At 40.3% G+C, this 60,948-nt stretch overlaps 1 protein-coding gene across 1 annotated transcript; it reads left to right on the top strand.

The window, feature by feature from the left end:
• The first annotated feature begins 5,621 nt into the window (after nt 1-5,621).
• ZBTB10 (zinc finger and BTB domain containing 10) lies at nt 5,622-37,050 on the top strand. Its single transcript, XM_075141600.1, has 5 exons — nt 5,622-6,566; nt 13,954-14,851; nt 28,991-29,164; nt 31,326-31,501; nt 34,940-37,050. The coding sequence occupies exons 1-5, from the start codon at nt 5,622-5,624 to the stop codon at nt 35,243-35,245; spliced, it is 2,499 nt and encodes an 832-aa protein (XP_074997701.1). The 3' UTR covers nt 35,246-37,050.
• Nucleotides 37,051-60,948: the final 23,898 nt, after the last annotated feature.

The following is a 60,948-nucleotide window of genomic DNA, read 5'->3' as shown; positions in this document are numbered from 1 at the left end:
AACCTGCTTGCTTTGCCTGAAGCAAATGAAAGAGTTCTTAAACAAACCCTTTTACCAGCAGAGCTACGGCAGTAGTAACCACAGCATTAAAGGGGTACCGTGTAGGTGCACACTGGCAAAATCTTCAAATGGCAGAGGTAGATCTGGAAGACACTGTCTGTCCGTAGCTTTACAAGTACGCACAAGCTATAGCATCTTATATGCACAACACCTGTCTACACGTGTATTTTATTCGGCAGCAAATACAAAGTTAATGCAATTACACTGAAAATTCTTCCACCGTGGGCTAGGTTAAGGCTCGTTATCTCATACTCGCCGTGTGCTAAGAGCATGCAGGGGAACAGTTATCAGATGATGAATGGTAAGTTTTAATTCATGATACCTTCCTAACCTGTCTAAAGTCACAAGGTGTGATTGTGCAAAATTAAGTAATTGACTTGAAAAAGGTTGTGATTTACCTTTCCAAATATCACTTACAAGGTATTCCAAGAGGAGTAACTGCACGAACTCAACCTGAATTCAGTTTGCTTCAGAAACAGCTACTGATTGTAGTCCAAACATTCTGCTGACACTTTACAAATGTGCGAGTTTCTATTATTGGGAATCACACTTTCAAAGTCGTCTTTAATTGTAATCTGGAAGCAAGGATTGCAACATGAACACATGTGCCTGTGCCCAGTTGGACGGCAATGAAATCTCATCACACGAGCCTTCCCAAGACATTCAGTGCTCCCTAGGCAGCTGAACCCATGCCACCAAGATCTACTTTGGTATGTCTACTTCAGTGGCACCTGAGCATGCAGCGTAAGCATAAGCTCAGACTAGGGACAGCATTGGGGTTCTTCAAGAGCTTCAATCGTTGTATTCTCTTCCTGGTACTTGTTCTGTGGAGCAGCACAGTTCATACTTCAAAGTGACAGCTTATACTGTTTATTTTCTGCTATGATCTATTTTGCCACTTTTGGCGTATCAGGACAAATGTGCGCTCCTTCCTGCCCCAGTGATAAGGCTCTGATTCTGACACACTCACTTTGCTGTGTGATCCCCGCAGCAGATCAGCCTATTCTGCAGAGTAATGCTTTTGCTTGAGAGACAAAAGAGCCTCCTCTCCTATCAATGAACTTCTAGCTTCCAAAACCCCTCAGTATGCAGGATCATTTGAACTGAAATTTTTGTATGCCCAGGAATATAGATTTCCAACACAAAAAACATGTTAGTGGAACTTGAACTCTCTTTGAAAAAGGTCTTGAATGTTCTTGATTGTATGAACATCCATCACAGAGAGGTGTTCTAGGGATCGGACAACATCCCGTCGGTTTCAGAAGCTATCTTGGAAGAGTCAGCCCCATCATGAAAGTGTTTCTTAGGTCACAGCAGGAATTTTGGGACACAAATCTTTCCAGATAGAACGTGCTGTTAATATCAGTAGTATTTTGCTAAAAATGCTATGATCAGTATCCACTGGAATTGCACGGTGCCTCTCACGGCATGATCTATTTCTCATTCATTTCTGTAAGAGTTAGAGCAGACTTCAAATACTCTCCTCAGCTGCAACAAAAGGAGTCACTGGATGTGTGTAACAAGCTCACTACCCTATGGATAACACACTGTCCCTAATCAACAGGATACTCTACATCAGGCATCATACAAGTATGAGAATTTAATCCTCAGTCTTGCACAAGTGGTTTTATCATCTAAAAGCAGAAGATCCTATTCTTTGTGTAGGAGCTTGCAATTTGTTCATTGAAGCCTTAATTCAGCAGAATACACAAACACACGTTCAAATGTTTTGGTGGAATGGGCTTTAAGTAGTATTAAATACGGAATTTATTAGTGATGATATTCACCCACAAAGTTTTATAAACCATTCTCCTCAGATATACATACAGCTGGAGTGATAAACAGGATTTTATGGAACGTTCACTCCCTCTCACAGCATTATGTCCATTTAATTATTTTTAAATATCGGACTTTTAGATCCTGGAAAACAAAAATATGTGACAACTGATGCCTTCCTAAGGTGTGTCCCCTGCACAAAGTACTACCAGTGACTGGCAGCTGCATAGTTTAGATTTGGTTTATCCTAGATTTGAAGCAAAATGCCACACTGCAGCAATGTATATAATATGATGCATCGATTATTAATTCCACTCTTTCATGTGAGGCACTAGCTTCTCATTTGCAGGAAGCCAAATCAGTTCATGATTCTTTCCCAATGAACCGTGGGAGATTTTTATGTCCTTCTGTAACACAAGAGAAAGAAGCACAAAGAACCAAAGGACTATCCGAGAAATAAGGAAGCTGCATGTTGTGTCTGGAGAATTAGATTTCAGCCTGAACAAAACAGCATTTGCTATCTACAGGACTAGGACAGTTAACCACTACAGATTTCTTTCCTATACTGTCCCATCAAAGAATGGAGAAGGGAAGAGATTGTAGCTGTTGTCCAAATATATGAACTTCGGCAGCAAACACTACTGACTCTCAAGAGACTATGGGTGAAAAACGTGTGTTAAAAAGTTACCATGAGGTGCACATCAATGATTTTTTTAACTATGAACCTTAGTAGCATGTGGGTTTGACAGGGGAACTGACAACAGTTGATGAAGAAACAGCGAATTAATGTTTCCACAGCATCTCAGGATGCTTTTTGAAATATTTAGTTCCATCATGAATATAATATAAAACCTCATTTGCAACAAAGCAGTCTGAAAACGAGAATTTCTGCAAACTAGATTAAGTTGTTTGAAAATTTTTGCGAATTACTTGGTGACAAAAAAGCGTTACGCAAAAGTTAAGATTACCTGGGGAGACCTGTGTCCATGAAGACACTCAGTAAAACAGAATTATCAAATAGACCAATACCACCTCAATTCTGGTGTGACAGAGACGTTATAGACCAATTAATTAGCCACAATGATTTGGTTAAGTTCCCTTTTTTGAGTACACTGCACAGGGGGGGATCCCTTGTAGCAAGCTGACAAAGTCAAAGACGATTTGGGAGGAGCTATTACCAAAGGTCTTCTCAGCAAACAGTCCAGGAGAGTCTGAAACATCGTCCCTGAGCAACCGACTTGTAACTTTGAAGTTGGCCCTGCTTTGAACTGACTGAACTCTGGAGGCTTGCTCCAATCTAAATTATTTTATGATTCTGTATCAATTCGTTAGTACTCTAGATTACCTGCTGCAATCAAATAACACTTCTTTGCATTCCAAAATAGGGACTGTATAATAGCTCATTATCCTACCGTTCTTCCTATGTATCTTAGCCCAGCTTATTCCTGGATGTCCACTGGGTAGGTTTTAAACAGTCCTGGGTGCAGGTTACGTTCCCCGCGATCACACGAAGTCTGCTCTGTAAATGTGAATCCCAGCAGAGATTCTTAATGTAAACTTTCTGCATACATTCTGCAATCTGCGCTAGTTTAAACATTTAGTGAGAAATAATCTACAACACCAAACATTTCTTTAAAAACAATAATGGGTAAGAAATTTTAATGTAGGGAAGTGCTGAGGCGCTAGTCAGCTGATGAATGCTGACAGGCAAGAATGAAGCACCACAGGAATGCAAACACATCGGTATGCCACAAAGCCCAAAACTTTATGAAATACGGGTCTGTTTTGCATTTTATGAAGGCTGTATCATGGGCACCCTTTGCTTTGACGTACCCAGATCTGAATCGCTACCTCCACCCTGTGCCCCAGTGAGGCACAGCAAATTTAGAAATTCTTTATCTCCCATCACGCCTCTGCCTCCTTGTCTAAATTTAGACCACCTTTGCTCCTCTCCTGGAAATCTGACACTGCCTTTTACAGTTTCTCTGTTTCTCCATGACCAACTCTCCTCTCCTCTCCAGTATTTTAGAAAGATTTTCTTAATCTTTCCACAAGTGGAACTTAATTTTCTGCCAAAGGTCTCCCCTTCCCAAGTAACTCTTCGGAAGGAGGAAAGCATTCTAGCTTACAGCATCACTTACAGCATTTGTAGTATTCTGGCAAACTCTCCTCAAAAGTTTAAGTCAAAGTCAACTCTCCCAGACCCCTGCATATTTCCAGGCCAAGGCACAGAGAAGCATCTTTTTTTATTACTGAATATTTGACATTACACGACAACTACACCACCATACATCTTCATCTGGAAGACTCCATAGCCCTCCCTCTCTGACATCTTTTGTTATCTGTTCTACTGGCTCCGCCTGGGACGGAGTTAATTTTGGTCAGAGCAGGTCGTATGGGGCTGTGCTTTAGGTTTGCGATTGCTGACCAGTGCTTGCACTGCATCAAAGCCTTTTGTTTCTTACTCTGCCCCCGCCAGTGAACAGATCGGGGGTGCGCAAGCGGTTGGGAGACGAAACAATCGCCAGAAGACCTGAACCAACGACAGAGATGCTCCACGCTGGGTAACGCCGTGCTCCGCGGCAGAGCGCAGGGGCTTTGGGGAAGCTAACCATCTTCTTCTCAGGAACGGGCTGGGCATCGGTCTACCCGCGGGAGTGGGGAGTGGCTGCTTTCGCGTCACTTGTCCCGCTTCCCTTCTTTCTTCTCCCACTTCTTCACTTATTAAACTACTTTTTATCTCGACCTACGAGGTTGTTTTGCTTTTCCTCTTGTTTCCCCGTGCCACCGGGGAGAAGGGACCGAGCGGCGGCGCGCGGCTCAGCTGCCCGGCGGAGTTACCCCGCGGCCTCAGTCCGGCACCCCCCGCCGCCCGCCTACCTGCCCGGTGGACGCTCAGCCGCCCCCTCGAAGGTACGCAGGGCGCTGCAGCGGGCTGCTGGCTCCCGCCCCGCCGCGGCGGCCCCCGCGGCCTCACCGCGCCGCGCCTCGAGCCCTCGCCCCGCAGAAGGACCCGCCCAGCCGGCACGTGCGGGCAGCCCACACGCTGCACGCGCCGCCCGGCAGCCCGCGCCTGCGCCGCAACGCGCCTAACGGTACCGCCGCGCCCGGCCCCGCCGGCACAACGCCCGCCGCCCGCCGGCCCCACCGCGCAGACCTCTCGCCGGGCGGCCCCGGCAGGCTCGGCCGCGCCGCTGTGCCCCCCCCGTCCCCCGGCGGCCGCCGCTCGCCCCGCGGGCCCCCCCCCCTGCGCGTGCGCGAGGGGGCGGAAAGGGGGGGGGGCGCGGCCCCTAGGGGGGAGGGAGGGGGTCGCGCGTGCCCCCCCCCCCCCGCCGTGTGGCGGGCGGGGCGGGGCGGAGCGCGCGCGGCGGGGCGGGCTGGCGGGCGGCGCAGGGGCGCGTGACGCGCCCCAGCTGTCGCGCCCGCCCCGCCGGCCCCCCGCCTGCCCGCCCCCCGCTCGCGCTCCCCCTCCCCTGCGGTGGCTCTCCCGGTGCATTGTGGGAGCAGTCCGTTGTTCATTTGCCATTCGACCTGATCCGGGGCCTGTTGGGACGGAAGCGCTGCCGAGCCGGATCCATTGTGGGGAGCCCGCGGCGGTGATCTAGGCCGGAGCCGGGGGGGGAGCGGCCGGACTTCGTTTCTCTCGGCCGCCACCCCCGCCCTTCCCGCACGGCAGCCGGCGCCTCCTTCCCCCTTCCCGCGGGCAGAGCCCTCGGCCGGGCGGGGAGCGGCGGGCCAGGGGCGCGAGGCGGCGGCGGCGGGCGGGGGGCGCGCGCGCGCGCGCCATGTTCGCGGAGATGAACCGGCGGACGCTGGCGTTCCGGGGCGGCGGCCTGGTCACCGCCACTGCGGCGGCGGCGGCCGGCGGCGGGGCCGGCGGCGCGGCCGAGGCCTGGGACCGGCAGGACCCCGAGCCGCTGAACGGGCGCGGGGCGGACGAGGAAGTGGAGCTGGAGGGGCTGGAGGCCGAGGAGCTGGAGGCCGCCGCCGACGAGAAGGAGCTGCTGCTGCCTCAGGAGGCGGTCTCGCCCCCCGCCGCCGGCCCCATGTTCGCCGAGAGAAACCGCCGGACACTGGCCTTTCGGGGCGGCGGGGGGCTCCTCGCCGCCCCCTCCGCCGCTAACAATGGCTGCGAGGCCTCGGCCTGGCCGCGGAAGCACTTCAATGGGCGGGGGGCGGACGAGGAGATGGAGCTGGAGGGCGCGGAGGGCCTGGAGCCGGAGGGCCTGCTGGAGGGGAAGGAGCTGGTCCAGGACGGGGGCTCCCTGAGTGACAGCAGCGACGACGAGGAGGACGGCGAAGGGGGCAGCCTGGGCGACGGCAGCGGCGCCGAGGGCGGCAGCTGCAGCAGCAGCAGGCGGTCTGGGGGCGACGGAGGGGACGAGGCAGAGGGCAGCAGCGTGGGCGCGGGGGAGGGGGAGAGCATCAAGCATTTCCCGCTAGCCAGGCCCAAGTCGCTGCTACAGAAGCTGCACATCTCCTTCCAGGGCTCCTGGCTTAAGGAGTTCCCATGGCTCTACTACTGCCAGGAGACCGGGCTCATGTCTTGCGCCTGGTGCACCGCCGCCGCGGCCGCCGCCGCCCCTCCCGAGCTGATCATGGCCGGCGGGGCCCTGCCCGGCGGGCACGACGAGCTCTGCAAGGGCACCCGCAACTACAAGCGGGCCCTGCTCCTGCGGCACCACCTCTCCGCCGAGCATCGCCTCAACGAGCCCGTCAGCGCCGAGCAGGTAGGGGACGCGGCGGGGCGGCGGCAGCCGCCGGGGAGGGCTGGGTGGCGGGGGAGCCGTCCCGCGGCGGGGTCTCGCGTCCCAGGGGAGAGGCTGGCCTCCCCTTTCGCATAGTTTTGTTTTTTGGGGATTTTTTTTTTGTCTGCATGTGTGAATGTCTTTAAATTGCTTCCTGTGTGTGGTTTTGCCCGGGGGGCTGGGCACGCTGCGCTGCTCTCGCACGGCGTCTCCGGAGCAGGAGACGAGTCCGCTTTCCGATTTGGGGTGGCTCTCCCGCTGGATCGGGGCAGGCACAGCGCTGTCAGCGCTGCCGTTTGCAGCTTGGGAGCGTTTGTACGAACTGTTGTTTATGGCTGTACCTGGTTAACGTGGCCTCGCTGTTGGGAGGTAAGCGAGTGCCGTTTTCATTAGTTTATCTGTTTATATCGTGAAGATAAACCGGCAATGTGGGAAAAAGTTGCGTATGAATACCAGTGTTGCTGCACTGATTTAAAAACACTCGTTACAACTTCCTCCTGCGGTACCGGGGAAGGGAGGGTAGTGTCCGGCTGACGACTGCGTGTGAAACTGGTACTTGCCAGTGTGAAATTGGAATTACTCTGCCGTTCTTAACGGTATGGTCCCTGTGCATTAATCGGATAACTCTGTGTAGTCAGGACCACCTCGTTTAAATCTTTTTTCCGATTGTGTTGCTTTAGATAGAGTTACTGAGCAAGAAGTCTGCAATTGCTTGGTGTATGTTTGAGATAAACATGTGGTTTCCTGAAAGCCACGTTAATATGCCAGCTCTCCTCTAATGCTTTAGGACTAGTGAAACTCTTCATGTTCCCCGCTGAACTTAAAATTATTGTGTTTGTTGGCTGTTCTTAGGAATAAGGCAGGGCTAACTCTAGAACCTATGTGGATGAAAAGTTCTTAAGGAATACTCGTGTTGCATCACCAGCCTTCTGCAGCCTTTCCTCCTAGGGATGTCTGCGCTGCAAAAGTTCACTCGATCGCCTAGCTGGCGTTAAACTTGCCAGCGGGCACAAGCTAATGTGCTTCAGGTTAGGCTAGTACTTGAACTGTTAGGCTGAACTTGAGCTGTTAGCCGGAATTAATCCCTGATCACTCAGTTTTCACTACTTAGAGCTCAGTTTTAATTAAAACACCGACCTCCATTGTATAGATGTATCTGGAGTCCGAATTGTAGTGCAATAGTTAAATTGAGCTTATTGCTTGAGCCCTTTAAGGAGCTCAGGGTACCTTGGACAAGAGCTGCTATTCTGATGTTTGGGTAGGATATCAGGATGATGGATAAAATGTTATGTGAACATAGGTTTAGAGCTAGTTGGAAAAGGAATGCAAGTTTTATGTGAAACTACTGCAGAATTGCAAGGAAAACCTTGTGGTGCATAAATACCAGTTATCAAAAATATTATTTTTGGATTTATAAATGCAACGTTCACCTTCAAGATGAGTAATACTACTTTTTCAGTAGGTGTATTTCTGAGGCAGCTATTACAGACATTTCATGGCAGTAGGTCATCTTATCAGTTTCCTCCAATCTGGGGTTTGCTATTCACCCTGCAGTATTTTAGCCCAACTTGCCTTAAATAACTTGTTTCTAATTTTGAAACTTTCATTCTTAATTTCTTTTACCTCTTTATATCTTTGAAAAATGTTCTTTTTGTTTAATGTTGTTGTGGTACGTTCCTTACCATGTTGTTGCCTAGTTTCTAACTTTGAGTTGTGAATGATTACCCTGTAAAGGTATGTCCTGTCACTGTGTAGCCTCCTGTGTCACTAGACGTTGCTAATTCATGCCACGCTTGGAAGCTTCTCTCACTCCCATTATGCTATGCATAAAACATATTCCAAGCAGTTTTTCCTACTAAACTTACTGATTTTTTCTTTCTGTCTTCCTATCCCCAGTCTGTCGTAAGACTATAAAATACTGGGAGGGTGGAAGGGGGGACAGAATATTGGTTTGCGTGTCACAGTAGCCTAAAAGTTAATGTAAGTATTTATATGAAGATTAACCTTTCATTGTTATGGGAATCTATAAAAATGAGCCTCTGCTTTTATAGCACTGACAGTTTAAGAAAAAATATTTGTAGTAACTGTAATAATAAATGAAACAGTAGGATAGATGAGATGTATCTGTATTAAAGGTAAGTTTCGGACAAAGTAAGCTTCTGTAAGGTAGCTGTACAGAGATTGGTGTTTTCAAGTGGAAAACAGTGCTAGATGCATCCCTGTGCAATTACATTTCAGTTAAAAACTTCTTACAAAGGAAGGAATTGCAGTTTTTCAAAAGTCAATGTAGTTTTCTTTGTGGTGCACTTTCGGGTTACACTTGCTTTATTGCAAATCTGATTAAGAATCTGTTTCTTTTGGCTTTTATGTTTAATTTCCATATCCTTTCACACTTTTAATAGCACTTGAATTTCTCTTGATGCATATGTTTAAATTAATACCAAAACAAATACCCATTTTTTTCCTTAATGCCATGATACCAGATACATGGAACAAAAGTAGGTAATTTGTACCCTGACCATATTTCCAACATACATAATGAGGCAGCAAAGCCGTTTAGATTTAATGAAACTTGGGAGACATCTTTCAGCCTTTGTCTTAGAGACAAGACACATGTATTCTTGACTTGACAAGCTTCAACTGCAGGGCATGTTTAGCAGCTGCTAATAAACATATGGCATAGTGCCACTGTTCAAGTGCGAAAAGGAAATTGTAGGTGTTAAGGCAGTAAAGCAGTGCAAATTTCTATAGGTCTGTTGGATATTACACTCAGGAAGAAATGAGTGATGATTTCAGTTTATTTTTGGGATACATTTAATTTGGAATGCCAAAATACATCACAAGTGGTTGCAGCTGCTGTAATTCAAGGGTATTGAGCTGTCGGTCGGTGCTTCTTTCTAAGACAAAAATCTTGACTCTTTTTTTCCTATTCTGTTTTTTAAAATAATCTGTCTCCATATTAAAGCTTAAGGAAAGATATAATTAGCTTGAAACTACCTTTGTTTTTTTAATAAACAGACTATTTTGTTGCAAAAATCTTAAGAAATAGACACTTACTGGGAAATCACTGCAAAAGATTTTAATTCTGTGGTGAATTTAGATCCATCAGATGCAGATTTATTGGCTGCTGGGGGTCCCTCCCCTCAAAGCTGCTTCTTAAAACATTTTCTCTCTGGACATAATTTGAAGCTGAGCTTTGGAAATACTGCCAGAAAAGCTTTCTCCAGCCTAACAGGCATGTTGGTTTAAAGCAGAAGCTCTCCAAAAAGGAGGAAGGCCTTTGATGTGTTATTTTTTCCATGTGAACTGTAATTGTTTGCTTTGTATGAGCGGTGATGAATAGAAGTCGTGCTTCAGATGTAAGAGTTACATTATAGTGTTCTAAATTCTTGAATTACTCTTAGCAGAGAAAAAAAGTTGAGGAGAAGGTCGGGCCTTCAGAGTAAGGACTATAATTTACTGTATTTTTATATAGTGTTTTTACCAGACCTTGAACTACTCAATTAGGTGTTAGGCACTTAATGGAACAGTTTTAGATTGCTGAGTTTTCTGTGAGCAATGCTACGGCATGTAAAACGGCAGCAGAGCATCATGCGTGCAGCTGATAGGACCATCTTTTGAGACAGCTTTCCTCTGTAGCTGCACGTGCTTAAGAAGTGCCTGATAGGTCACTTTTGTTAGAGGATCCATTTTTCAGGATAATAATTAGTTTGGGAGCATAGGGAAACTGCTGTAGAGTGAGGTGTGGTAATGGGGAAGGGAGCCATAACTATTTTTCATATACATACAGCTGAGATGGAATCTATGGTTAGATTGGTTTTGGTTTTGTTTTCCTTTTTTTTTTTTTTTTTCCCTTTCTTTTCCTTTCCCTGCCTGCACTCCCCCCGCCCCCAGCTCTTCCACACTGTTCTTGCTCCCAGGAGACAGAGTATGCTGATGGCACAGGAGGAGAAACAAAAGCAAGTTTCTAGTAGCAGTTTTTGATCATCTGTTTCTACTCCTGTTAGCTTTTAGGCAAGTCTAATTAGTGAATTATACATATGAAATAGTTGTATCTTTGGGTGTATTCAGATGAGCCTAACTAATTGAAACTGAGCACAATACTAGTTTCCTTGAGCAGCCTCTGTTCTGTCAGACCGCTTCTTAATCTCTTCTACAGAGAGAAGCTTTTCAGACTTACAATGATGTAGATTCCACAAATAAAACTGAAATAGTCCTGATTTTTATTCTAGATTTCTTATCAGTTTTTATTAAAGGATAAGGTGGTTTGGTGTTGAGATAACTTAGGTGGTGGGAATATTTGGTCTGTATTCTGAAAATATAATTGACATCCAAGCAAATATTATTAGTTTGTGGTTCTCATCAGAAAAACAGTACCCTTATGATGATGTGCCATGAGCACAACATAAGTAACAGAAGCTTGAAAATACACTTTTTTAAATTTTCTGTATTTTTTTTTCTGCACCTTAGCTCCTATTGAACTGTATTGTATTTTTTCTGTACAAAGGGGAGATGTTTAAAACTCTCCAATGGATATTAAATTTTTTTTCATTTTTTCTCATAGTAAATGTTAATTCTGCTTGTCACACGTGGCTTGGTAACTGTTCAGATGTCGGGGCTTTCATTTCATTTGAGGTGTGGCATTAGGGTTAGCTACTTCCATAGCAACAGTTAAACAGTTGTTTCCAATATTCTTCCAATATATTCCAATAGTTTTAAAAATATTTATGCACCCATTTCTGTAAATTGATCTTTTTCCCGCAACACACACTCCTATAGCTTGGATGTTAGTTGCATGATGTCTCTTATTTTCACTCAGCCTTCTGGTCTTTTCATAATGAGGACTTCAGTCTTGTGTTTCTGTAGCACATTAGTGATCTGCAGCTCCTTTTTACCATGCTGGCTTGTTGTTTTTCTAGGAAAAAATTAATATTGTAAATCTTCGGGGTTTTTGGGGTTTTTTTTATCAGCTTGATTGGATACATACACATGCTCAGTTAAAATGTATTCCATCTCCATTTTTTAATCAGACACTTGTAAAAAGAAAAGAACCGCTGCAGATTATTTTTAAATTTTATGTGGTGTTTAATGTGTTCTCAGAGAATGAAATTGTCAGCTATCATACCATCTACCTAACATTTACTGTGTGAGATGCGAGTCACTGACGATTGACTTTGACTAGAGTGACAACAATTTAGGGTATGATAATTTTCATCTTAATCTGATCCAAAGTCAGTGTAATTGGTGTCTTGAAACTATGCAGTGCTTCGTTGCTGGAGTGACAGAAAGCTAGTCCAGATCCGAAATCCGCTGTGAACCTAAGGAATGATGGACTGAGTTGTCACATGTTTGGGGCGTACTTTCTGTTTCAGAGCTCTGATCTGAGGGAGTACTCGGGTATGTCAGAGAGCACGCAGAAAAAAATTAAGCCGAGCTTGGACAAAAATCTGTTGCTTGCTTTCACGTAAAAGCCTAATTGCTTTTATTTCTACCTCTTCTTTTCACTGAAGTGTTTTTCTGAGAAGGGTAGAGATTTAGAAGCAATTTGAATGTGACAGCAAACTGAAATTTCTCTGCAGGAGATGCTGAAATGGTACAGTTTCTGTTTTGGTTATGCTGGGCGTTATTTGCTGCTTATAGAATCATTAAGGTTGGAAAAGACCTCCAAGATCATCGAGTCCAACCATCAACTCAACACCACCATGTCCACGCACTAAATCATGTCCCTAAGCACCTCATCTACACGTCTTTTAAGTACTTCCAGGGATGGTGATATAGATGTAAATACCATTTTAGAGGCTGTAGTTACAGCCTCAGTTGTTATCCCAGTGATCCACACTGGGATTATAACTTGAGGGGAGTACTGATTTAATGTACTAATTCCTGTGTGGTGGAAAGTGACTTTTTTTTTATATAGCTAGTTTCTGTCATAGTCCCAAATTAAGGGTAGTACTGTTCTGCAACATATATTTTAGCCCCAGTATAGATTATGGGCTCATGACTGCATTAACATTACCTCGTTAATGCTGATTTTGACCTGTAATGTTGAGGTAGTCGAGCTTTGATGATACCTCTAGCCCCCAAATCTGTGAGTTGTTTTAGAAAATGAGAGGAGAAAAAAATGACATAATGATCTTCTCTCATCCTAAACCATATGGGAGCCAGCCAGTTTTCAACTGTCCTTATTTGCTAGGGAAGGAGAGAGTGTCTTAGAGATCCAGTATAAAACAGACTCTGTCATCGTCACTGCTTTTGATGGCAGCACATATCAATCAATATAAGTATCGTCTCAAATATGCCAGCCTGTGGTGTTTTCTGCTTTGATCTAGCTGTTGCTTTGTAGCAGCTCTGAATCATCATTTTCTAAACATCAGTTATAAATTTTCTAAATGCCCTAAATCCAATTTAGATCTTTTGTTTCTTACCAGCCTCTCACTGTCTGAACTAATCTTTAATAACAACTAATTACTTGCTGTTGGATTGTCTGATACTACTTTTAACAAAATTTTCAAGCCACGTTTGATATCGCATCTTAAAAAGGTTGTAGAGAGGCACATCAGTACCTATGGTCTGTATAATAAGTATGTACCAGTTAAAGGTGTTGCTACTCGAAAGTTTCGGTGAAGCTTGATTCAAGAAAGTCTTGGTTAAATAATGTAAAGGAAGCTTAAGTTTTATTTGGTCACCTGCAATATTCTGTCCACTTGTCATGTAATACAGCTATTTAATCCTAATCCTGCCACAACTAGAAAATAAAGAATAAGTGTCTTTTTGTAGAACTCTATAAGAAATATATCTGCTATTATAACTACTTCAGTAATATGCTTTCTTTAAAACATATAGGACAGATTGGGAGATACAGACCTAATCTTTATGTATTCATCTCTCAGCATGAGAAAATGTTGAATCAGTTATCGAGGTTCTACTTACCTATTTAAGTGGAGGTTTCCAGGGGAGAATGGGGGGTTGGATATGTGAGAACCATCTAGTTAAATCTTTGGAAAGAGAGACTCCTGAATCTTTAATGTATGTGGGTTAAGAAGATCAAGTACTTCATACTCAACTAAATCTTCCCTTACTTTCAGATGAAATTTCACTTCCTTTGTCCTCAAGGCAATTCTTCTAGGTTTTTTTTTTGTTCCAAATTTGGGAGCGGAGGGTGCAGAATGAGATCGTGATTCTTAGTTTTCAGAAATTTTTTTTTAATTATATATTCCTGCCCACCTTTATGACCAAGAACATAATGTTATTCAGACGATTTTTTTTATTTATCTTCTCAAGTTTATTTTCATATCCTTATTATAGTGTTGGAGGACTAAGGAGAGCATTCATTAAGAGCTAATTATGGTTGTGTTTTTTTTAATTGCAGGAGTCAGAGTTACCATCAGAACTGAATAATGAAGGATACTGTGATTTTAACAGCAGGCCAAATGAGAACTCTTACTGCTATCAGCTCCTGCAAGAGCTCAACGAACAGAGGAAGAAAGGCATTCTTTGTGATGTTAATATTGTGGTGAGCGGGAGGGTCTTCAGAGCTCACAAGAACATCCTGGTTGCAGGCAGCCGCTTCTTTAAGACTCTCTATTGCTTTACAAACAAAGAAAGCCGTAACCAAACCACTGTTACCTATTTAGACGTTGTTGCTGTTCAAGGTTTTTCTGTCATTTTGGACTTCTTATATTCTGGTAACCTCGTGCTTACGAGCCAAAATGCCATTGAAGTGATGTCAGTGGCCAGCTACCTTCAGATGACGGAGGTTGTCCAGTCCTGCCGCAACTTCATTAAAGATGCCTTAAACATAAGTATAAAATCAGAAGCTCCAGAGACTGTTGTAGTGGATTACAACAGAAGATCTGTTAGTAGGGATGGTTTGTCTCCAAGGGATCAGAAAGTTGCCAGCTTCTGGGCAACGCGAAATCTTACCAACCTGGCAAGTAGCATAAAAACTGAGAACGATGGTTACTCTATTGATGAGGGCCAAATGGAAAGCTACCAAATGAATGACTGTAGTTGGGTCCAGGACAGCTCACCTGAAATGGCTGAAAATGAATCTCAAGGTGAGGGAAAAGTTTTCGTATGGAATGACATGGGCGCACAGGGACAATCAGTTCAAGAACCTGGAAAAGCAAGAAGGAAAAACCAAACTGCAAAGAGATTTATTTATAATATACCGCCTAATACTGAAGAGAACTCGGAAGATTGCTCAGTGTTGCAACCGTCAGTCCCATATCCAGAAGAAGATTTGTCATTTATTAAAGAAGAAGCAGGTAAGTATTGCTTAATGGCAGTCAAGTAATTTGAAAACTAAATTGCTGAATAAAGTACATGACAACATAACTTTTATAAAGGTATGTTGGATAGGATCTTTTAGTAAAGTCAGCACACCAATCAGGTTACTAAATCAGTAATCTGATTCTTCACCTTGGGGTGCAGCAGTGTGTCTTTGGCAAGAGAAAGGAATGACAGTGCTGTGCCATGCAGTATGTAACGTGCTGTTTGCATTTGATGCTTGAGTTGGGGATATTTACCAACTGGTAGAAACTAAAATTCTTACATTTACATTTAATATGTAGCCACTATTAGGCATAAAGTCAAGGAGCGATAACTGGTGGCTAATGATGTTTACTGGTTGCACAGAGAGAAAGGGCCTTTATAATTTCCTTCCCTACACTAGCAAAAGATTTTTGTGGTAATCTCCCTCACCTGAGTGTCACCCAGAAACAGAAGTCAACTTTGCTGCTGCTGTTTATTGTAGGGATATCTGGGAAGCTACAAAATGGAGTAATCCTGGCTAGTATAATCAAAACTCTTAAAGCAGATTGGAAAGAGATGCCACAATGACATATAGTGGGGAATATCTTTTTGTTGAACTATTCTTTAAACAAATTCTGAAAGGAACTGAACTCATAGGATTTTTTCCTTAAGGATGTATGGTTAATGTAAATGTGAGAATAAGATTAAGTATCTGTTTGCTAAACAAGTACAGTCACACAAAGAATTCTAAGCGGACTGTTCACAGTGTAGTTGGGATTTGGGGCAATGTAATTAAGTTCTAGTTTTTATTTTTTAAATTATTATTATTATACTGTATGAATAGTTGAAGTATGTGTTTGAAGTACTGCCATTTACCTGTATCACTTTCAGGTGAATTAGCAGTTTTGAAAACTTCCTCCAATTTAGGAGTCAAATTTAGGGGTGGATTTGAGACGTAGCTGGAACCAAATTCTTCAGATGTCTATTTCTAAAGCATTTTAGAATGTATGCCCCCTTCAGACATCAAGGGACTGTGGATATCCTCTGCTTCCCAAGTTCAAGGTGTAGAGTTAAGAGGGAAATTAAAAATAAGTAACTAAATAAATCGGCACTCACTCCTGTGGGTATAGAATATTTCCGGATATTTTTGTATTCCAGTGACAAAACAGAGATTTGAAAGCAACCTGAGTTCTGGGAGAGTCTATATTTACTTTGGTGGCAGGAAGGATGGCCTTGGTTTCTTCCTGTACCCCCAGACTTGTTTAAAAACAAGGCTGAAAGAAATCCTATCAGTAGTGGCAGCAAAGACCATTTCTCCTGGGGCCCTGAAGTGCCCCTGCCCACAGCGTGCAGGTGGCTGTCGGTGTGTCTGGCAGCCGCCGAGGCGGGAGGAGGCAGCAGTCCAGCAGAGGGCACGTGGTGACTCTGCGCTGTGCCATACCGTACCAGTATATATATGCATGAGCACCACAGTGACATGTGACAGTATAGTGTGATGCAGACTGGAGCTACGGACGTGTACATCTGGCACGTGAGCAGGGGCAGCCAGTACAAGATACGTCCATATAGTTAGCAAGTAGTGTGGCACTACACGAGCAGCTCTGGAGAAGCAGCTGTGCTAACTGAGGAGCTAACATTCATTCTGTAAATGCTTCAGGGGGTTTGCTTATCTCTAGTCTTCATCTCTGAACTCAGTGGGTAGGTCTACTTTAGCTTTGCAGTTCAACTTGGGAGTGTACAGTTTTAAAGTGAGTTTCCTGATGTTCTCTTACTGTCTAAGCTTTCTTAGGCTGCACAGGGCTTCTGGCTGAAACGAAAATAGAAGCTGTGTTTCGGAAACGTGCCTATTGTGTGCCAACTGCTAACAGGCCTTGGGTCCACAGCACCAGGTTAGAAGATGATGTCACCTTTAGATGTGTATAGTGGGGATGTTGAGTCCTTAGCACCCACCCAACAAATCTGCCTGTGCTGGGCTACACTACTTGCTAATACATACTTAGTTGCAGCGGCATAAAAAAAGGGTAGCAGAGGGTCTGGAGCAGGAGCTGAGGACGTGTATATTAATGGCAGAAACATCAAATTTCTGACACAATTGAGCATGTGATTTCTATTTCTGATATGGGGTAGATAGTCTGTTGGAAATACCACAGAGAATATGTCTACTAAATGATGACCCCAGCAACAGAAATAAATACTTGTTTGCATTCTGCAGAACTTGAATATGTGCTGTAGAGCTTGAAGAAATAATGGAGGATATGGGCAGTGCAGTAATGATTAAACAAGTTTAGTCCGTGTTCAGTTTCTTTGGACAGAAGCACCAAGGTTTCCAGTAACTCGTTGTGCTAAAGAATTAAATTACAATATACATTCATGCAACATCTTGATTAAAAAAAAAGCTGTATTAGAGGCTAGGGGTACACTGAATTTGTGCTGTGGTGTCTGTCCAAAACTGTTGGAAGTTCTGTGATTGCATGGGGGAGTTTATTTTATTATACTATAAAATAGTGTCAACTAATGATCTCCTTGGTACTTTCAGAGCACCACATAAGCACCCAAGTAAAGAATTATATTTTCTGTCAGTGTTAGAACTATTTTGGAAGCCATATCTAATATTTTTATAATAAGACCTTTACTTTTATGAAGTTCTTATGTGCATGCACATTGTTTGAAACAAGAAGAGATATTGGAATTAGGGCTTGGTGTAGCTTACTTTCATCCATACTCTGTGCTTCAGCATTCGGTGTTCTTTCTCCTCTACTGCTGGGTAGCTTTTTCTTCGCTCTGCAGGTAGATTCCACTCTTAAACACTCTTCTTTCAATTGTTCCCTCTATGCCCAATAAAAGGTGGAAGAGGGAGGAGTGGAGAATTGGAAGAATGACAAGAATGAGTTGTAGAGTAACCTGCAGGTTATACGGTAACTTTTTAGTTGTGGGTGAAATGTCTTGTGGAGATGAAAAACTACCAAAAATAATAGGCACTGGGAGTTAAAAATGCATAAGAAAATGTCTTCTGGAATAGATATAAGACAATGCTGTGTGAAGAAGAAGAAGAAGAAAGAATAGTAAATTCTTGTGATGAAAGCTGAGGAGTGCGCTGTCCCTTTGGTTGCTAAAAGGGAAAGAATGAGCTTCTACTGTTATGCTTTGTCATGTGCTGATGGGGATAACCAACACCAGCTGTGGATATGAGATGTCCAGTTACATGCAAAGCAAATTGCTGTGTCCTTGATTATGGTGGTCTGGTGTTTTTATGAGAGGAAAGAAATACCATTAATACGGTGGAAGGGAAGCCTATTTAAAAACACTCCTCTCACTACAAAAATTTACCCCAAAAGCCACTACCTTGAATTCTATAGTAAATGGACTTTCCAGTTGGGTTCTGCTACGTAAGTATTAGATAGTTCAGAAAGCTTTTATTGTTGATTTTCTGCTACCCGTTGTGTCCCAGTAAAGCAAACATGTTAAACTGTTTCTTGCTGAATGTGAGTTTTCCTACAGGTATCCATAAGGATATGTCAGCTTCTCCTTTCTCTCACCCTGCGTTGCCACTGAGTTTATATTTAACACCTTCCCTGTAAAAGTAGCACTTAGAGCTTCAAAAAACTCCATGAAGTTGAGATGGATTTTAAATTGCATGTACAGTCTTACTTCATTTACCTACTCTTACTGAAGCTTTCAAGACTTTTCCAGTTTTAGCTATATTAATTAAAATAGCTGTGTTTCTTCACACTGAATGTTACCACCTGTCTTACTATTTTCCCTTCTAGTTGATAATCTGCTAAAAAATATCTTTACTGTTTACAGCCGTGGTGCATTCTACAATTAACCATTTACCAGGGTGAAAATAAGTGCAATGAGTCAGTTTCCAGTTCATAAAAGCTCAGTGATTCTAATTCATCATATTCTTGTTCTGTTCATAGGTTTTTATAAACTTTTATCACTTCTTGAACTTGTTTTTCATTTGGGCCTGTTTTTTGGAGTACAAGTGTCCTATCCTCAGGCTTCAGAACACAACTGTGAACTGCTTATGTTTTTCAGAGGTGACCGTGTTGATTCTTAAAGAGACTTGGTTGTAATATCCCAATAGCTTTTAACACTGGATTATTTGTTACCATGACTTTCAGGCTAGATAATGCTGTGTCATATATTGTGTTGGGGGTGCGGGGGAGGGAAAGGATAACAAGGCCAGAATGAAAACAGCCCTTTTGTGGAACAGGAGGGTTCTTGAATGATTTTGTAGGGATTCTTAAGGAATTTAATTCAGCTTGCCATAGAAGCAAATACTTTTCAGAAGGATACAAGCAGCAGCTAAGCCTGCTTACAAAAACGTAGTGCTTGTCACAGTTTTCCTCATGACGTGAGGGAGCAGCATAACACAACTTGATCAGGACTTTACAATAAAGACAGATAACTTTGTATTTGAAGAAATCAAGATGGATGGACTTATCTGGATGTATATGTATTTCTTGTAGGGATAAACCTCACTCGACTGAGTTAAAAGGAAAAAAAATTAGTATTAGAAAATTAAGCTTTTTTTCCTACTCTTCCATGGTACTATAAGTCTCAGTCATATCTTCTTCAGATCTCCAGCTGATACCCTGATTGAAAGATTTAAATTGCTTAATGGACCTTGAACCTCTTTGTTTGCCCCATTCCCTATGTATAGGAACCTGGTATTGAAGGCCTCATAGTTTTTTAGAAGTCATCTAAAGAGAGTACAACATCCAGGGGTCAACCTCTTCTCCATTCATTAAATTTACCTCTCCTGGGGACGATCCCAAAGACAAGTACATCCTCACATTCTCATGGTATGGTCAACCACTGACCTTGCAAGTTTAAGCAATTTCTGTGTATTACTGTTGTGTTGGGGCTGTATTTTGTTTGTTTGATTGTTTTGGGTTTTTTTTTTGGGGGGTGGGGTGTTTTTTGGTGTGGTTTACAAAAAAAATAAAACAAGCAAGGTGGATGTGTTGGGGAAGGCTATGTGGTGTCTACAGACCTTTTCTGCCTGAAAACCTTTTTTTTTTTTTTTGTCTCAGTGCAATTGAAGCGCAGGCAATACATTCACTTTTTAAAAAAAAAAATCAATGCGAAGTGCTGAGCTGATTTTTCTGCTACCTCATTTATGAAATAATATGAAATTATGAAATAATGATGATGACAGCAACTACATAAATAAAGAAAACCAGGGGCTGTGTATCTTCTTGATTCATTTGAGAGGCATAACTCTAGCCACAGAAGTTAGCTGTACTATTTCTTCAGCTAGCTTCCCTCCTGCATCTCAAAGATGTAACTCGGGAAGTCGAATCTAATTAATTTTATCACATGCTGGGCAGTGAAAGTGTTTTTATTCCAGATGTTTTAGATCCTTTTGGATTGTAGCTGGTTTTCAGAGTAGTGTGGATCTTTTTTAAATTATCACAAAGATTAGAATACAACTTCCATTAAAAAGCTTTTTTTTCCAGATAGTAATTACTCTAGATAGTAATTACTCTAGAAAGTAAAGTCTTGTTTTTATCCACAGCCCTGTTATCTCCTACATGCTTGTTTTCACGTCTGTCCATTCCCATATGATATTTATGAAGCTAAAAGACTGCTAAAGGACTTTTAAAAATACCCTTTATGCCTTAACTGACATATGATACAGAAAAACAATGTTAGGCTTCTTATTTAACCTGTAGGTTTTCTGTGTTGGTAGGCCTATTCAATTAGTTACACCACCATAACTCCCTGTGAGAGCACTCTTAGCTAGAGTAACTTTGTCATGTAAAAGTTTGTAGAAGTATAAATTGATCAATTGCTGTACAAGTCTTAGTGTGTTGTATGGTTTGGGGGTTTTTGGTTTGGTTTGGTTTTTTTTTTTTAAATTTGAGGGAAGGGATACGTCATCCTCAGTGTTGGTAGCTGAATAGAATAGGTTTTAAGTGGCATGTAGTTTGACTGAGATGGTTCCTTCAGCTTCTCTATTTCAGGTCTCTGTCCTTGCTGAGTTCTTTTGCATGCTGTCCAATCACTTATTCTCTGTGTACATTCTGGAATTCTTGTGTACAGAACTTGGAGTCATTTTCTGGGGTGGAGGAGAGAGGCAGGCAGCATTTCTTACTTGTGCCAGTTCCTGGCAGGTATCAGTAAATATATCCAACCAGAAATGTGTTCATAGTGTAGAAAGTTTATAAGAAAGGTAGAAAACTGTAGCATAGCAAGCTTATACTATGCATTTACCCTAAAGCTCATTGTAGTACTTGCATTACACATGCGTTGGTAGGAGTACAGCTTTAGCAGACAATTTCACTTTAACCACTAGCCTTCATTGGTGCAGCTTTGTTAGTTATAAGCTTCATCCTGTCATACTGGGAATAATGGAGAGGGGAGTCAGCAAGATTAGAGTTGCCATTTTTACTGTAAAAATGTAGCCACAATTGCAGAACTTTAGTCACTTCTGGTATTCCCAGGGCTCAGAGGGGTTTGAGGGGATATTTTTAAAAACATGAGCTTTAAAGCTGGAAAAAAACCCCTTTGTAAAGTAGCAGGTGTCTTTCATGGTTAGGTCATGTGTATGAAAAGTATGAGCTGCGTAAAAGTTCCAGTCTTTTCCACATTTGCTTGCTTGTGACTTGAGTTGATGCCCTTTCTTTAGGATATAATGTTGCGTGTTACTTTGTAAGGAGAGCCTGATACCAGTCTGGCAAGCTTAGTTTGTCATGTACTCCCAGATCTTATTGTGCAGAGTTCCCAAGGAAGTATCTGGGTGGGATTTTTGGGGTGGTTTTTTTGTGTGTGTGGGAAGGGTTGGGTTTTTTCTTTTTTGTTTCGGTACTTTTACAGATTTGCGCCTCTGTCTTGTACCTTGCTTTTCTTCAAAGCCCACTGTAAAGACAAAATCCCATGGTATTCCTGGACAAAGTTAGGCTTTGGCAAAGTAAGTCTGGAATGAATGAGACACCAGTATCGTACCAGTTCAACACAAGGGTTTTGGTCAATTATCCTACTGCTTCTAAGACTGCCTGCCAATAGAGAAGCTAACATGAAGTGAAGATCTCCTTAGCATTTCCGTTCAACTGTTTTAGCATAAAAAGCTGTTCAGACCAAAACAATTTCTACACAGCAATGGTATCTGTGCTTATGTCTTTACATAAGAATAAATACCAATGAAGACCCGTATCAGTTCTTGGTATATTTGTCTCGACTACAGTGACATCAGTGGTGTTTGGTCATGATGCACAGTGCTGTTTCTACTTCCTGTCCCTCAAGCTGACATTTAATTCTTCCTTTAAGAAAATATGTTTATAAGTTACAACATGTAGCTGATAAAGTGTAGCAATAGCAGTTCTCTAATGCTGACGCAGAAAGAAACTAATGGCTTTACTGTGTAGAGAACCCTTGTATTAGGGCTAAGATGGGAATAAACTTAATTTTCCTTTTTTTTTAATTGGATGCATTTTTATCCCTTCATTAGAGAGAAACTGGCAGCTTTGAGGACAAGTCAAACTTATTTCGTTGGATTTGTTCTACAGTTGCTTTTTCAAAGAGTTAGCAAGAAAATAGGAACAGAACATAATGCCAAGACATTTAATTTGGTTACCAGAGTATCTAGAATGGTTGTTGGTTTTTACTGTATTGAAGGATCTTAATTCTAAGATTAATTTAATTCTAAATGCCAGTCAGTCTTTAGGAGTTTCATGCGGCCTTTCAGGTGTATATCTCGTTGAAAGTCCTACTTATATTAACAGTTTAAATATAAGACCTGATGAAAAGGGGATGTGAGATGTTTATATTGGAAAGTCTCTGAGTTATCTCTTGAATACTTTACTTGAGAAAGCTCTTGAGGTACATCCTTCAATTGACTTGTTTGCAGTGTTCGTGATCTGGCCCTTGAGCTTACAACATAGTCCAGGAGTTTATGGATGAAGGTATTTTCTTGACAGTGAAGACAAGAAGGGTTATTTTCCTGAAAATAGCTTCCTGAGTCTCATACAGTTTAACATCTTTATCAGTGATCAGGATAGTAGGACAGAAGACGCTCTCAGCAAGTTTGCAGATGACAGCAGACTGCTGGGAACGGTTGATATGCTAGAGGGCAAGGCTGGGCTGTTGTTCAAATGGACCTCAATGATCCATAGGAATTGGCTAACAGGAACCCCCAAGATGCTGTGCAAAGACAAATGTCAAGTCCTGCATCTGGAAGTAACAACCCTGTGCATCAGTACAAGCTGAGCGCTGAGTGTTGTGTAGTAACACTGCAGAAAAGAACCAGGGGGTCCTTGTGGACAATAAGCTGAATAAAGTCAGTAGAGCATCCTAGGAGCAATGAAGGCTAGCCTCATAGTGGTGGTATTAGCAAGAACATAGCAGGCAGGCTGAGGGAAATGATAACAATACCCCTGTACTGTGGACTGGCAAGACCATGTTTGAAATCCTATGTTCAGTTTAGGGCAGTCCAGTACAAGAAAGATACCGGCAAGCTGGAGGGAGTCCAGTGGAGGGACACTAAGGTGGTTAGGGAGGCAGAGAACATATTGTTCAAGGAGAGGCTAAGGAACTAAATTTATTTAGTATAGAGAAGGCTGAGGGATCTACCTGCCATCTTCTATCATCTTAAGGGGATTATAGAGAAAATGAACCCAGATACTCTTCAGAGGTGCACAGTGAAAGGGGCAAGAGTCAGTTGTCACAAGTTGCAGCTAAGGAAATTGCAGTTGTATATGAAGAAAACTGTTGACCATGAGAGCGTTTGTGTTGCAATGTATTGCTTAGAGAGTTTATGGAATCTCCCATTCTTTTAGATATTTAAAACTTGGCAAGGTCCAAAGCAACATATAGCCCAGCTTTGAAGTTAGCTCTGCTGTGAGCAGGAGGTTGAACTAGGTGACCTTCCGAGGTCCCCTCAGACCTAAGTTTTTGTTTGAGTCTGTGATAGTCCCTGATAACAATAACTCCCTACAAATAAATGATCTGGATGAGGAAAGCTCTTGCTATCTTGTGTTGACCTGATGTAACCTTTGTGGGGAGAGATCAGCAAAATAGCTTTCTAATGTGAACGGCACCCCTTTCTCAGGAAGGAGTTTTTCAGAGAGTATATGATAAGCAAGTTGAAAAAGCAAGTGGGTGATATATTTGGCATCAATTGATGGTCATCTGGCAGGGTTAGTTGGTGACAGATCTGCCTCCATAGTCAAGGCAATAAACCATTTTTTTCATGAATGAGAAATAGTAAAAATTAAGAGCAATTGGGAGCAGTACATAGAGTATGAGTAAGATTGCATGGGCAAAATGTCTTAAGTTTGTCTGGGCCTTCTGTTGCAAGAGGCAGCTGAGAAGTAATATGCTTTGACCCCTTTTTGGAAGCAAGGTTAAAGATGTGAGTAATACTCTGGGAACAAATGGAGTACAATATATTTTCTTTCCCCCGCCGTCCTAGTATGTCAGTCTTGGCAGTGCTGTTTTTTCTGTCATGTTACCTAACATAAGCAACAAATCCAACTCTCTAATAGCAATCCAGATTGCATCAGTAGATTACCACTGCTCTCTTTACAATCCTTGAAAGCTATGGCCTAATCACTTATCCTGTCTACTTTCTGTCTTTTTTTTTAATTAATCTGAATGAGCAGTCAATGTCAGAAAACCTGGTGGAAAAATAGTAGTATTCGTTTTTCTCCTCTTTTGGCACTGTTTTTAGTGGTAATATGTGTAAAGAGAACTGAAGTTCATTACAGACAACTGTATCTAAAGCAAAGTTTTGTATCTTCTCCCTCAGCGCACCCTACATCCAAATCCCTTTCTATAATGACCTGTTCAATGGCTTCTATGGTTGATCTTCTCATTAATCTCCTTGATCATCCCTTACTCGTAATGTCTCCTTCTCTTCCCAAAAAATCAGCATATTTCTGGTTACAGAAAAAGAGCAAAACTTGTCAAACTACAGATGTTCCTGCTCAGATGCGTTCTATCTTTCTGGTGATACTCCCCTACCTCTTGCCTTCAAAACCGAAAATCAGTGTGTCTGACTTCTGGTTATCCTTTTTCCTGAGAACAAGCACAGTAGAACATAAAATCCTTCCATAAAGTTTTGTTAGTTGTATAAATGCGTACACAAACACTTCGTTGTTTTTCAGACTGTCTTTATCTCTTCTCAAATTGACATACTGAGAATTTTAGTGCTGATAGTTAATCAGCTTATTTGTATTCTGTTTTACTTTTATTTTGTTTTTTGTTGTTTTTTTTTAATCAGGTTACTGATAGAAACCTCTTCTCCGTGCAGGGTAGAAGAATGGGTAGATGTTGGAGGCTAATTGATATTTGAGTTATTAACTTACACCTCTTTTAGGAGTGAACTAAACTGTAAAAAGGTATCCATAGATTAGAGGAAAGTTGTGGTCAGATGACCTGGTCTGGAGATACAGAACATTATTGCTTCTAATTACCCTTTCTTTCTCTTTCTTTTTTTTTTTTTTAATCTTTCTCACTGCTGTCTGTATTTCCCCCTTTGCACCCCACCTCTGGTCTACCAGTACAACTGCATATGTAGTTGCTTTCAGTCTCCTATCAAAATCATCTGGGTTTAAGTTGACAGGAACAGGTTAGATGATGACTATATCTGCGGTTTTGCAAGCAGGTTTCAGGGGGCAGTAGTCTAGGTGGGAGGAGGAGTGGGAGAAGATGTTATGAGCCACAGGGGTCCGTAACATCTTATACTTGGCTCAGAAGCTTATCTGACTGTAGGCTATATGTCCGCCTGGGGAAACTAGTAAAGCCTGGGTATTGTACTTCCAGTTCCCAATGTATATGGAATTCATGTCTTTCCTGTATGGATGAACCATTAAAAATGCCTTTTTTGTTGTTTTGTTTTGAACACATTATATGTGTGCTTAATCTAGAAAGCAGGTGTTCTAGGTCAACGAATTATTCTAAAAATAAGCATTAGGTTTAGTTATGATCTACTTAGTCCTGTACTGTGCAGAGACTGAAGTGTCTGTAGCAACCTCTTATCTCCTGTGGTATCTGTGCCAGTGTTCTTTCATGTTATAGCAGGTCCTCTCTTCAAATTGAAGGTAGAAAGATTTAGTAGCTATTATCTACACTAGACTACAGCTCTTAAGTCTGTCTGGCTCTATGCTGAGTCTTATGCTAAGATCCAGACTGTGCAGGGATTTGAGCTCCTAACTTCCCTCAAACTTCAATACCAGCTCTGAGCATAAATGTTCCTAATGAAATTCAATTTGTGTTCTCTTAGGTCCAGAAGAACTGTCAAAGTGACAGTGTTACAAATGTGCTCAGCTTGGTGCAACTCTTATTTATGGTCAGTCTTTGATGTATGCTTATTTTGAAGGAAGCTATGCAATCTTGCCTATACACAGCATATACGTTACATCTGTTAGCACTAAAGGCTTGGTCTGTTGTTCTTACAGATATTCCTCCCATAAGAGGGCAGGGAAGAGGGATTAAAATATTTTGATCACTGATCTTCCACTGGTCAACCAGAGACAGGACAGTTCTATTAGAGGGGGAAAAAACCTATAAAGAAAAGGTCTAATATTTTAAACAGATTATAAAAGTTGTTTTCTTTTTTTCTCTGCTAGATCCTGAAGCCTGCTTTAGGCTTTTAACCTTGAGATAAGTCATCTTTGCTCTTGTCCAGAACTGTGCAACACTGCTTCCTCACTAATTCTTTCTTGTGTATTACAGAAGGAAGTTTTACTGTTCATCTCAAAGGAATGTGTGGTTGGCATGTCTATAGGGTATCTGTGTTCTATTCCTTGAGCTGTTGTGAGATGCCATTGCTGGAGTCCGTAGCTCCAAATTAGTGTAAGGAGTTCTTGCCTCCTTTGGACATAACAACAGCTATTAGAGTCGGTAATTAAAAAAAAAAAAAAAAAAATATTTTCCTCACTGCTTTGTTTCTTAGAGGAGAGGGATAATTGGCATCCTGGCCTGTATTAGAAATAGTGTGGCCAGCAGGAGCAGGGAGGTGATCATGCCCCTGTACTCGGCACTGGTGAGGCCGCACCTCGAATCCTGTGTTCAGTTTTGGGCCCCTCACTACCAGAAGGACATTGAGGTGCTGTAGCGTGTCCAGAGAAGGGCAACGAAGCTGGTGAAGGGCCTGGAGCACAAGTCTTATGAGGAGCGGCTGAGGGACCTGGGACTGGTTAGTCTGGAGAAGAGGAGGCTGAGGGGAGACCTCATCATGCTCTACAACTACCTGAAGGGAGGTTGTAGTGAGGTGGGTGTTGGTCTCTTCTGCCAAGTAACCAGCGATAGGGCGAGAGGAAATGGCCTCAAGTTGCACCAAGGGAGGTTTAGATTGGACCTTAGGAAAAATTTCTTTACTGAAAGAGTGGTCAGGCCTTGGAACAGGCTGCCCAGGGAAGTGGTTGAGTCCCCATCCCTGGAAGTATTTAAAAGACGTGTAGATGAGGCGCTTAGGGACATGGTTTAGTGGGCATGGTGGTGTTGGGTTGACGGTTGGACTTGATGATCTTAGAGGTCTTTTCCAACCTTTATGATTCTAATTACTCCCTTCCCCTTCCCCTTCTTTCTTTCTATACCAAAATAGCTAGGTGGATGAGCTAAAATACTGGGTTTTCTCTTCCTTCGTCCACGCAAGCTCTGCTTTTTAAAAGTTCTGATGGAATACCTAGTTTGGCAGCCATGATCCAGCTTTGCTTATCAGTTGCCATTGTCTAACAGATAGGATAGAATTATAAACTTCCTATTTGTTAATTAATTTCCTTTTGAACTGTTGTCTTATATTGCAGATGAAACCACTGCTGCCAACTCTAACACTGCCTGAGCAGTAAATGAAACTACTGTACATGTCTAATGCTGTAAGGATTTGTAATCTGTACTTTTTTCCAGTAAAACTGTAAGTTGCAAGTGTTTCAGTATGCAGCTTACCACTAGCTGCATGAAATTCTAGTTTACACTAAGAGAATTCTCTTTCCCGGAAAAATCCTTAGAATGAGCAGTATAGGGACAAAGGAAAAAGTCTTTAGCCTATTAAAATGTACAGTCTCAGGCTTGAAAGTAAAAATGTATCTATTTGCTATAAAGCCCTTCTCAAGACTTTTCACAACAGTGACATTGGGAATCCAGTGTGAGGACCTGAGCACCATCCAGACAAATAAAAGGAAATCTGCCAGTTTCTACTGCAGTTTGTTTATTTAACAACTGTGTGCCTGTGAGGGAAGTAATGGACTTATGAGTTCATGTTTTCCAACAAACTCCTGTCTTGGGGATTGGGGGGAAGATTGACTTGCACTCTTGCTAGAAGAGTCTTTGCCCCACGAAAGTATGGTTTTGTCAAATGCGTAGTGCAGCTTTCTTGTGTACTGTTTATAGTTCTGTTCTCTGTGCTGTGTAATAGTGATTCCATATTCACTCGTGCAATTCTTACTTGTTACAAAAGTATGGAATTAAACAAGCGAGGATCTTTTTCTTTTTAAGGCACTGTTCACTTCTGAATGATTTTGTTCTTTTAAAGAGGGGAAAAAAAGCTACAAAGACCGTGCAAACTGCATGAAGAGCTTGTCTAAAGACCAAACGTAAATATGCAAACTAGTCTTTTAAGCTGGTATATTCCAAGTAATTATGGTCTCTTGAATTGATGTGGTTATAGAGTAATGGAGATGATTATTCAAAAAAGGATTTAGACATAGCTGTAGGATACTTTATATAAAGGTATTTAAAGCACTTTATATACCACTGAGATATTTTAAGGCAATGAAGAAAATCACACCTCCGGTAGAAAATGTTTACTTTTGTACCAACTAGACTGCCTGTGGTAGACCAGATGAAGTAACTGCACAAAGCAGTTGTAAAGAGAATCCAGTGGAAAACTTTTTAGTCCTGTCATGATGATAGTGAGGGAATAAATACCCTTACCATAAAAGTTCCTGTAGCATGAAAAGGGCTTTGAATTTTTCTCAGGCTGGGGAGAAGAAATGGTGCTGTGGAGAGTAGTTCAAAGGTCTAATTTCACTGAAATGAGGAGTGCAGTTATTTCATTTCAGTGTTGAAGATGATGTGAAAAAAATTATAATTACTATTTTAAGGTTTGAAACTTTTTTGTCACAGTTCATAAAGGATATATATCTTGCTAAACAGCATGACTGATTAGAACCTGGAAAGCTAAAGTAAGACTGTGTCTGTAATAGGTACTTCAAGTGACTTCAAGTATGGACTGCTGCCGGGTACTTCAAGTGACTTCAAGTATGGACTTCTGCCGGGTACTTCAAGTGACTTCAAGTATGGACTGCTGCCAGGTACTTCGAGTGACTTCAAGTACGGACTGCTGCCAGAATCTTGGCCAAAAGAAGCTTGGGAAAATGGCAAGTATATCTGATGGAGAGGAGGTTGTTCTTTGCCTCGGATAGGGATCTGTATCTTCTGTGTCACTGCTGGTAATATTTGATTAATTTGTTTAGAGATCTATAAGATTAAGTGTTTACATAATCTTCTTCCGTATCATTTGCCTTTCTGGATAATGTAAATAGGAGTACCTCCTTGGAGAGAGAAAAAGGAATTCAAATGTATGGCAAAGTAAAAACAGAACATGATTTATATCAGCTCTCGTATTGTGCCTGAATACGAAGATACCCGAAGTTTTTAATGATCTGATAGGTTTCCCTCCCTCCCTCCCTCCCCCCCGCTTAGTAAGCTAACTACAGATAAATGGCCTTTGCAATTGAACACTTGGATTATGAAGATATGACGTTAAATATAATTTTAAAAGTAGATCTCGGAGCATACTTCTCGCTATTAAGAATAAAAACTTCGTTGCAGTAAAGGTTTTGAATTCAATGCAGCCATAACTAAAGCCCTCTTTAGTCAAACCTGTGTTATATAACCTACCCTTTCACAGCTTATGTGCCTTCCTTAATAGTTCAAGCAAGCAATTATCTGTAATTATTTTTCTGTCTGAAAACATACCAAAAAAACCACCACATTTAAGATAATTATTGCTAGATCGTTAAAATACATAAAGTCTTCAGTAAAAAGAGGATCTTAAGGACTGGGTAATAATAATGCCTACCTCTTCTCTGTAACTTTGAGCTATTACTGGGATGTGGTTTACGGTTTACTTTAAATGGATTTACTTTAAATATTTTGGTTTTTACAGTGGAAGAAATTGGGTCATCAGAAGGTGAAATTCACTAGTAGGCAAGGGATTAGAACTCAGTTCCTAGGAGGTCTGCCTGTTCTTAAACCGTTAAATTCCCTTATATCTTACAGCCATGATGTCTGCCTGTCTGTCATACCCCCGTTGATGTGTATAAGACTGCAATTTAAAACCTTTTTTGAACTTACTTTTCTTCGTGTAAGCCATTACGTGACATTATGTTGACATGCAGCTTGCATGAGTGCTCCGATATACCAAGGCAAACATTTGAATATTAGCAAAATTTAACTTCCCTGTTATGATGGATTTTGAAGCTGGGAAGGAGGCATCTTAGTTGTAGGCATGCAGGTCCACACATACAACACACAATTACTTTTGCTTTCTTCCTGCCAGCATGAACATTCAAAACTCTTACGCATATAATCATGTAGCCTTAGCCAGTGCTTTTTGGATGCTTCTAGATGGTTACGATCCTGTTCATAAATTATCTCACCTGTAGTAAGTTGAGTCAATACCATATTCTCAAAATAATCCTTGTATTCCTGTGTGGCCTTCTTCATAGCTGTCACAGCATCTTGTGCTTTTCTATTTCACACAGTAATAAGCAGCTGTAGTAAACCTGTTTTGCATGTATCCTTTGAGCAAGCTATGTTATCCTTGGTCCAGGGATATGTAAATAGCTCTCTTCCATCATAAGGAAGAAGTGGGATATTGCTACTTCCAGAAGTTTTTTCTGCTCTCTTTATTTTTTCCTACTGTTAGACCAAAATGGACTTTGGGTAGAAAATAGCTAAGATCTGAACCAATAACTTCCCTTTCTAGCTATTTCAGAATTATGCTACCTCTTATTGACCTACTCCTTTTGTCAATATTCGTTCTTGTTTAGTTATACTTTCTTTTTTTATCTATTCGTGGAGTCAGATCTTGGCAGGCAGTTCCTGCACATAATTCTAAATAGAATATTGGGAGAGAAGATTGTAACTGTCGAAGTGCTGCAGAGCTAGAGGGTTTCTAATCCAGAATAAAGTGTTTTCTGGTATAGGTGACCTCTAGAAAATGGAATACTGCTAACTTGTAGCTAACTTACTCTGATTCATGAAATGAAACTTCTTTTCAAAGAATTGATCTGTACTTCTGTAGTAAAAATTTCTTGGTTACAAGTAGGTATTTTTCTAGCAAGATCATACATGCAGAACCTACCAGTATTTGTGGTTTCTGCAGGCAGGCATTGTCCTGATTTGGCTGATGAAAAGTCATGTGGGTGCTTTATTGTTTTGGCACCTGTTTATTTTTGTGCACCAGGCAGAACATATTGAAATAGTTTTTTTGTGTTTCATCATCTTTTCTCCTGATGGCTTATTTTCTTGTAGGCGATTCCTCTGCTTTAATCATGAACAAGTTGAAGTGTCCACACTGTAATTATGTAGCCAAATACAGAAGAACACTAAAGAGACACTTGCTCATTCACACAGGCGTGAGATCTTTCAGTTGTGACATCTGTGGGAAGCTGTTTACTCGAAGAGAGCATGTAAAGAGACATTCCTTGGTAGGTAACCTCAACTGTATGTGTGTGTATGTACGTGCATGTACGAGTGGGTTTTTATGGTTTTTTTCAGATGTTTTGGTAGTTGGGAGAAACACTGTTCTCTGATTTGCCATAATGTAAATTGTTTTATCTTACTCTAAACTGGAGGAAGATAAAGATCTCTTTGTAATAACTATACCTCTTATACTCTTAATGGAAAATGCAGTATCAGTTAAGACCGTCGCTGGAATTCTGATAGAGGTAATTTCAATATGATTTTGAAAGTGACATGATAGAGGTGTCTGGAATTCTGATAGAGATAATTTCAAGATGATTTTGAAAGTGACATGATAGAGGTGCAGTATGTGTGAGTATTCTGTAGATAACGAAAGGGAATTTTGGCTTAGTGTTACTGCAATAGAATTGCACATCTTCTTGTTCTATAATGCAGCATCACCATTTTTTGTGAGGACTAGGTTTAACCCTAGCCAGCAACTAAGCGCTATATAGCCACTCACTCGCTCACCCCCGCTGGGGTTGGGGAGGGAATCGGAAGAGTAAAAGTGACAAAACTCGTGGGTTGAGATAACACAGTTTAATAGATAAAGCAAAAGCCACGCATGCAAGCAAAGCAAAACAAGGAATTCATTCACCGTTTCCCATGGGCAGGCAGGTGTTCAGCCATCTCCAGGAAAGCAGGGCTCCATCACGCGTAACGGTTACTTGGAAAGACAAACGCCGTCACTCTGAACGTCCCCCCCTTCCTTTTTCTTCCCCCAGCTTTATATGCTGAGCATGACGTATGGGATATCCCTTTGGTCAGCTGGGGTCAGCTGTCCCGGCTGTGTCCCCTCCCAACTCCTTGTGCACCCCCAGCCTCCTCGCTGGTGGAGTGGGGTGAGAAGCAGAAAAGGCCTTGACTCTGTGTAAGCACTGCTCAGCAGTAAGGAAAACATCCCTGTGTAATCAACACTGTTTCCAGCCCAAATCCAAAACATAGCCCTGTACTAGCTCCTGTGAAGAAAATTAACTCTATCCCATGCAAAACCAGCATGCCAGTTAATAAGCAATTGCATAATATCTTGGGGTAGTTCTGAAATACTTGTTTCACAACTAGACAAAGCTATAGTGTAGTATCTGCTTTGAGATTTAGGAAAGAATGAAAAATACCTGAAATGCAGATAGTAAATGTCTTTCTGACTTGCATTCTGCCAATACCATAATCGGCAGTTGAGCTTACCCTGTCCTGTGCATGTGCATAACTCAGGATTTGACTTGAGTACTTTTTATCTGATGATCCATAGAAAGTATTATCTGTCTTGGGTATTTTGCAGGTATTTTGTATCTAGTCTGTAAAGAAATTAAGACTTCATTATAATATTTACTGTAAAAAATCCAAGGTGTGTTTTAGGGGAGAAATAAAAGCAAGATCATATCGGTGGTGAGAAGGTAATAACATTTCTCCAAGCTGTGATTTTAAAAAACTCATTTTGCAACATGTTTTGCAGATACTCAAAATAGGTTAGTACACGGAATGGGGTAAATTGCACTTTACTTCTCCATTTCGATAGCTTTTCTCAGTCCTTTGAGAATCAATGGACTACCTTGCTCCCTCATGAAGGTGTTCCATAAGCCTCCATAGCCTCCTCGCAGTTGGCTTTTTGTTCCTCAGGGAGTAGAAAAAGTGGTTGTGAGCTTCCAAGTTTTAATGCAGATGCAGAAAAGAGCTTTTGGTGCAAGTCTTCCGAACTTTCCTTTCTAGCTTGTGCTATCGTGAAATGGATTTTCTGTCAGGCAGTAATATTATTAAAGGTAAATAATATCCTGATATGACTCAGGTTATAATTCTAGAAGATATTTATAAGACCACTGTAGTAGTTTTAAGTATTCCTTAAACTGCTGTACAGGTAGGAAAGGCATATGTTAATAGCCCCTATGTAAATTTTAGAACCAGCATCTTTCTTATGTTCCACTGGACTTTCCTCATCTTAGATACACATCTTTCCACCCTGCTACCGCTGCCTTTCAGCCTCCTCTCATACCCCACCCGGTGAAGGCTTAGATGCCTGAAGGGACAGGAGTACCTGTGATGTTACTGAGTCTGAAGGACATTTTGTTTTGTAGTGTATGTAGGTCACTGCAGTGATGGAGGTGGTGATGGTATGGGGCAGCTCTGTGGCTGGGTAGAGGAAGTTAGGTCATTATCACCTTATTGGTGGTGATACCGTGTAACATGTCTCAGCAGCTACTCCTTCATTTGTGGCTCACCAGAGAAGATACCAATAGTGTGTGGTAGTCGGTCTACTGGGAAGACTCTTCAGAGTGGGACTTCAGGTTTCTCTGCTGCGGTATCTGACCAGGTCTTGTAGCTGAAGATTTTTTTCCCTCCAGGAAAGGAGATCAAGTCAGACAGGGTGAAAATAGCTATAGAGTGAGCTCGGCCCAGCCTGTGCTTTAACTGAAGTGTGCTCTCCCTCATGGAGTCAGAACACGCTTTTTTTTTTCTGAGCTCCCCTTCCACAGACATCTCAACCATTCTGCTTTGTGTGAAACATTATCATAACAAGTCTAGAGGCTGAAGAAAAAAACACGTAGTATCAGCTGTACAGATTATACAGTGGGACTAAAGTAACTGTTTGTATCTTGACCTTGTTTTTTTCCCTCATCTGGGTGGTAATTTCCGTTTTCTCTAAAATGGCAACTTTTTCAGTGTGACCTCAAATGAGATATTTAAGCACGTAGTTGGTAATCTGTTGTGGGGACACCAGATAGAAGAAAGAAGTCTTCAACTTAATTTTTTCCAAGATGATAACTGTTATACATGGTTGCTGAATTCAGTTATTTGTGCAAGTAACATACTCCCAAACTCAAAATTAAAATTTATGTTTAGTCAAGTTAGTCAACAGCAGCCTTCTAATTTTACACACAAGCTCACTCTACATACAGGACAAAAAACTCACCAAAGGGACCTGGAAAGATGTTGCTGGGTTTGGTTGTATTGGGAGGGAGGTGTTGTGGAAGAAGGATCTTGCCCTTTGAATTCACACAGAATTTAATAACTCCTGCTTGTTCTTAATGTTTCTAGGACTTACAATTGTAAAGGCAATTTTCTAAATGAGGTATGATCCTGTGTGCTTTTACTGTTCTTATTGCCTTTCAGAGTCTTGTTCTGTACAGTGAGTAGTCATAAAATGAACATTCACTTGCTTATAGGAACAGGCAGCTAATTCAGCTACGTGCTGAACAGTAAGCAGGTAGTTCGGTTGTGGGTAATAGCTCATGTAATCAAAATGGATCTCTAGTAGTACTTCTCTTTCTCTGAACAGTGTTGGGGTATCTTTTGGAAGAGTTCAAAAAATGAATTTTTGTATTAGTAATTATTAATAATAATTTTCTAATACTATATGCAAATGCAACCTGATATGCATATTTTCAGCTGTTAATATTTCTCTTCCATAGGTGCATAAAAAGGATAAAAAGTATAAATGTATGGTGTGTAAGAAGATTTTCATGCTAGCAGCCAGCGTTGGAATAAGACATGGATCACGACGTTACGGAGTTTGTGTAGACTGTGCAGATAAATCTCAACCTGGAGGGCAAGAGGGGGCAGACCAGGTGCAGGACACAGATTTCCCTAGGGATGAAGAATACGAGGAAAATGAAGTGGGAGAAGGTGATGAGGAGCTTGGTGATGATGTAGAAGAACAGAATGACCAGTCTCGATGGGATGAATCTGGGGAAGTTTGTATGCCTTTAGATGACTGACAGAGCATATGACTTCAGGGTGCCGCAAATGGACGCTATATGGATTGACTATTTGAATTTTTGGACTGAAGGCTTGCGAAATATGGTACAGGCTGGATGGTAGTTATGTTGCTGTGAAAAATGTAGGGTCAAAGCCTTATAGCAAAAAAGGATTATTAATTTTTTTATTATATTTGCACAGGACTGTACAGCATACAACCATTTGGTTGAATTATACAGAGTCCTCACATCTACAGTCAGTTATCAAAAGAAAAATGTATTTTTTATTATTTATAGGATATAGCTACTTGGGTCCTATTCAGACATAGTAGTAACTGTACTTATGTTACACATTCATGTATCTGTTAACATGAATGAAGAAAATTGCAACTTGGTATGGAAATACAAAGACAGCTTTCCCAAATCCACTTCTACTTTGTCAGTGAACCAGTGAAGCTAATTTGGGCTAGTGGCTCTTGTTTCCACAAGCATGTCTTTGCCATACAAACCTTACCTCTCCCGTACTCTGATAGGTCAAAGCCAATCATTTAAATATGCATTACAGACAATGCCAACACCGTATTGAAATTTGGTTTTAAAACTTTTGGCTCTATGCTGGCAGGTGGTATAGGTGATAAGCACTGGAGAAGTTAATAATGGCATTAATTTAGTGTCTGTTTCTTCACAGTTTTGAATTTTCAAGAAGGTTGTTATTGATTCATCAGTTCCAAAATGATCTTGCAGAAGAAGTGACCAATAATGAAATAACAGACTGATCAGAGCATGGGTAACTCTTCTGCCACTTAGTCAAAAGAGATAGTCATGCTAAAAGGTATCTGATGTAATAATGTTTCTTCCCTCCTCTCAAACTTTTTGACTTCCCTGGTGTATACCTCAGTCCCACGGAATAAAAATACAAGGAATGGAGAAAGTGTCATATTAAACAACTTTTTGGTTGGTAATTTCTTATTTGTCCGGTTTTTGGCTAGTTTATGTGATGTGAATTGGACACTAGGCTATTGTGCCCATCGTTCGTCATTAAAATGAACACAAACTATTTTTTATTCTTTTGTACTTAAATGGGTTGTTGCTAGTGTTTAATATAAACAAATTACATTTAACTTGTTGACTTAATTTGCTGGAAATTTTTTTTTTTTAAAGAAAAACAAAAAGTCCAAAGCAAAATAACGCTGTTTGAGTTGTCTACTTTTCAGGATGATATGCTCCCTACACTCTTTATTTCAAATTGTCTAGGAGGCATTGAAACTTGAATTTTTGTAGCCATGTGGATTTTTTTCCTAAGCTTGTAATATTGCACCAATGATTTCAGGCCTCTTTTATAGGGAGGGGAGGGCATTACACCTTCATCTTAAACTCCTCTGTGTTGTCTAGCCTAAGGCAAATGAATTCAGGCAATCATTGGAACAATACATCTGATGTACTATTATGTCACAATGAGAAAATATGCAGAGCATTTATCATGACACATAGCTAGGCCAGTGTGACAGTACTGTATAAAAACCAATTGAGGGTCACCATATTTTTCAGCTTTGTTTAATTTTAAAATGAGTATATTTTTTTCCTATTTTATATCAGGTAACTAAATTATGCTAGTTGTGTGGATAACTTTGAACTATGCTTTGACGGACAGAATCTTAATGGTGCTCCATCTGATCAAAGTTGGTATGTATTTAAAGAGACAAGCTTTACTGTTGTCCTTTACATCAGTAGAACAGTAACATAATGTTAAGACATTGTTTTTGCTGATTTAAGCTGAGATAAGTTTGAACTACAGTTATATGGGAATTAAAATGCTTTTTTTATCATCCACTTGTTTCATTGGTAGTTTCCACATCATTGTAAACCTGACAGATGACTAGTTTTTTGGGGGAGGGTGGGCAGGGTGGGGTACCTTTTTTTTTTCCACACTGAGGAATACATCTTATTCTTATTGTTCTAGACTGAAATGAGTAATGTGTAATTCTGGTGGGGTCCAAAGTAGAAATTAGTTGGACAAAGATGATATGAATGAAAAAGTATTTTAAACGTTAAAGTAATGTTCTGCTTTGTGAATATGTAAGTATAGCATAAAGATTTTTCCATCCCATTTATCCCCTTTAAAACCATAGTTTACAATTGGTAGATCTGTCTATATATATAAATATATATATATATATCTGAAATTCACCTAAATCTGCTTTATTAGAATACTGCTCACTTAATGCTTAGAAACTGGACCTGGCTCTACATTCTTAATGTATTTTCCTTTTTTTTTTGTTTCGTTTTTTTTTCTTCAAGGTATGAACTTATTCTCTTGGAACTGAATCTTCTTTTACTACTTAAATCATTTATGTATATCTGGTAAATTATGACCAAATTTGTTGTTAGACTGCATACAGTAAATTGAAATATACACTTGGTACACTACAGAATTGTTGTGCTTTTGTTCTGGTTATATTTGGAAAAGCAGGCTTTAATAGAAATTAGTGTTATTTATAAATATTCAGTTATTATTCACTGGCCTTAATATACTGTTGCATTGTGACAATCATCGTTTCCTTGGTAATACTTAACTGCTTGCTTTTAGAAGTTGCATGTAATTGCCCTTGGTAGGATTGGAGGGAGAGGGATGACTATTGAAATGTGATTCTAGTTCTTCAGCAAATGGTGTGAAATAGTTTAATGGAGATCCACTGTTCTTGTTTTGAGAAACCAAAAGGATTTGTTTGGATACTATCTGCAGTCTGGATTTTCTGAGCTGTTTATTCAGAAGTTATTTTAAATATGTTACTTTGATTGGGGAGCTCTAAATTAATAACAGTAAATTTCCTAAGAATTACCTTAAAAGGGACAGCTCAAATTTCCTTACTATCATAAAAAGTAGGAAGAGATTTCTATTTGCACTAGAAATCGTCTTCCCCTTAAGAAATGCTGGAGCTATGCTGTAGTAACATGGCCGTGAATTTTAGTTTGTCTGGTTTTAGTTTTTTTCCCCTTTTTCGAAGAAAAAAGACTAATGCCCTTAAACTGTCTTCCTTATCAAATGAAAAGATACCCAGTCTTTCACTTTGTCTTCTGATGAAATACTTCTCAACCCAAATGTCTGAGATTTGCTTATTTGGGGCAATGCCACACAAGAGCAGTTTTATGAAAAGAATCATGTATGTTACAAAAACAGACAAACACAGAGTTCTGATGTTGGGATTCCCCCCTTTCTGTGGGTTTTTGTTTGCCTTCTGGTCTCTTCAAGCAGTGGTGATTATCTTTTAGAAATAAACATACAGAGCACTTTCTGGCAGGGAACTGTGATGCAGGACAAAATGAAATCAGTAAGTAAATTCACTTTGATTAGAAGTCCCTGTTAAAGTAGATGTGACATAGGAAGACAGACAACGTAAAATGCGTTTATCTTATGCCAATGTTACTACAATGCAATAGCAAGCATTTTTCAATTGTAATGTCAGATGTGTCTTGCAGGAAAAATGACATTTTTTTCAGTTGCGTAGAAAATTTGCATAGTTCAATTTGCAAACAGATCTTCTAGTAAAACCATTTTCTGAAGTGAAATCAGTTTTGAAAGCCAGAAATGATACTTGGTTGTCAACGCTATGATGCACCCTAAGAAGTAAGAGTTGAAATTACTGGTCCCCATAGTATACACTTACTTTTTGAGACGCATATACTTCTGCACATGCACAGTTTTCAGGTATTACTACATGCTCCTCTTCCTTCTGAGAAGAGTAAGTGTTATCAGGTGAAGACAAGTTTGGGGCCAGGACACTGGCATGCGGTATGCTTCTAGTTGTGGGTCACAGCTGTAATGCTGTTAGCAGAAGATGCTTTCTTTGCCTAGCTTTAAGTTGGTAAGGCTTTTAATAGGATTTTCTTTAATGAGGCCAGTCTCTGCAGTTTGCTTGCTTTAAGTTTTGTTTCACTTGATTTTTCTTGTTCTTGCCACTCAGTAACACAAGTCTTCCACCTATTCTAAAATATTTCTGTAATCTGCTGACTCCACACAGATGCAGAATTCACTTTGCGAGAACTGTACCTTATTGGCTGTTCCTTTGTACTTTGTCGTATTTAAATGGCTTTGGAAACTAATAAGAGAAATGAAAGCAAGATAACTGACACCACCAACAACCCAAAAAACTTGTTGTGCCTAAAGAAAGTGAAAAAGGAGAAAAATGTTGAATGCAATGTGATAAGAAAAAGGCTTGTGGATTTGAGTTGTTACAATTCCTCTGGTTTGCTACTTGAATGTTTTGGACAATTCACTGTATTTCTCTCTAGCACAATTTGGCGACAACCTTCTGATGGAGAAGCTATGCAAGAAGCCCAGTTTTGAGTTTATTCGGTGTCTCCAGAATGTGGTTCAGGCTCCGCAGAGGTAGTACCATTGAGTACTTTTCTGTAGGTATTTTACCATATACCCTTCTGTTAGCATCCCTCTTCACTATGTAGTCTGTTAACCATTTTTTATTAGATGAATGTTTGCTCCTTAGAACTGAGATTTGCCTTCCATATGTTTTAAGAGCACATTACTGTGTCTCACTAAACAATATGGTAAAGGTTAAATATTGACACAATGGATGAAAAGAAAGAAGTTGGTTTTCATATAGTATCCTTTAACAAACCTGTAATAAAATAAGTCTCTTGTAATTAAAAAAAAAAAAAAAGGTTTGAAATCCAGAGGCAGGGGCGTTGCTGAGCTGAACCCTTTGAGATGTTGAAGATCCCACATATGATTCACTATGGATTTTTAAATACTTTTATGTGAAAAAAGGTAAAAATATACTAGAAGGATCTTATGAGTTAAACTGGAAAATAAAATTAACAAGTACTTTGTATTTAACATTATTGCAATTGGAAGCAAATGTTTAAAATAAGCTATACATAATGTTGTGCTTACCTGAATTGATTTGGATTAGCCACTTCAGAATACAGACATAAGTAATTTCTCACTAACACATTGGTATGTAAACATAATTTCAAGACTTCTAATACTATGTGCACCAGCCTTTAAGTTACCATACTGCAAATAAATTTAAAAAAGAACTATTTCATTCTATCTATTTTTATCTGTGCCCTGCCTCCTCACCCTCCACAAGTAGATGCAGAGGGGTTTCTTTGGATGGGTAAGTATTAACATACAATCATTTGCTGCAAATGACTTAATTTCTGCTTCTGACATAGAATAGAATAGAATTCATAGAAAATAGAATTTATTTTAAGTTTGTATTTTAAACTTTGCTCATAATAAGGCAGATCACTTTAAGATAACTAGTTTCCAAAAACCAGCATCCCAGATAAGGTGTGCATACCTAAAACTGGATTTTAGACAAACTTCAGTGTGACATTGAGCAGATCACTTAAGGGATACTTTAAACACAGTCTAGTGCATACCAGAAGGATTGGATCCCCTCAGAAATGCAGATGTACTGTGTGCACCCAAAACCTTTGCCTTGGTGTTTTGTTCCCTCTCTCCAGCCTCACCAACCTGAGATGTTTGGAAAAAGTGCTTTCACCTGGGTTTCTCAAAAGCTTCTTGACTGAATAATGCTGGATGTGTGTTTGAATTGATCCTTTGGCTTCTGTTATCTTCCTAAATGAGCGTTATTTTTGGTAGGTTATGCACAAGTGGGTTCCTTCAGTTAAAAAATGATCAGCCCTTTGTCAGTTCTTTCAAGGATTTGAAAATGTCAGCATTTTCTGTTTGCCCTGTAGAGAAAATTTTAGGTTCCGTGTCCTGGATAGGCAAGTCTGCTTGTACGTTTTGACTTGGATCCTAGCGGTTTCTGAAGGCTAAGGCCTCTGTCGGTTTAGCTTTTCCTGTTAGTTGGGTCTGCACAGCTTTCTATCTGATATGTAGTAAAGCGCGTAAGAAAGTTGTCTTGTGAGGGACAATAGCTCTGGTTTTGGGAGAGCCTGGAAAATAACTTGTAGGCCTTTGAACAAACTTCTGCATTACTTTTTAAATTATTTGGATAGTGTTTCTCAGAGAATTGTTTCGAGACTTGAATATATTTTCAGCTTGTTAATTAAGTGCTATATCGTAATGTGATGTTTTCTTGTTAAATTTATGTAAACTATTATGTTTTGTCTAAGGATATTAGGAAAAGAGCTTCAGAATCCATAGAATAGTGTTAACTTTGTAGCTAGAAAGGAGCAGCAGGAAGAGAAATATGTTTGTTAAAATTCAGCAAATTCATTCTGATTAGATAAGAATTAACATTGGGACAGCAAACAGTTGTAGAAGATGAATTGGAAAGTTTGTAGGAGGGTCATGAAAAAAGCCAGTGCTGAATGAAATGGTCTCTAGCAGCTTTCTTAATGGACCTGAAGTCTAGCTGCATTCATCAAGGACAGGAAAAGATGCTTATCTTTGCAGCATGGTTGAGTTGATGTTGCTGTAAAACCCTTAACTCTTGAAATGCTGACCTTTAAAGGATAAACCTAACATCAAACTTAAGCAGTCAACCTCTTTCTAGCCCTTTAACTTGAAAACACCTACAGGATTAACTGTTAAGAGATACCAAACTTAAGCTGAGAAACAGCCCAAATTATTTTCAAATCAAATGAAGAGGGTTTTTTTAAGCATATAAGCGATTATACCACCTCAATGCATTTATTTCCCAAATTCATACGGTAGAGGCACAGTACTAGTTCAGTTCATTAGAAGATTTTATTGATACTGAATGACAAAACTGTCAACTTTATGGGAAATGGTGACTGCATCCCACTCCTATTAACTGTTAAAATGCCTCTAGCTTGGACAGGTTGCTTTTATCAGTCAGTGTATGCTGCATTCTCCCGAGATATGGTCTCCCTAGGTTACATCTTGTTCAAACAAGCCTTAAGTTCCTCCTTCTGGGTATAGATTGCAAAATGTTGCTAGTGAAGAAGTGTCACAAAATAAATCCTACCTGGGAATGTTTTTTTTGTTGTGTTTCTCATTGCTGAAATGTAGGAAATACATCTCTGAAACGCTGGTTTAATTGAAAGATCCTATTACTTTAAGTAACTATTTTTCTTAAGAAATGCTGATTTGGTGAGTGACCTGCATGTGCTCTTCGAATACCATCCTTCTGCAAGCTATTCTCTGTATCCACTTGAAAAATCAGACTACTGAGGTCATAGGTTATAATATTAATATGTTTATGCATTTTTGTCATCTTTCTCAGAAAGGGAGCTAATTGGAAAAGAGGGGGGAGTGGGAAGCTTTATCTTCAACCTCTGAGTAATTGGAATTTAGGAAGATGCTTGCTTTTAAACCTTACTGAGGCTTGATATGTCAAGATGTTTATAAACTGCATGGGATATATAACATTACTCTGGCTAAGTTTGCAAAAATTACCATCGCCATGTTTAATTATATTTTTTCAAAACTGTTGGAGTTGTAATCTGAAAGTCATCTTTACTGTCATACCTCCAACATGATTTACAACTTTAGAGGATCTACTCACTTTCTAGAAACAGCAAGATATGAATATATAATGTTCACAAAGAAGTTGTCAATAATTCTTTCTGTTGAAAGGTATTGTTCTGCCCTGGATTCCTCCTCGAATGATGGTTTTTAGTGTCTGGAAGATGTGGAAAGGGGCATGGTGCCCACTGTACACTCGTAGGGAGAATACCTGTTACTCTACAAAAAAGGCATATATATATTCATCCTGGAAGCAGACTTTTCCCTTGGAATTTCTTGCACCTTCCTCTGAAGCATTTTAGTTTTGAAACCTGAGTAGTAGTATAGAGAGACCACTAGTCGGTCTGAACTGGTATGGTAATTTTGGTGCTTACACACCCTTCAAGTTAATAAAAATATGATCTCATTATAGTGCTGCACAGGTCTTAACTGCAGTTGTTACTATTTGCACTGCTTTAGTAACGGTAGCTCTCGAAGTGGTGTAGTCTGATTACAGCGTTTGACAGAGTTTTTTAAAAGCCCATTTGTTGTCTGTTTGTGCTGTGGCCTGCTGGGTAATCTTGCCCCAGGTTATTTTGCCCCCTATATGTCTTTCCCCAGTTACATCATTGTCTCTTTTTTCTTTTTGGTGAGATACTTCATAAAGCTTTCCTGAGAAAAACACTATTCCAAGAGCCTAAGTACTGGAGTACCTGTGTAAATCTGTGGTGTTTGATGAGAATTATTGGAAGTTCCTCCTCTTTGATGTAGGTTTAGAAAAGAGTCTAAAACTGAGTGTGGTTTTAAGTTACCACATCAAATGATTTAACTTTAGAATATATTCATTGTGATGAATGATGACTCATTTCTTTATCATCATAGGCTAAAATCTCAAACAACTATTCTCTAAGAAACACTTCTACCTGTTTATCTTGCATCAGATACTTTTTTTTTTTTTTCTTTTTCTCTTCACAGGCTGGAATGCTTCAGTTGAGCTCGTAATTATCTTTTCTCTACTTCTGTTAGCTGGCTCCGAAGTGATTGTCCCTCTAGATCCACGGACTTCCTTCCTTGCTGGAGACATAAAAACTCTGGAAAGGAGTTCTGTAGGAAGAACCCCAATGGAATTAAGGAGAACTGGGTCTGCTCCACATGTGGTGATAGTTGCAAAACACACTTGACTTTTCTTAATGCGATCATAAGACTTAAACAATGGAAAAAGAATAATGAAATTATTTAACATAAGTCTTCTACTGGGCTAGGTGGGTTTTTGTGATGCTGTCTTGCTTTTACTGATGTTAATGAAGATGATTGGCTTTCCCCACACCTACTGAAGGTAGAACAGTTACAGTAAATATTTAAAGTTAATGCATCAGGGACATCGGCCAAACAACTCTGACTGTAAATTGCCTGCAAATTTGGTGTATCCTGAAGATTGCTAGCGTGCTAGAATACATAATAAATTATCTGTAAGCAAACAAACAATAGCTTTTAATTTTTGTTTTGATGCCACTCTTTTAAAACATTTTAGGTGAAGTATGAAGTATCTTAACATGTAGTTTGGGGGGTTTTATGTAACCAGTATTTGGAACTATATTGCACTAGCTGTAAATTACTGTAAGTCATTTGTATTTCTATAACTTGATGTCGGGCTCTCAAAGCAATATGTTTGGTATCAACAAGTAACCACCTAATTGCTGGACCTGACACAGAGCCTGCCAGTCAGTTCTCTAATGAAGAGAATGGCAGGAAGCAACAGAAAATGTCATAGGAGAGAGAACCCTCAGCTTCGGCACAGCAGGGAGGAGGACCCCTGCTTTTAAGAATTCCTTTCACAGTAAAACTGCATGGAATTAGATTTATGTACTTTGGAAGGCGGAAGGACTGAGTCAGCCCTGTTGGAATTTGAACTTTTGTGCTAGGGCGCCTAGATATTTCAAGTCTGAGCTTACACTGCATCCCTTTTAACAGTCTAAGAGCTTTGTTGGTACGTTGTAGCATTAAGTCTGCAACCTGTTGTTGCCATGTGAAGGTCAGGTTTTGTTTTTAAACTGACTTAAATTCCCAACTTTATGTTTGTTTTTTTTTTTAAAGCTGCTTCCACATGAGCATTTGAGAATCCACTATTTGACACCCTGTGTGTAGTCAGTATTTAATGCAATTGATAAATAAAAGATGAAATAAGCAGTACCTTTTCACATTCAACAAGGGCTTTGTCTTTCGTCTTGCAGTTGTTACTTCAGATAAGCAAGCTTGAGCTCAGGTTGCCTTCCTTTGTTCCTGTAGGGAGGCTAGCTCAGAGTTTCACTTTGAAATGCAGCTGCTCTCCACCTCTCTCAGCTGTTTCTCCTGTACCAAATCAAACATCAAACTCCTCATACCATATTTAGCTGCTTTGGTAAGCACATAGTTTGAAACTTGGTATTTTTTACACTCTATGTAACTTCTTTCAAAAAAAAAAAAAAAAAGCCGCTCAATGTTTTTTCAGGTGCTAAAATAAAGGTTGTTCCTGAACATTTGACCTCTCTATGTTCAGGATGGCCAAAGCAGTATCTTATTAATGCATTTAATACTAATGTAATATCAACTTTGCCTCAAAGCAATCTCTGGTGGTTCCATGCCGAAGTGTGTGCCTTCAGGCACAACTAATTACAAATAAAACATGGAACAGAATGCAGTTGTGTTAGATGTGCAGCAGATCTTTTGGGCAGGTGAAGTGGAAGAAATCAAGGTATTGCTAAACCTCGAGCTGCGAAGGCACAGAGCATTGGCAGCCAGTCTTGTGACATGAAAAGGTTTTCTGAAAGCTTGGTCGCGTCCTTCTTGTTCGCTGTCTGCCAAAAAGCAATGCTCATCCTCTGTAGTGTGTGGGTTTTCTCCTTAGCTTCATCTCTGAGGGACAAAATGCAAATACATCAGGTGTCCCACTTTCTCTCCAGGGACAGGGTTATTCTTTTGAGCTTGCTGTAATTTAATTTGCACCCTTCTTTAAATAGTCTGGGGAAGAGCGTGACAGTTGTTGAGGCTTCAGATACTTAGTAAACTCTGTCATGAGAGGTGGTATATGTTCAGCTTTTCAGGTTTGATACCGAGCTCTCTCTTACCTTTTAATAGAGATCACACGTTATGTTGGTGATAGGGATGACAGGCTTAATATTGACAGATTTTATGTCAAGTCTGTACTACTCTTGCTTCTTGTCAGTTTTAGCAGAGCCAGTGACTGATGCAGTTGGTTCACTGGTATCCTGTATCTTCTGTTGTTATCAGCTAAAAAGCAAGGGGCGGGGATTCAATTTCTGATTTAAATCCTTTTTATGATGTTTGCTGGCTAAGCTGCCAGTGCTAATAAGCTACTTTACTCTTAAGCTTTATCAGTTTGCTTACTACTGTTGTTAAATATAAGTAAAGTACCAATCAACCTTCTCAGATCATCGTGATTTTAAAGAAATAAAGAGGGAATCGGCATGGATGCTATGCGAAGGACAAGCCTGCTTTTACTCAGGTATAGCTTGTTTAGGAATTACTGTACTCAGACATCTATTTTCAGAATAACAAAAATTATTTTCTGAAAATTTATCCATGCCCAGTTATCACATACTTGTGATCAATTTTTCTTGTTTTCCAGCTAAAACAATTCAAACCATTTTTCTCTAGTGTCCCCTGACACCCTCCCAGCTCAATGAACTTACTTTAAAAAAGGACTCTGTCAAGTTGCTTTCTGGTTTGCAGTACTTGAGACTGTAAAAGACCAATTTCTTTGGTTAGTTGTCCACAATCTTTTGTCATTTTGTTGCATCGAAATTTTTTATCAGCGGAAAGTTCCTTTTCTTGGAGCTGTTTTCTGAGGTTTTTCATCTTCCTTGTTTTATATAAACCTAATTATAAACCTGAATGATGTATTGTTCTGAAACATTGCATGAATCACACTCTCATTAAACTATAAAACTCTCACATTTGGATCCAATTTTTTCACCTTGTGGCAACAGGGAAGTGCAATTCATTACTTCACTCAGTTTTTTTTAAAAACAACAACAAAAAAAAAACCCTAGGGTTGGGCATTTTTGCTAATATTCTTTAATATCTTGGGCCCTATCTGGATGTTAGTAACACCCAAACCCAAAGGGATGACGAAGCAAAGGCGATTTAGTTTTCCAGTTATCTTTTGTCACTGAAAAAGAAGTGACCCCCTGAGACTGGCGCTGGGAGAAACAATGAAGATCCTCCATCCAGCTCCTATTAGAAGTTCACACCGCACACAACGCTCATCTTTGCATTGCCATGTGCTCTTTCGGAAGACTCGAGCTATCCTGTGTCTCCTGTGGAGTCGAGGTGCAGACATTTCAACGTGCCAAGTCTATGTTTGGATAAAGAAAAGGCATTGCTTTCCAGTACAATCAGTCAAAAACGAAGTAAATGCGTCCAAGTCAGTGAGTTGGTTTGGATCAGCTCACTTTTGAAGCAGAACTCTCCATCATCCCCACTTACCCACCTTTAGTTTATATTGCAGAGCTCTCTGAACACTTCATTGAATTCCTTTTGGATGAAACTAAACTCGAAGACATACTTCAGGAGTGCTCCTGATATGCTTCAACCATGAATGCCTCGCTCTCCAAAGGACCAAATTAGACCAAATTCAAAGGAAAACTTCTTTGAAATGTGTATAGTCTGGACAACTATTTACAGATCTGCTTTTATGGGGTCACAGAACTTAAAGACATGGCCAAAATGGCCCCAAATCAATGTTACCCTAGAGCTGTGCTGCTCTTGCTTGTGTCAGCTGTACCAAAGACCAAAAGTCACAGACACACAGAATTTCTTAAATTCCAAAGTAATTGCTGAAAAAAGTGATTTCAAACCATGACAATTACTGGCAGTTTTTCCAACCCAAGGTCTTTAGCAGTGTGATGTTGCACAGCCTGGGAGTTGGAGGAGTATTTCTCTTCCTGCTGATGAAGCAGTACCCCCAATCTTGTGTTGCTTCACTATCCTGCTGTTGCTTTATTTTTTTTTTTTATGAAGCTGAAACCAATTTAAATTCTTTAAATTTTAAAATCTTTAAATTCCTTTTTAGAACTGTTCTGGTGCAGCATAGTGTCTTTATTGGAAGTAGTGACAGTAACTAGTAGTGACTAACTAAGGTGGGGGGAAAAGTGGCAGTGCTGACAGCAGGATTAGCAGCATCTGTAAGTTGTGGATGTCATTATCATGACCCTTTTCTAACATGGAGGAGGGGAAAAACTGACAGCCACTGTCCTAGAGCTTTCCAGCTGCATTCCTGTTCATGGGGTGTGGTGATGCTTCTGTTCTCGCAGGGACTCCCTGTATTCTTCTGAAAAACATTAGGTATAACTTTGCGTCTGCTTATGAATGCTCTGTTTGCTGAGCATCTTGCTGAAGAAGGCTGTCTAGGCAACGGCTATCGCCACCATGGAAATACTTACTTAGCCATTTTCTATTGTTGCATGGTAAATACTTCTTGAAATTGCGCTGACTGAACACAGGACCAAATCACGGTATTTCCTTGTGCCCTGCTATCGTAATTTCAGTAGAGAGCGCACCTTTGGTTCTTCCTTCTGCCAGCGGTGCAAGCAGTGTCCAGGTGACACACAAGGAGCTGCCTGGCGTGACTTGAGTGCCTGCTTTGCTGTTTATCACAGACCAGTTTGGGGAAGGTGGACAGGAACAATTGCAAAATACATCAAAGGCACAGAGCTAACACTGACTAAACTCAGCAGCTTTTTAGCCCCCGAGATTTGATTGAACCTGCCTAGAATCCAATTTTTATTTTTTCATTTTTTAAAATCTTTTGAAGAAAAGCCAAGTAACCATTGGCTTTTATATCCTTTCCCTTGGAAGAAGTACCATTGCTCAAGCCAAGCCATTTTCCTTCCTGTTCTGGGTGTTGCAAGGTTGTGTCCTAGAAAGGATAACAAGTTACTTAATGTATTTTGATAACAAAAGGGAGTGCATTTATATACTGCAAAACTTGTTCAGAAACCACCTGCTGTCCATCTTCCTATCACATTAAGTGCTCATAATAACATTGATTGTAATCTTTCTTCAGTCTGATTAAATCTTCATCACATTTGTAAAAGTTACATTTTGACAGGCATTCATTAATGTTTATGCAGTATTGAGAGTGGAAAACAAGATGAGTGGTAATGTGAGAAATTAAGCTATACTTGATTTTTCTTGCGCCCAATTGCTTAAATGCAGTTGTGTGTGCTCATAACAAGGGTTAGCTTGGAAGCCAGCCTTTTAATTATTCTAGTGTTCATAAAAATCACTAATCAAACTTCGATCATGCAAAGTGGGAAACTTCATCAACTAGGTTTTATAAACATATTTCAAACGTGCAGCAACAAATTAGGCACCTTCCAGAGATCACATTGATTATACTGTGGTAATGCCAAGCGGGTAGCAATCATACCTACCGTACAAGGGGCGGAATACCTACAGCCGTAGGAAGCAAGTTGGTCTCTTTTCCCAGGCCAACGGAGTGGGTTTGGGTGGGAGGAGAAAGGGTGAGTGGGAAAGGGACAACTTTAGGGCACAGAATTCAAAATAGACAAAACCTGGGTTTGTTCCTATCTGCACAGTATCAAAGGGTGTAATTTAAAGATAACCTCCCCCTACCGCTGTCTTTTTTTTAATAGCCATTTCTGATACGTCACAAAGTGCTTCAGTCAGGGTACTGATGAGGTGTCTTTTTTTTCCCCCAGCTGATGTGGCCCATCTGTTAGGTTTGACTGAAAGTGGCAAACAGATGTTGAATTAATTGTGGAAGTGTGACTGGTGCAGTTGGTGGAGGTCCCGCTGCTGATAGGTTTTCAGTTCAGGGAAGAGTGATCGGGGTTTTTTTAGGAACCCAGAACCTGTGTTATAGCCCCTGCACCCCAGCCTGCTCCAGCAAGGCATGCCCAGTTAAGCCTCGGCGGCTTAGCTTAGTTACGCACCTCTGGATGTGACAGAGGTGGGGTTTTATGCCTGCATGGAAAAGCCTTAGCTATCGTCATCTTTTGGAACCTATAGAACTTAATCTGTGATGGCCTCATAAACCAGTGAAAGGTGTCCGTCACTGTACAGCAGCGATAGCCAGGAGCAGCGTGTACAAAGAGGCATTTTGAAAACAACCACCTTCAGCTCTTTCACTTCATAATAGAATTGTAACCCTGACTTACACCCAAGTGTTTTTTAATATTCCTATGAGATTTTGCAACAACTCAGTACAAATTATTTTAATTTGCATTGTATAATATATGCGTTGGCCACTCATCCCTTCATTATATGCCACTTTTAGTTGTCTGGTCATGTACAATCTCATGCAGATTTGCTATTCTTATCAGTTACTCTTGACAATTGGCAAATCCAAAGCAAGCAATCCAAAGCAAATACTTAATTCTGGATCATTCATTTCAACTTCTTAAAATGCTAGTTCTTTGATTTGAAGAAGCTTAATCAAATGTTTCCTGAAGTTTGACTTCAGTTTATAGGCCCTGATGCTTCAAAGCACTTAAGTATAGGTTTTATCTTAAGCGTCTTCAAAAATCCAGGTCTTAATTTCTGTAAATAGCTGGGGGCCTGATCCAGTGGTACTAATCACTGAGTATGCGAAGATATTGGCCAGTTCAAAAGAAATTTAGTGCATAGACTCGAATGCTGAACTCCTGTTGAAATATTTACTACCTCAAGTCATCCAGATTGGTTTTGGAGATTGCTTGACAGTCTGAAGAGTTAAGGCTTTAATACGATACAACAAAAAATTCTACTTGAAAAGAGAGTTATAGGAATCAGTCAAAGGATGCAGTGGAAACCTTTGCTCTTCACATGCTTTCTAAGTAGGCTGGCTGGTAGACTTCAGATTGAGCATCCTACTTCCAACTCATAAAAATCCATGAAAATTAATTTCGGTATTATGGTAAAGAGATTATATTTCTTTATTTTTGAAAAGATGGATGCTGTATTCTTTTTTGCTTTGATAGTCACTGGTTTTGTGTAGTTCTTGCTGGTATTCTCTTTCGTTGTGAAATGTCTTGAATGGAAATATCAACCACCTTCTGCCATGTAACATCTTCCATTAATAACAGCTTTCCTGTCATTTGCATTTGTGTAAAATAACCAGTCATTCAGATAGCTGTTGCATAGATTTTAATCTGCGTTCTTTAGATTGGCACAAAGAATTCTCAAATTTAATTTTTATTAAATTGCTATATTGAATAGCACTTTGGAAAATGAGAGGGAGGGGAAGAAAAACACACGGTGTTTGCAGTTAAATTAGAATGTGTCAAAGAATGTTAGAGCTTCTTTTTAAGTCACTTTTAAGAGTGAATTTTAATTGAACAATTAGTTCTTTTTCAGAGATAAATATTTTCCTGAAATCCCACTCTATTCTCTTTCAAGCATCTCCTCAGAACCCGTTTGTTTTAGATCCTTGTTAAGAAGTGAAGTAGGCGCATTAGATGTGATTTGCAGGAATCTGCATGGACCCAGTTATATGTGTCGAAACGAAGTAGCAGCAAGACCCAATTCTTTGTCCTTCACCTTTTTTTATCAATGACCTTGGTGAAATTACAAAAAAGTCCATTTATCTTCAGTCTACTCTTCCACCAAATGCCAGTATTGATTTTAAAGCTATCTATGTTGTTGAATCACCCTATGATGGTGCTCTATTCAGTGTTGTCTCGTACTCTCCAGTCCCTGAGCCACTATTGCTTTCAGGGAAGTATGGCATATACCGTTGCTCTTGCGCTCGTATCTGTGGAACTGCCTTTGGTCACTGTTGGAGAGCATGACACTAGGGAAGATCCGTATCTTCAGTCTGAGCCAGCATGGCAGGCCTTACTCTTCCAGTGCCCAGCATGATTTTGAACTTTTGTCTTGTGCTAGGCTGTTTTCAAATAGTTTCACCTCTCTGTACTTAATTATCTTACCTAATATGCACATTCATACTAATGAAAAACAATCCTATGATAAATAAAATGCCTTTGTGACAGCCCCAGGTAAGTGCTGTCTGCAGAATGATGTTTAATTCCTTGACTTTGCAGACATTTTCACATAGCTTGCTATTTCTCTCCCTAAAACCTTATCATGGTTGTCATTCTTTCCAAGTCTTAGCTGGGTATTATTTATTTCTGACTGCTGCCACTAAGATGGAAATGAAGAATAAAAATTCTGTGTGTTTCTCTGAGTCGTGCCATCAGGAGGGGCATCAAAGCTTCCTTCTGGAAGGGGGCCAGCCTTCTTAACAAACGATAAACGTAAGTAAAATGAACAAAGAGAAAGCATGCAGGCAACAGTTTTAATCAAAGGAAGAAGAACCTAATGGCATCCTCTAGGAAGACTGAAATAGTCAAGTTTCATTAGAATTGGGGAATGTAGCTGCTAGTCTTAATTTACAATGATGTATATGAAACATTCGCAATCTCTCCCCTTAACGCAGGCATGCTTTTCCACCCAAAGAAAGGCATATGCAAGACTTAACGTCAGCACTGGATTGCATCTCACCTTGATTGTCTAGGTTCACCTCATCCTTTTCACACATCTGCTTTAGAAGAAGATGAGCTTAACCCATGAGGTGCTTACGCTTTTTTAAATAATTATAAAAGAAACCTCTTTCACATGAAGGGAGCTAGGGCTCAGTTCAGCTGCCGAATTTCAGATGTTTTAGGGCATCTCACTTGGTCTTCAGCTGCTGGTCAGAAAGTGTATGGGTGACTTACAGATCCTGCATGGTATCTGGCAGTCCTATATGGATGCTTTGAAGAACTGAAGTACTGAACTGATTCTGTAGGATGGAGTTTGGTTTGATGCCAAGAAATCAATGCAGGTGTCTACATCTGAGGTATGCGTCCGTTAGAGTCAGTGGAGAGCTAGTCACTACACTGACTGCATTGGAAGCTCGGCCATAGACTAAGAAGCCATTTAGCGGACAAGCTATTGAGAGTCTCTTTCAGGGTAAACGGAATCACTCTATAGACTCCATTGAGCCTATTTAGATAGGTAAACACCTGAATTTAGGTATCTTGATCCGGAGCTAAAGCTCGCCATTGTATCTGGTCAGATAACAGTTTCACTTGATGCATCTATTGCTTTCTGAAAGTTCATGAGGCAAAAGAGCAGAGGAGCTGAAAGCTAAAAGAGAGCCCTAGGGAAGACCCTCAGCAACATCAGGTGTGCAACCTTGAGAAAGGCCTGGAAAAGCTTTCTTGCCAGCTAAACGCTGGTGTGTACAGTCATGCTCCCTCCTGTTCTCTCTTGAGGGAAACGGGATTTGTTAAGCATGCAGAGATGCATGGAAAAGCCAAGCGACGGTTGTCTTCAGCAATCCAGAGGACTCCATGTTTCTGTTAGTTACTTGGGCCAAAGAGTAAGACTTACCTATCCTTTATTCTTCATTTCACAAAACAATGTGTTACAGCAACTTTCACGTGTGTGTGAGTCAGCCGTGGCAAACAGCACCACAAAAAGTCGGGCAATGCTGCGTTCTGCCAAGGAAATCTTCAGACTGGCATCCAGTTCTTTAGATCAGAATATCTTCAGAAGTGGCTGCTGCTTATGATTAGATTCTTAACAACATAACATGCGGAAAATATCAGAATATCTATTGTGGGAGAAGCTGTATTATTCACCTTTGATAGATTCATAGAGTATAATAATTAAAGGGAGTTATGAGTTAAGCAAAAGCTCAGCAAAACAAACCAGTGCTGACATACACAGATAATGTCAACTGATAGCTGGTTGGCATTATGAATTGTTTTATAATTAGGTAATTAAAGCAAGTCTGTACAAACTTTAACTTTCAGGAAACTATAAAAATACATGTAGCTGTAAAATTATATTTAACCATTAATTTCTTGTCAAGTCTGTCATACCTGCTCATAAAATGCTTAATAAAGAAGGTTACACATGCACAGTCTCATGCATTTCTTCTAGAAAATGCACTGTGTAACAGCGCAGTCCTAGAATACTGAATTACAACTGTGAAAATACATATAATCTTCTGCTTTTCATTCCTTTTCAAGTTGAAGTTGATATTTCAGCTTCCATCTTTTTTAAAGGTAGAAAGACATTCAAGGCCCACCAGAAGGTAGTCCCACTGACTTAGCCGAGACCGTGCAAAAACATCAGGTTTTTTTATGCAGGATCTCTAGACTGAGAACTAAAACTGTTGGTTACTGAGATTCAGATTTCTTCCCGAGTTTCATTTCTGTCCCAGTGCCAGAAAACAAATCCTAGGACTTCACAGGGAAAACAGATGTTAGTAGGTATTGAGCCCTGAACTATCACGTGGTCTTTCTATTGGATGTTGTAGATCCAAAGTAGATCCAAGTAGGTATTGTACACAATACACAGATATCTCATGACAGACATGGAGGAGCTGATGATGAACGAAGGCACACCAGCAGGTTCACAGTAAGAAAAAAAAATTAGAATACAAACCTACAGAACAGACTTAATTCTAGGATATTTAGTTTAACTCTCTGTTGCACTTGGAAGTCAATGAAATTTTGTACCTGTAGCCTTGGTTCTGTGATTCTGAATTTCCAATTACCTGTCCAGAGGATCCACAGTCTTTATGCAGACTAACTTGTTAAAATCACTGCATTTTTTTCAGGGACTAATGATGGAAGGTTCTTTGCGCACTTCTTTTAGTTTCATTTGACTGATATTTTTGCAGAATCAGGCTCTGCAAGGTATATACAACAGACAATAGGCTACTACAAAGATCTTTTGCATTGGGTATTTCCTCCAAATGTTGAATGAACTAAATGGAGGAATTGATGTAAAACTAAAACGGATTAAAACCAATAGATGTATCACAGATGCAGAAATGGCTGAATTGGCTGATATTAAAAGTTCCTCAGGTTTGAGCTGGGTTTTTTTTGGGGTGGAACACTGTTGCTGAACAGTTCATACTGCAACAGTAAGTCCCTTTCACAAAACTATAGGTTACCCCAACTTCAAATTCAAGGTACCTATTGCAACATCTTTTTTTTTTTTTTTTTATTAGAAGTGTTTAGCTAGCCAATACATCTTTGATCATAATGCATTTGACTCCCCACAAGAATTGTAGAATTTCTAAGGACGTGTTCGTTACTAACCTAACTTGAGCTTATCTGGTACGCAGCTGCTAACATTATAAAACATTGTGATACAGTAGAATAAAACAAAATGCATAAGATACATAGGCAAACTGAATACTGCCAATATCAATTGCTTTGCATCTGACTTTATACAAGCAATTTCCATTTACTGGGAAAATCCTTCTGACAATTAAATGAACCTTAAGGTGCTTTGGGGGCTGGCACAATTTTACTTCCTTTGTTTTTCTCATGCTTTATTTATGACCTGCCAAGTGCTTGTAAAAGAAAAGCCAGGGCGCTTTCTCGGCATTTCACAATGCTTTAATTATTGGAGCAAAGCTTGAAACTTACTAGCACACTTTTCTAAGTTTTAGCTACAGTACCATAAAAAGCAATATAAACTGAAATATTGGTATCTGAAACACTTGTGTGTCCTCTTCCTAATCATGTTGTTATAAAGATGTATCAACTGTGACAAAGGGTGTGGCTGTCTCCAAATCTGGATGAAGGGCTCAGTTTTCCTTGTGCACGTGTTAACCATGCACATAAAAGTACACGTATTTATTGGAGCTTCTTATGTATGATTTTTTAAAAAGGGCTGGTCATATTAGTTCCACCACAAACTCCATCAGAGCTTCAGTTTCAATTTTAGAATTTATTTTCTAAATTAGACCATACAACAGTGAGTTTAAAATAGTCTGCCACTTGTGTGGCTATTGTCTGCTAATGATCTCGTCCCCATCTCAAAGGAGAATATGTATTCTGCTGATGAGCTAAAAATTTGCTTTTGAAGAAGGCTTAAAGGCTTAAACTTTATAAAAGATAATTGTCTTTTGTCAAAATGAGAGGTGAAGAGATTTAGAAAGCAGTGGCCTTACAGGCAAGAGAAGTCAGAAATTAGCCTTAATGCTTATATCTTGACACTTTAGCTTTCAGGTAGCCAGAACTGGCATCATTGGCTTATCAGCTTCCGTTTTCCAGCTGTAGAGTAGATGTGCTATAATTGCTGGAAGGGAAAAACTTGAGATTTATAATGTACATTGACATTGGTGCTAGTAGTATGTTCTGCGGAAAAAATGCCAAACTCTTACACCAAGGGATTAAAAAGTGCTTTTAGAGATCTTAAGTCCTTACATATGTAGCAGTGAAATGTCTGGTAATCTTCTGAGCTTCCCCAATCTTCAGCCACAATGCAGTTTGGCACAACAGACCCAGTCCGGGCATAAGCAAGACCAGGCTAGCAATCAGGAGCCTCCAAGCTCTCATCATAGCTCTGCCACAAACTGCCCAGCCTATGCTAAGGGGCTTTGAGATGGCAGATGAGTTCTCTTGAATCACACCAAGGCGGTGGTGGACATAGCTAAGGTCAGCAGAGAGCTCATACTGCCCAAGCAAGCAGAGAGAACATCAGGCTACAACAGATTCATGGCTGTGCTGCAGCCACCTCCTCTGAGTAGCATCAACTCACCCTTCTCAATAGGTTAAGCTCACGTCAAGAGCCGGGAATGGGAGCAGCTCAGACAGGAATACATAGTTCATTCTGCTCTGCTTGTTCTGGGGAGAGGTGGCCAGTAACTTCTGCAGACACGAGGGTAAAGCAACCTCTTCTGCTGTACCCTTTTAAGATGCTATAGAACCAGTTTGCTGGTGCCTTAAGTCTCCGCTGGAGCATATGCTTAAATTTCAAAGAAAGGGGTGCTCAGCAGCATCAGTAGGCATGCCTGTGCTAACTAAAACTGCATAGCACGTACAGACCTCAGTAACTCTGGTTCATATTCTGGCTTCTTTGGTGACCGTGCATGTGTAGAAGTCGTTGCTTCCAATATTCACTGCTGCTGCTACCCATGCAGCAGGCAAAATGCATTGCAACGAGACTTGCTCAGTCCAACCACCAGGCAGAGGTTAATACAATTTATTCACAAATATCATAGGAGTTTTAAGAAGGTTAATCAGGGGATGCTAGGTTACATTCAGTGATACTTTAGTCTCGCTTTATTGCCATGGCTTAGAGGCAGGCACAGGTATCATGACTCAGCTAACAAGATGGTAACTTAAACATGCAGTCACTGTAAAGGTCACCGTACATGTCTGTGTGTATGTGTCTGCATAGGTAAATCCTTTTAGCTCTAGAAAGAGGAGACTAAAAGGCAGGAGGCAGATTTGCATGCAGCAGCTTTTCCCGATTTCCCCCTTGTATTATCACAGAGATCCAGATTTACTGCTTCTATTTCTAAAGAAATAATAACCCTATTATTTTTGCATCTAGTTCTTATAACATTTACAGACATTTAAGTTACTTAATGTGCTGTGTTGTTGTATTTTAGAATATTAATAATTTCTCTTTTCTCATTTTTTCACTCATCTGCAAAATCCTCTTACTATTTATTCAGATAAATATCAAATGTTAAATATTTTCAGTACTTCAGCATCGCAATGTGCTAAAACTTTTTTTTTATTACCTCTAAACTATTTAACCGACTGATATTTTCCTGGAGGATATCTGAATCTCCATGGATTTTCTAAATACTCTGTCTCAAAATGCTCACAAATATGACAGATTATGTTAAAACTGGCAGCTCCTCTTTAACGAAATGGCTCTACCTGACCACGTGGGGTTAATGTGCTCCAGTTCATGTTCTTCAGGAAAGATACGGACAAATAAGCTGATGCTTTACCTTGAAAAAGTAACAGAGGAAAATGTCTTTGGTAACACATGTTTTGTCGGTTTTAATCCACTCAACGCAGAGGTAGTCGAAACATTTCCCGCGTACGGGCCCACACGTGCTGTAGCTCAGGCCCATGCAGCATCAAGGCTGCCTGACACCCTGCAGGAAGGTGGCATCAGCCACCGCGGTTGTAGCTAACGCTGCAGAATCGCGCTGAGACCCAGCTGCACCGCCAGCCCGGCGCCTCCTGCAATGAACCGACAGGACTCCTGAGCACCATTGCTTCCTCCCCGTGAGCCATTTCTAGCACGTTCTCTGTCCTGATTGCAAAGTGAAATATGGTATGTTGCTTGTGGCTATTGATTTGTATGAAGATTTTAGTATTGTGGCTGGGAGGCTCAAGGAGGTTGGCCAAATCCAGACTAGTTATAAGGATTTTTGTAATCAATGCTCAGTATGTTAATCCCGGTTTTTATGTTTCTGCATGCTGGCACAGACACGATTTACTTTCCTCAAGCACGGGGAATGACAGTCCTGCTTTAATGCCAAGAAGCATATGGGGTCGTATGCCTAATGCCTCGGCTCTACGGCATAACCATGTTAAGTGCAGACCAGTCATGTGGCTTTATACTGGAGGAGGACAAATGATACCTGAAATTATATGGAATTAGATGAACATAGCAAATGGAAAACAACAACTGATTTAGCAATGACAATTACATCTCCAAACTTTCTCTTCTAATGGATTTGTAATGATTTAATGCTTTGGGTTTTGTGCCTGCAAAAGTTTCATCTATATTGTGTGCCTTAAAACACATCTAGTGGAGCTGTAGTCTAAGAGCTGCATGGCACAAAGCTTTCTGCAGTTTTTTCCTGCCTCAGTTGTGCAGGTCGCAAATATAATGTAGGCTTCACTCCTTTCACTTGGTTTTGAGCTCCACCTTCTTTTTTAGGCTCTCAGTGTCTGACACCAAATAAAAATTGGGCCAATATATGATACTGTCAGTATCACAAAATGGAGTTGGGAGATAGAAGGCTCTATTCGGGACCATGGCAGAGCACTCTAAGCATTGAAACTGCTATGAGCACACGAGATCGTATTTAAAAGTGAAAATAAATGTAATTGGCATCAGGCTGAGGGAAAATGCCTATCACCTCCAGCAATTTTCCTGAATGCGATAGATTGCAATATATTTTTCCCATTTGCACCTCAGGAAGAGGGAGGGACTGAATTCTACTAGGCTGTTTCATCTGAGGGAGTGGAAATTCACTGTGTACACTTGGATGAAAGTTTTTACTCTCAGATTCTTTACAGAATAATAGCTTTGTAGCCAGAACTGTAACAGTTCCTGAATAAATGAGGCCAGTCAGGCTGGAGGGACTGGAGGTGATTGTACTGCCTTGTCAAACTGGTTGGGGAGGAGGGTGCAGTGTAGCAGAGGGCAGCCACCAGAGAACACGCATCTCAAGGGGAAAGAGGCCACATATCAGTGAGCTGTGGAGTCACACTTCAGAGATTTAGTACAAGTGGGAGCTGTAAGCATTTAGAATTAGAAAACTACCTTCATCTTCTGCAAGACTTGTTCTGCGTGAGTGGTGGGTTTTGGTTGGATGCTGGTAGCCTTTTTGGCCTGCTTTCATTATAAATTACCGTTCAGGAATTGTTGGCTTGGTCATAGAGCAGTATAGGCTTGTTTTTTCCAAAGGCCACGTGATAACTGGAATCATGTACTAACTGCAATTTTCTTACTTCTGGCTAGAACATAATATTGTGATACAACAATTAATATGGATACCTACGGTTCTCATCTTGCAACAGACCACCACATACCGCTTCTGAACTTTCCATCTTGTTTAAGTAATGCACAACAGGGAGGTGCCAGCTTCTGTGGGTTTTGTTGCAGCTCATTTTATAATAGATTTTCCTTCTCAATATTTGAGTTGCAGGAATTGAGGGCTTGCAATAGAACAGAATTTTTCTCAAGAAAAAATAAAATAAGCCCTGCAGCTTGCATAGCGCTTGGAAAATGTGAGTCAGGTCCACCCTCAAGCTCAGAAACCAGAAAGCAAATAAAAGAACCTCACAATGTTGCCCAAAATAAATAACCACAGTGTGGGGGCACCTGAATGGGGGAGCACGGGGGAGTAGTTCTTCATTTTTTTTAATCCTCAAGCTTGGCACATCTGCCAGAAACTGAATAAACAAATTGTTATTGGAGTCAGGAAAGGACAAGCTAATGTAAAACAGGCTGAGACATAAATTAGTAGTCATAGTAATCTGTCACAGGTGAGTGCTTCTCAGAGAAGTGACTTGAAATGCCAAACAAACCTTCTACTGAAATCATGGGAATGTGTTTATCCAACTACTTCATTTTCATCTAAGAATTAGAGACAGCTACTATGAAAAATGCGTATAGAGAAATATAAACACTGCAAACTGTTGTAAAATTTACTAGTAAGCTTCCTTCCGTGGCTTTTCTGCCATCATAGTGCCTGTGTAGCCATGTGCAGTACTGAGCAGTCACGGTAAGTCAGGCCTCTTTAAATCAGAAGTTATGAAAACTTTAAGCATGTCTTTTTATTTTAAATTCCAATGTTTTATGGAATACAATTTCTTCTTTTTCTTTGCAACCATTAGAACTATCAATGGCAAAGAAAATAAAAGGTGGAATTCCTGCATAATCTTAACTCCAACAACAGAGTTTATGGTTTTATGGGAAAAAACCACCCATGGTGCAAGACTAAGAATAAAACAATGACAGCTGGTAACAAGTAAATGTGCTCATCTTCTAAATGCTTTCATACTCACAGCAACTGCTAAATCCAACTTTGCCAAAACTTGTCAGGAAATGTCATATTATTTCTTTATATTTGTTCCTTGGGCTAGCACTGGCTTGTAACATTTCAATCTCAAGATGGTACGTTAGGCTAAAGATGATGATCATATGAACACTGAGGAAACTGTTAAGCAGATGTCAGAATTACTGGCCCAAATCAACAAATAATTAACACTCCTAACTTTGACCAAATGAGTAGGCCTAATAGAGCACACACACAAATACGTGCTCTGAAAATAACTGAATGGGGGCTATTTCTGGAGTGCTTGAGGAGCGTTATGACAGTATGTTTGTTCTTAGGCTTCAGCCAGCCTTAATCATCACCTCACGTTTCTCACATCAGATTACAACTGTTTAAAAAATTACTTCTGTCTGAAGTGCTGCTAAATTTGGAAAATGAATATTCAGCCCTTGTTTCGTGAGAAGTACTGTCTATTCAGGCTCACGTTGATTTGATCAGAACTGGATGAATAACGCAAGTTTAGCTTTCTTTTTTAGGTGTAAAGCTGAAACAGTGGTCCTAGAGGCTTTCTTGAATCTTTGCAATATGGGCTGTTTGGGTGTAACAACAAAGCAGGTTTATTTGATGGCTGAACAGTCTTAACACAGCTAAATAGCTTAGACAGCAAATCTTTATTTAGATTTAATTGCAGCAGAATCTAATTAACAGTTGTATATTAAAGACTTGAGAGTCTCTGATCTCTTCGAAAATCACCAATACTGCCAAAACTACAAA

Source organism: Calonectris borealis, chromosome 2, assembly GCF_964195595.1.
Source record: "Calonectris borealis chromosome 2, bCalBor7.hap1.2, whole genome shotgun sequence".
Classification (NCBI taxonomy): Eukaryota; Metazoa; Chordata; class Aves; order Procellariiformes; family Procellariidae; genus Calonectris; species Calonectris borealis.
This window is presented reverse-complemented; position numbering and strand designations above follow the sequence as displayed.

What these genes read in the sequence shown, in the direction of transcription:
- ZBTB10 (XM_075141600.1), top strand. Translation starts at nt 5,622, where the DNA reads ATGTTCGCGGAGATGAACCGGCGGACGCTGGCGTTCCGGGGCGGCGGC. An exon ending in AAAAGAAGCTTGGGAAAATG is followed by an intron (nt 29,165 to 31,325) that starts GCAAGTATATCT and finishes ATTTTCTTGTAG; the next exon opens with GCGATTCCTCTGCTTTAATC. An exon ending in ATGTAAAGAGACATTCCTTG is followed by an intron (nt 31,502 to 34,939) that starts GTAGGTAACCTC and finishes TCTCTTCCATAG; the next exon opens with GTGCATAAAAAGGATAAAAA.